The sequence below is a fragment of the Arachis hypogaea genome, chromosome 14 (genome assembly GCF_003086295.3).
Source record: "Arachis hypogaea cultivar Tifrunner chromosome 14, arahy.Tifrunner.gnm2.J5K5, whole genome shotgun sequence".
NCBI lineage: Eukaryota > Viridiplantae > Streptophyta > Magnoliopsida > Fabales > Fabaceae > Arachis > Arachis hypogaea.
This window is the reverse complement of record NC_092049.1, coordinates 7,649,812-7,721,900: the sequence shown is the minus strand read 5'-3', so window position 1 is coordinate 7,721,900 and position 72,089 is coordinate 7,649,812. Positions and strand designations below refer to the sequence as shown.

Below are 72,089 nucleotides of genomic sequence, written 5' to 3'. Positions count from 1 at the left end.
GGAAACGACTGGAACCCATTATCATGGGAGCCACTCCTTTCCACCCCTCGATCCTCAAGGTCCGGCTTTCGAGAAATTTCGACAAGCCGACGGACATGAGGTACGATGGGACTAAGGACCCCCAGGAACACCTCATGGAATTTGAAGCAAGAATGAATCTGGAAGGGGTAGGCGATGTGGTCAGCAGCCGAGCATTCCCTGTGACACTGGCTGGCCCAGCAATCCGATGGTTTAATGCACTCCCACAAGGATCCATCACGACCTTCACGAACATCTCCCAAAGCTTCCTAGCTCGGTTCACGACGCGCATAGCCAAGGTAAAATACCCGATCAACTTGCTAGGAGTTACCCAAAAACTCGGAGAGCCGACCAAGAAGTTCCTAGACAGATTCAATGATGAATGTTTAGAAATTGATGGCCTCACCGACTCAGTTGCCAGTCTCTGCCTAACGAACGGCTTGCTAAACTAGGACTTTAGAAAACACCTCACTACCAAGCCCGTCTAGACCATGCAGGAAATTCAAAGCGTGGCTAAAGAATACATCAACGATGAGGAGGTAAGCCAGGTCGTGGCAGCCAACAAACGGTAGCCCTCAAACCCTTTGGCACGGCAGGCCCCTCAGGTCGACAGGTACAAGGAAGCTCCCAGGGACGGAACCTCGGCAAAACAATCAAAACAACTCCCACGAATAGGTAGATTCACAAACTACACGCCACTCACAGTGCCCATAGTGGAGGTCTACCAGCAGATCGCAGACAAGGGAATCCTGTCCAGACCTAGACCATTGAAAGAGAGATCAGGAGGAAACAAAAGCCTTTACTGTGATTACCATAAGGGGTTTGGTCACAAAACCCAGGACTGCTTTGATATCAAAGACGCTTTAGAGCAAGCTATCAGGGAAGGAAAGCTGAACGAGTTCTCCCGACTCATCTGAGAACCAAGGAGGCGAGAGTGAGAACACTCCTAGGAGAACCGCAGCCGAACTGTCAAACCAAGGCAAGAGCCCGCAGGGAACGCCGACAACCCCCCAACTTTCGTGGCAACATCGTGGTCAGACGAGATAACCCTCCTAAGTCCAGATCGGCAGCAAAAAAGGATACTCGGATCCTATCTATCTCAATGGGAGGCCCCGCCATTCCTAGCAGGGGATCTCCCATGATATCTTTCGGTCCAGAAGACCAATGGTTTCATGATCTTCCCAACCCCCCATGGTAATCACAACAATGGTAGGAATAGGCTTAGTCAAGCGAATCCTCGTCGACACCGGGGCCGACTCCAATATCCTGTTTAGGAATGTATTCGACGCCATGGGACTCAAGGAATCCAACCTCAAGGGCCACCAGCACGGGGTCATGGGACTAGGCGACAACTATATAAAACCCGACGGGACAATCTCCCTCCCAATCTGCCTAGGAACCGGAGACACCAGGAGGTCGGTTATGGCGGACTTCGTAGTCCTCAAAGACTCCACAGCCTACAACATCATTCTAGGGAGAAAGACCATCAATGAGTTCTCAGCCGTGATATGTACTAAATTCCTAATGATGAAGTTCGTAATGGACAAGGGAACCATTGGCTCCATTGGGGGGGGGGGGACTTAGAAGCGGTGGTCGCCTGCGACAACGCCAGTCTCTCTCTAAGGAAAGAGTCTAAGAAGGCAGCCGGCGTGTTCTTGGCAGACCTGGACGTAAGGATGGAGGACAAGCCAAGGCCGAAACCAGAAGGGGACATGGAGAAGTTCCAGATAGGAAAGTCGGCATAGCAGTTTACCTTCGTAAACAAGAACCTACCTCATAAACTCAAGGTCCCCCTCATGGAGGTTGTAAGGGCGAACGGCGATCTCTTCGTATGGACACCATCAGACATGCCAGGCTTGGATCCCGAAGTCATGTCTCACCGACTAGCCGTTAAACCGGACGCCAAGCCAGTAGCCCAACGGCGAAGAAAGATGTCCCAAGAAAGGGCCGACGAGGTGGCCAAGCAAACAGCTGGGCTACTAGAAGCCGGATTCATCAAAGAGCTCGAGTACTCGACGTGGCTGTCCAATGTCGTCCTCGTCAAAAAAGCCAGCGGGAGGTGGAGAATGTGTGTCGACTACTCCGATTTGAACAAAGCATGCCCTAAAGACTCCTTCCTCCTCCCCAATATTGACACCTTGGTGGATTCGGCAGCAGGATATCGCTTCCTCAGCTTCATGGACGTGTACTCCGGCTATAACCAGATCCCGATGCACCGACCTGATGAAGACAAAACGGCGTTCATAACGCCAGGAGGCACCTATTGCTACAAGGTAATGCCATTCGGACTGAAGAACGCAGGAGCCACCTACCAAAGGCTAATGAACAAGGTCTTCCACGACCTCATCGGCAAAACGGTAGAAGTTTACGTCGACGACATCCTGATGAAGACAGCAGAACCGAACAACCTTATAGATGACCTCCAAGCCGTCTTCAAGGCAATAAGAAAATTCAAGATGAGGCTCAACCCACTCAAATGCGCATTTGCCATGGAAGTAGGGAAATTCCTAGGCTTCATAATAACGCAAAGAGGGGTAGAGGCCAACCCAGACAAGTACGAAGCCGTCCTCAAGATGACAAGCCCAGGATGCATCAAAGACGTGCAACGACTCACCGGGAAACTTACGGCTTTGTCCCGATTCGTCAGAGCCTCAGCAGAAAAGGCAATCCCATTCTTCAATCTAATGAAGAAAGGGATCACCTTCGAGTGGACCCCGGCGTGCGAATAGGCATTCACCCATTTTAAAAAGATACTCTCAGAACCTCCCGTGCTCAGTAAACCAAGAGAAGGAGAACCTCTGTACCTATACCTGGCGGTAACCACACAAGCCATGGCAGCAGTCCTTGTCCGAGAAGAAGACAAGACTCAGCACCCAATATACTTCATCAGCAAGGTACTCCAAGGAGCGGAGCTGAAGTACACCAAGCTAGAAAAATTGACTTACACCCTATTAACCTCGTCCAGAAGGCTAAAGCAATACTTCCAAGGGCACGTAATCATCCTAAGAACCGACCAGGCTATATGATAAGTCCTCCATAAACCTGACCTTGCGGGGAGAATGATGGCATGGGCAGTAGAGCTGTCTCAGTATGACTTGCAGTACGAACCCATCCAGGCAATTAAAGCCCAAGCAATGGCCGACTTCCTGGTAAAAGTCACGTGGGAAACAGCCGACATACTGAGCACGCGGTGGAAGCTCCACATTGACGGAGCATCCAACCAAACATTCAGAGGAGCCGGAATCATCCTCGAGAACTCGGCAGGAGTAGCTTACGAACAGTCGATCAAGTTCGATTTCTCAGTCTCCAACAACCAAGCAGAGTACGAAGCATTGATAGGAGGACTAATCCTAGCCAGAGAAGTTGGAGCATCAAGGGTAGAAGTTAGCAGCGACTCCCAGGTCGTCACCTCCTAGGTAAACGGCAGCTACCAGGCCAGGGACACACTACTACAAAAATACCTAGAGAAGGTAAAAGAGCTATGCAAAAGCTTTGAGGAAGTAGTGATCCAGAATGTCCCTAGAGAAAGAAACGCCCGAGCAGACCTCCTTTCCAAGCTTGCGAGCACCAAACCCGGAACGGGAAACAGGTCTCTAATCCAAGGGCTGGCAACTGAACCAGCAATCATCTTGTGCACAACCCAAACGCCAAGCCCCCCTCATGGATAGGCCCTATCATCCGATACTTGGAACACGACGAAGCCCCTGAGAACGAGAAAGAAGCACAAGCCACCAGGAGGGAAGCCCTCAAATATGTGATCATACAAGGACAGCTATACAAGCGAGGGCTCCACCAAGCACTACTCAAGTGCCTACTTCCCGACCAAACGGACTACGTCCTAAGCAAAGTCCATGAGGGGTGTTGTGGCCACCATATCGGGGGAATGTCGTTAGCAAGAAAGATTGTCCGGGCAGGATATTATTGGCCTACAATGATGTCGGATGCTCAGGAGTTCGTCAAAAAATGCAAAAAATGCCAAGAAAACGCCATCTTCCATAAAGCCCCACCCGAAGAACTCAGTTTGATAATGGCTCCACGACCTTTCGCCCAATAGGGAGTCGACCTCTTAGGGCCATTCCCACCCGGGCCAGGACAAGTGAAATACTTAATAGTAGCCATAGACTACTATACCAAATGGGTGGAAGCTGAACCGCTAGCCAGCATATCTTCAGCAAATTGTCAAAAGTTCATGTGGAGGCAAGTAGTTATCAGATTCGGAATCCCAGAATCCATCATATCGGATAATGGGATGCAGTTCACCGACAAGAAGTTCAAAGAATTCCTCTCAGAATTAGGAATCAAGCAAAAGTTCTTCTCAGTCGAACATCCCCAAAGCAACGGCCAGATAAAAGCAGCCAACAAAGTTATATTAAAAGGGCTAAAGAAACGACTTGAAGGGAAGAAGGGCTCATGGGCAGATGAACTAGCCTCAGTCTTATGATCTTACAGAACCTCCCCCCAATCATCTACCGAAAAAATCCCCTTCCGATTCACATACGGGGTCGACACAGTCATCCCAGTCGAAATAGGGGAGCTGAGTCTAAGGTTACTCCTTGGAGGAGGAGACGAGGCAATCAAGAAGGACCTGGTTGACGAAACAAGACAGATGGCACATCTGACAGAGACAACAATCAAGCAAAAGATAGCCCTAAGGTACAACAACAAAGTTCTAAAAAGAAGCCTCGGGGAAGGCGACCTGGTCTTACGACGCAACGACATAGGACCGCCAACCCCGGGAGAAGGCAAGCTGGCCACGAACTAGGAAGGACCTTACAAGGTAAGAGAAGTCCTCGGCAAGGGTGCCTACAAGCTGGAGAGGTTGGATGGAAGCGAGGTGCCAAGGACATGGAACATGGTAAACCTAAAAAGGTTCTACTCATAAGAAGAAGCGACCACACGACCTAACGACCCTGCTCCCTCAACACTTTAATTTCCTTTCCATTTCTTTTTTCACTTCCATCTTTTAATTATAGATTACATCATTCCTTTGTTTTAAGTTCTACATATGCATATGCAGTAACTTTGTCTTTCGCAAGATATACGCCAATACAACAAAACGGCAAAACGATGAGCGGTCGACCTAACGGAAACCCAGGATTGATCACCCCTGGAACCAAAGGGACCCAAAGCTAAAATGCGGAACTTAAAAGCAACAAGCAAAAAAAAATGGTAAATACCATAAAAACGGTAAACCAAACACCAAAAAAGGCCACGACGGCCCGGATAAGCAAAACAATAAAGCAAAGCCGCAACGGCCCGAGCAAGCAAATATCAGTACAAAACATTAAACGGCCTAAATTAAAAGTAAAATATGAGTATTCATTACAACCAAAGGCGCCACGAACGGGCCCAAAAAACAAAAGCGACAAGAACAAAAAGAAGAAAGAAAGAAAGGCTAGCCATCAAACTCAGGGCATATGGATATCCATGATCCTCCCATCCTCAACCTTCTTGAACGCCCTAATTTGGGAAAGGTCAAGGTCGGGAGCTAACACAGCCACTTGATCCTTAATCCCCTCCTCAATTAGCTTCACGGCCTCCCGAGCCCCCTTTGCGATCTCCCTATTCTTCTTCTTCAAAGCAGACACCTCCTGACGAGCAGCCTTAGCCGAGCCCTCTGACAAAGCAAGTTTCTCCTCCAAATCCTTAACCTTCTGCTCAGCAGCATCAATTTCACCACGAGAAGCATTCAAATCTTTCATCAAAGAGAGGTCCCGCTCTACCAGCCTGTTAATCTCTTTGGCATCCTCCTTCACCTTCTCCTCCTGCTCAGACAAGTTCTTCTTCAGAGACTCCTCCCGAGATCTCGAGTCCATCAAATTCTTTTGAGAGCTCCGAAGTTTTCCCTCTAAAATAAGAATATTTCCCAAGACAGGTTCCACCTTCTTGGCAATAGCGGCAGCTCGGAGAAGGCTGTGATAGATCCACCTTGTCTGGCCTGAGAGGTCGGTATCCCGGAAAAACTCCTCGGTGCCGGGGAGCAACTGGAACTCGATAAAACCCCCAACATCAAAGTTCCTTTTCATAACAGAAAGAGCCTTTCCCGAGTCCCGTTTTCTCTTCTTTGGGTTACTAATGATCTGAAGGTCATCATCACCAGACCCCAGACCCTCCTCCTTAAAGAGGACCTCCTCCTCAACATCTGGGTTCCTCGAAGTGTTCTCAGGAGGGACCTCAGCTGTCTCCACCTGTCCCAGCGACCTGACCACTAACCTCGCCAGCGACCTCCTGACCATGATCCGTCGAAGGAGTCACCGAGGAGTCCTCATCACTCCCTTGAATGAGGTTTATCAGATCAGCCATAGTAGTCTTCCCACCAGCCATGGAAACTACACACTAAAAACAAAATGTGAGCAGCAGAAAAGTGAAATACTAAGCAAAATACAAGAAAACAAAGAACTCACCAACATACGACCGACCGATCTCCCGATCCTCCATAACCATATGAGGATTAAGATTTTTCTCGCCAAAAATAGCCAACAAGATGTCGGCAATATTACACTCTTCCGAGCTCAACCAATCATAGGATATTTTGATTAAGTAATCAGACCCCGCACCAAAGCTCCAACAGGTCGGGATCCGTCTCTCTCCTTCGGTAGTGAGCCAGAAAGGTTGATGGCCCTCAACCGGTCTGACTTTAAAGAAAGTCGACTTGTAACCATGAAAGGAGTCCTCGAAGAGGCCAAAGATCCTACGACCTTGCTGAGCCCTGAAGGACATATACCCCTTTTTCGTCTTCCCCTCCCGAGAAGGGTTGGTAAGGAGGAAGAGATAGAGGAAGACATTCACGGAGGCCGGGATCTCCAAGTACTCACAGACCATCTCAAAGCAGCGAATAGCGGCCCAGCTATTCGGGTGCAGCTGCGACGGAGCAGCATCTCACCGATTTAACAAACCCATCACAAAGGGGGAAAACGGAAGGCGAACTCCCAGAGTAGTAAACATGGGCCTGTAAACCCACAACCAGTCGACCACACGAGGAGACGCCAAATTTTTATGGCATACGCGTTCCCGGTCAGCAGGAACGTAGACCTGATAGAACGCCTCCTCGGGACCCCCTCCGCACAAGAGTCCAGCCTGGCGAAGTTCTTGGAGGCTCTCTCGGGTAACCCCGGATGGGGTATCCTTCACCTCGGAAGTAACTCATGCGTAGTGGTCGACGAAGTCGGCTAGCAGCCGCTGAGCCATGTTTGGAATCACAGGACGCTCGGCCATACCTACAGCGGGGGTACCACTCAGTTAGCACGGGAGGTCGGGAATCCTAAAAACAAGAAAACCAAGCTACAAACTCCCTGAACCACCCTCTATGCACCCTTATACTAACCTAGAACCCAGTCAAAAGCTAAGAAAATACCCAGTGGCACCCCCCTCTAAAAGAAAACAAAACTAAAACAAGCAAAAACCCAGGCATGCATAAGGAGAAATGCACAAAGGGAAAGCAAGCAAGGAAAACCATAAACACAACGTACCAGAAAAAGACAAAGAAATAGACCGAAGGTTGAAACAGCGACAAAAATAGGGAGAAGATCGAAGCAGCAGCGAAAGCAGAAAAGAGAATGGAAGCAGCAGCAGTATGAGGAAATAGAAGAAGAAGAAAAGAAGAATGGAGGAATGAGAAAATTATGAAAATAAAAAGAAGGCAAAAAGCGTAACCGTCGAGGAGGAGCGCCAAAAGGCAAGGGCACAATCGCCATTTCATGCGAATTTCAAATCATGAAATGATGGACATTTAATGCCCAACGCCGAAGCCAAGGAGATAGCACTAGCGAAGAAACAAACCAGACACGCGTGAGAAACACGAACGCCATCAACGAACTCCCGAGAAGGAGAACACATCCCGACTCGGCGAGTAGGACAAACGCACCTAGCCACGAGCTTCAAACCTCAAGGTTGGTGATAAGAGAAAATTGTCGTCGGTCTAGATTTCCTTCTTATAGAAAAAGAATTACTTCGTTGTAAGCATAGTTTCAAACCAACAAACAACTCTCGCATCAAATTAAACTTGGTTTTGTCACAAGTACAAATCCCAATAAAAATTAACCGAAGTATTTAAACCTCGGGTCGTCTCACAAGGAATTGCAATGAAGTGTTCAATTATTGGCTATGAAGAACAAGAGGTTTGATTGATAAGAGGGCAAGAAATTAAATGGTAAGAATTTAAATGACAAGAAGAGTAAATCAAGCAAGTGACTAAAGAAAGCAAGTAATAAAGAGAGAGAGACATTCATGGCAAGGATTGAGATCATAGGCTCTCCATCCTAGTCACTAATAACATTAATTAACAAGAATTTATCCTATTTTGTCATCTCCAAGGTTGGAAGAAGGTATAAGTTATCTTCCATAAGAGAAAGTCAAACAAGACTAGTTAATCTCAATCCAAAAATTCCAATCAACTTACTAACGGAATTAGCAAGAGATTAGAGTCAATGGAAATCATACTAACTAACAACTCCAGATCACCAATATGAATTGGATATCCATGACTCAAGATTACCTAATTACTCTTTCCAAGCCAAGAATGCTCAAAATCTACTCTAACATCCAACCAAGCATTTTGTCAAACACTTGGAAGGCATAAATGGAAAGCATAGTAAAAGTGCAAGAAATATAAATCTATCAACTACCAATTACAAGAAAAGTAAGATCACAAATCAAGTCAACAATTAAGAGAACATCAAATATTAAATTGCATTAAAGAGATCTAAATCCAACATGAGTATTCATGAACATAAAAGAGGCATAAAAGTAAAATTAACATCACAAACTAAGAGAATGAAAGCATAAAGACAAGAAATCATAAAGGAAACAAGATGAAATCAAGTAATCAAATCTAGATCCAAGAGAAATTAACCTAATCCTAACCTAATTCTAGAGAGAAGAGGGAGCTTCTCTCTCTAGAAAGCTAACTAAAGGCTCATCATGACTAACTAAGTGCTCCCCCCTTGCTCAAGCTTGAATTCTGCATGAAATACCTTCAAAAACGAGTTGGATTTGGGCCTGGGCAGCTCAGAAATCGCCCCCAGCGATTTCACTTTAAGTGGGTCACGTGCCAAGCGTCACGCGTACGCGTGGGTGACGCGTGCGTGTCGCTGGCAAAAACCTCTACTCACGCGTACGCGTGCATGACGCGTGCGCGTGGCCCTCAATTCTCCATTTTGCTCATTTCTTCATGAATTCTCCGTTTGCATGCTTTCCTCTTCATTTCTTCCATCCAATACTTGCCTTATGAACCTGAAATCACTCAACAAACATATCAAGGCATCGAATGGAATTAAAGTGAATTAAAATCACCAATTTAAGGGCCTAAAAATCATGTTTTTACACTTAAGCACAAATTAAGAGAGAATTACAAAACCATGCTATTTCATTGAATAAATGTGGGAAAAGGTGATAAAATCCCCCAAAATAATCACAAGATAAACCACAAAATTGGGGTTTATCAGCTGGCGCGTTGGGGGCACTGTTACGGACCGCCACAAGTCCAGCCCGACAGGCCAACGGGTCGGAGCACCGCCTCTGACCCAAGCCCCGAACCATCCCCACATCAGGGACAACCTGATGGGTCGGTCCCCAACACCCGATCCGAAGCACGCCCGACTAGCCACTAGGCGGTCCAAGTCACCACGCCCAGCGACTGGTCGGGTCGGTACCCTCGGGGCAGCACCCGAAGCCCCGACCCGGGAACCAGAACGACCTGCTCCTCCCCACGTGTACCAGGACAGCTCATAGAAGCTTCCTGGCCAGTGGGTTAGGTCATCTATGGGCCCATCCAGCACGGTATATAAGGGAAGAGGCCAGCTCTCCCCCCAAGGTACGCATCATCTTACCTAATTTAGCTATCACCTCGTACGGACACTAACTTGATCGTCAGAATGTCCTTGCAGGTGGCCACCCCCCTCGTCCACACCACCTCCGGCGTTGCCAGCATTCAACCCACAACCCTACACCCGCTCCAAATTAGTCCAAGGCATCACCCTCTCACCCTTTCACCGTTACCCGACTCGCCGAGCACCCGATATCTCTCAGGTAACGAACACAAAGTATAGCAAATTATATAATCCAAAACAAGGATACCTTATCTAATTCATCATATTGGTCATTCATGAGAAGAAAGAATAAAGAATATATGTGAAGCCTATGCCATTTTAGAGGCACAAGTTTAAAGGGAACAATATAATTGGGGTGGTAATTGGTGAATCTCAACACTCAAAACAGGGAGAAAATTCTGTTTCTAAAAAAGTTGCACTAAATTCTCTTTTTATATTTTGTGCCTTCTTTCCTCCTTCTAGTGGGACGTGTATTTTAATCTCTTGTACGTGCCTTTATTCTCTTCATCGAATATTGATTTATTATTGTACATTGTACACTCCACACAAATTAAAAACACTCCAAGAAACAATAAATAAGAGTAGCAGTGTTTGATTTTCCTAGTCTTTTTCTTTTTTTACTTTGGCACTTGCCATGAATAATAACGCATGATCATCTAGTTTCAAAAGCATTAATTTTAACATATGTTGGATTGGATTATTGCATGTATACGATATAGTTAATGAATGTATGAAGCATATGCATGGATGGACTATGAACTCCCCTTGAGTTCACTAGCTAGTGATGCATGCATGTACCTAAATAATTAACATGGCAACGTGTATAGTCAGAATTCAGAAAGGTGAATATTGTCCAAGTTGTATATAATAAGATAAAAGTATGCAACCATAATATACTTTCCCTTTTAATATATTGGGCGATCCTCTAGAGAGTTCTGCGCTTATATTTGTGGTTGGTGGCACTAACAATAATTGGTAGTTTCTTATAGTAGTATATGTTTAGAAAAACAATAAAAATTAGTTGATAAGGAATTTAAAAAAAAAATTGGTTACATTCAAAATTCGGAAAATATACATTCAGAATATAAAAATGACACCTTTAGAGTTTGTTTGAAATACTAACAATTAAAATTCAAACAAGAATTAATTTTTTTTTCTTATTTTAAAACAAGTAAAAATAAATGATTTAGATTTTTTTGAGAATTTTCATTTTAAAATTTTCTTCATTTGTAAATTAGATTAAAAAGGATCTAATTTCTAAATCAATTCTCACACTCTTCAAATTTAATATGTGAAATATTAAAAATATTCTTATTTATAACTAATAAAATAATTTTGTCAATGATAAAATTGTAAAATTAAAGAAGCAAATTATTCAATTCATATAAAAATTATTCTAAACTAAGAAATTAAATTCTATTCTATTAATATATTATAGTCATTTTAAATTATGGAATTAAATTAAAAAAATTTATTATCTTAAATGATTTTTAAACAAATTCTTAAACTTTATGTTAATTGATTATTGACTAATATTTATTGTTTCTTTCAAGTTTTTCTTAGATGTGAGTATACGACATGCCTATTTAATTTGAAATTTAATTTTGATATATTATCGATATAAAATAACTTTATATTATATTTAATTACGTAATCGATATTATTAAAAATAATTATTATTATTGACTAAGTAAATAATTAATTAATTATACTACATTAAGTGCATCAAAATTAAATTTTTTAATTCGAATGTTACTTGTGAACCTTTTGTAATTGGATATTTATATCGAAACTAAGGATTGCTAAAGTGGAATACTGTATACTTACTAATATGCATATTGATTAATTCGTTTATGTAAAATTAATAAAAATATAATTAGTTGCATTGAGATAGTGAGCTATTTATAATTTAATCAAAAGGTTTTAGATTTAAATATTTGATATAAAAAGATATTATTAATAAAATATATATAATGAAAAGTATTTAAAAAGAAGTTAGACACTTATTCTTTTCATATTCTCATTATCTATAGTATAAATATATAGAAGTATAAATTTATAAAAATTTTGATGGAAACTAACATATAATTATTATTATGTAAAATTAATAATTAAAAATTATTAAATAATAATTAAATCAAATTTATTAAATTATTTAATAATTTTTAACTATTAATTTTTCGTAAATATAACTACACGTAATTAAATCTACAAAAAAATTGGTGGTTCATTTAAGACGATTATTGATTGACGTAAAATTCAGACACTATTATAAATATTTATCTTCCACGAGATCATGATCTTATCCACCCTTAAACTCCACAAATGTCTTGAATAACCACTAAATACGTAAACATTACTATCCTTAAAAGTCGTGTTAATATTGTTAAGAAATTATTTTAATTTTTAAATTTATTTGTGACTTGTGAGTAATATATATATATTAATTATAATTATAAATTGTATTATTTTAAATTAAATAATTTATATAATGGTGATTTTATTTATTGTTATAAATGTTAAATTGAATAAGTTATTATTACTTTTGATTTGAAATTAAATGAGAATAAAATAAGATATTATCTTTTATTCTTTAGATAATTATCTTTTGGATTTTAGATATATTATCTTTTGAACTGTAGATATTATTTTATTTAGACTTTAGGGTTCAATGGGTGTCACACTCAAATATAAATAGGCCTTCAGGTTTCGATTTCCAATATATCAAAGTCGTCTTTGTTGCTCTTTCTCCATCAAAAGAGTCACAATTCTACCGCCTAGGACAGTAGACTTTGGTTGAAGAAGATCGAAAAAAACCACAAAATTCAAATTCTTTCATCAATTTCTGACTTTTATGAGTAAAGGTACGCTTCCCTAATATAATATATTTTTTGTGATTTAATCTAAATGATCTAGGTTAATAAAATTAATTTATTCCAACAAATATGACACATTAATATTACAAAAAAAATATTTTATTAAAAACTATTGAAAAATATTTGTTTTAATATTTTTAATGTATCAAATATATTAAAAATTATTATTATCCTTTTAAAATATACTCCAAAGACATCAGATAATTAAATCCTATTCTTAGATAGAAAGAATTTAGGTAAAATAAAGTATCTTAAAATATTAATTAAGAAAACCAAAAGAAGTTGTTTAAAATTTTATATTTAGCTTATAATTTTATGTAAACCTTTTAATTATAGTATTTTTAAAGAGTGTTTTTAGATGATCAAAATTTTCTAAAATAAAAAACTAATTACTCTGAAATCAAAACAATTTAATAATAATTTTAATCTCTTTCCTTTATTGCCTTATGACTTCTTTTACAATTTTTTTTTCCCTTTAGGAGCACTTGTTATCAAAATGCAAATAGAAAAAGTGGTAATTTGAGATAAGTATGTAAAACAAAATAATCCAAACATTAAATAACATTGAAGAGCGTTCCATGAAAATCATCAATATCAGAATTATACTAAGAATGCATGAGTACCAACTGGCGACAGAGTCTGAATGACTATGCACATTGGAGACTGTGGATAATTACCATTATCATCCACACGTCAAGCTCCATTAAATATTTTCCTTTTTCACACCTTAATTTATTGGTTCTGCTAAATTGTGTCTTAAAAAGGAGATTGAGATTAGATTGAAATTGAGATTGAGACTGAAATTTTTTTTAAAAAATAAAAAATAAAAAATAAAAAATTAAGATTAAGTTAATTTTTTTATATTATGTTTAATATAAAATATATATAATTAAGTTATATGTTATTATTTTATTTAATTTAAAATACTTTTAATTATTAAAATATTTTTTTATACTTTAATTCCTTGTGTTTATACCTTTTTAAAAATATTAAAAAATGAGTTTCAATTTTTTAAAGTTTTAGTCTCTCAAAACAAATCCTATTTAAGAATATACGTTTAAATTAAAATACTACAAAAAAGTATTTTATAAAGATTATTAAAAATAATTTTTTACATTTTAAATATATTAAATATATTAAAATATTTTATTATTATATATTTAAAATATATTTTTAAGGCAAAATTAACTAAATTCTTGGTATGTATCTAAAATCTAAATAAAAATTGAATTTGCCATTGTTCCTTTACAAAAGACAGACACATACATTGACTACATGTCTACATGACACTCAACTTTAATTTGGCTGCATGTCCATCAATTCGTCACACCTTATTGTATGAATACGGTCTTAATAATTAGATAACCCTAACTTGCTTCTAAACTCAGAAATCAAATACGACTTCTTTATTCATCTTCATCAAACTTTATGCCACTAAATACTTCACAAATGACTCAATTTTACATAAGATTTTTTTATTATTTTTCAGTTATATTATGCAAATAAAAAAATTTAGATATCATATATGAATATAATCATGGTTAAATTTTTATGAAAAATCTAATTATAATATTATAAAGAATTTAATTACTTTTTGACTGATAATTTTTATGAAAAAATAAAATAATATATAAAAAAACTAATTATAATACACTGTGCGAGTAAATAGTTTAATAAAATTTAAACTGTAAAATAAATATATAATAATTAATTTATTAATTTTTTGATTTATGTATAGCAAATCCATTATGTTTGTTCGTATTCTAGTTTGTAACTAGAGAAGTGAATAGAGGGAGTGGATCTTTTTAATTATTTTTAATAATTGAAAATTTTTTATTATTAATTTTATAAATAAAACTAAAAAAATATAAAAAATATTAAAAAAATTATATTTTATTTTGTTAATATTTTGTAACAATTGAGAGTATCTATTCCATGAATAAGGACAAGATTATTTCAGCGCTCACGGCAACAATTTCAAGTTCAGAGAACCGAGTCCTGCCATCGTTATAACGTTACCTTATTTTTTTTTTTTTTTCTTTTTCTCATTGTTTTCAACCGATCCAATTAAATATTTGCATTTAGTTATTTTTAGAAAGAATATAATTTTAACACACTACTAATAGAAAACTGTGTAAAATATCTTCGAATTAGAATTAAACCCTAATTAAAAATGTCAAATTATTGGTCATACATTTTGAACGTGAAGGTCAAAATCTTTCTACGCAGATAAGGCATACAAATTAAATCAAATTATTTAAGAACAGTTTCTATAAGTAACGCAAGGGTTGTTTCAAGTTTCAATTTTTATGGAATTCTTTAGTATAAAAAATGAGCAAGAGTTGAGAGTTGAGAGTTGAGTGTTGAGTGTTGAATATTGACTAACGAGTAACGTGTTTTCTTCCGGGTTTGCAGAACTTGCACTGCATTGGTTGTGTCTGATTTTCACAGAAAGCGAGCATTTTTCAACCTCCATCAACAATGGAAGGTGGTCAACAGAGTGCAGACAAGACGGAGTTCACAGAATGCTGGCGGAGATCCATTCAATCACCATATATTATGCGCCTCGCTCTTTCTGCTGGCATTGGAGGCCTTCTCTTTGGTTATGATACAGGTTTTAATAACAGTAACTGTAACACCCCCTTCTTTCATTCCAACAATTCATAATTGTATCTTTTTCCTATAGGTGTTATTTCTGGCGCTTTGTTGTATATCCGTGATGATTTTGAACAAGTTGATAAGAAAACATGGCTCCAGGTATCCATGCATCTTCATCTTCTCATCCTTTTGTTCTTTTCATGTTTAGAGAGGATATCATATGGTTTTATAGTATTTACATGAAAAGCATCTATGGAATTCCGTCATTAGGAGGGAATCAGCCGGGAATTCGCCATCGATTCCGGTGGTGGATACCCTGATTTCTCTTAATTGTTGATTGATCTAATGGGACAAGGCTTTGTTTATGGAAATACTTTGTTGTCATGTGTGTAATTATTGTTATAATTATTCATTGTTTTGGCAGGAAACTATTGTGAGCATGGCTGTTGCAGGAGCTATAATTGGTGCAGCATTTGGGGGGTGGATGAATGACAAGCTAGGCAGAAAGAAGACACTTTTAATGGCTGATGTCGTGTTCTTTCTGGGTGCAATAGTTATGGCTGCAGCTCCAGCTCCATGGGTTATCTTAATTGGGAGGATTTTGGTTGGTTTGGGAGTTGGCATGGCATCCATGACAGCTCCTCTGTACATATCTGAGGCCTCCCCTGCTAAGATCAGAGGAGCATTAGTCAGCATCAATTCTTTCTTAGTCACTGGTGGCCAATTCCTCTCTTACCTTATCAACTTGGCATTTACCAGGGTATGCAAAAACTGAGAGTGATAGATAAAATGGAACAGATTGAGTAGTTTGATTGATTTATGTTTTTTAATCGATCTTTCAATTTGATTTGTTTAAGGCTCCTGGAACATGGCGTTGGATGCTCGGTGTAGCAGGCGTTCCTGCTTTGGTTCAGTTCATATTGATGTTATCCCTCCCTGAGTCACCTAGATGGCTGTATAGGCAGGTAAATACTAAGTAATTGCCAAGCAAAAAAGTTTCCATGATGGTGAAGATTGAAATTTCCATGCATTAGTCTTGAATGATTCTTAATCTACTGAAATTTATGCTGTCTCTGACAAAATACTCACAGATATAGGTTTGTTTTTTCTTATGTTGAATAGCAAGGACAAGGCTAAGGTTTGATATCTGAATATCTGATACATAATTATGATGAAACTCAGATGTTTGTTAACTTCTTCCTGTGTATCTCATGAGCCACGAGCAGTCTCCTAAAAACCAATGCTGTGAAGGGTTTGCTAACAAATGCCCTTAATTTTTTTTTAAATTTCAAATGAGTATTTTCTCTCATTAGAAACCTTACCAAATCTTATGATTTAAACTAAAATTCCATAATTTTTAACATCTAGCTACTCTGTTGATGTCATGTGAGCTTATATAAGCATATAAAGTTGAAAAATTAATCCCAAATAATTTATTAATAATACATGAGAATGATCAATCATGTGGAGCAAGAATTCTGATTTCATACATCTGCTAACCCCAAAAGAATTTACATTGGTGCCAATTTCATGTATACTAATTTAGTTCTTTTTGGCAGAGTAAGGAAGACGAGGCAAAGCAGATTCTGTCGAAGATTCTTCTCGCCAACGAAGTTGAAGAGGAGATCAAGTTGATGCGTGAATCCATCGAAACAGAGAAGGCAGAGGAAGGCTTGATTGGGCAAAACCTAGGACAGAAACTCAAGGGTGCATTGGCTAATGAAGTTATCCGAAGAGCACTCTACGCAGGCATCATAGTGCAAGTTACTCAGCAGTTTGTTGGCATTAACACTGTCATGTATTACAGCCCTACCATTGTTCAATTCGCTGGAATAGCCTCGAATTCTACAGCTCTTGCGCTTTCTCTGGTTACTTCTGGTCTGAATGCGTTTGGCTCCATCTTGAGTATGCTCTTCGTTGATAGATTCGGAAGGAGAAAGTTGATGCTAGTCTCCATGATTGGCATTATAGTTTGCCTCGTAGCGTTGAGTGTTATATTCAACCTCGCAGCTCACCACTCTCCTACCATTAGTAACAAGGATACCCTCAGCTTCGGTGCAAACTCTACATGCCAGGCTTACACAAAGACTCCGAATTTCTCCTCATGGAACTGCATGCAGTGTTTGCAAGCAGAATGTGCATTTTGTAGCAGCAGTAGTGGTGAAGTAAGTTCTACTAGCTTCCTGTTCAGTTTCATATAATAATATCAAAATTTTTTGTTCACCATTTAATGATGCACAAGTACTATACACAATCATATATGATCGGTACCATGGTAGTATATTTTCAAGAACCGTGTAACCTATTGCATGGTCATATCATGTATGCCTCATGCTTTCCATTGTGTTCCTCCATTCTAAAATATGTCACAGTGAGAATTCGGTATCTTGATATTATCTTATCAATTTTTTTAAGTCAGATATTTTGAACACGGAGAGTATATTACTTGAAAATCTGAAATTTCTCCTAATGATACATAGCTTGATTAAGCAAGACTTAATTCTATATCTTTTTATCTGTGATCCAGTTTCATCCTGGAGCATGTTTGGCATCATCAAAGAGTGTCAGGGGCGTGTGCCATGAGCATCATCGAGTATGGTTTTCGCAGGGCTGTCCAAGCAGAATCGGGATCCTTGCAGTCGGACTCCTCGGATTGTACATATTGGCATACTCTCCAGGAATGGGAACGGTGCCTTGGGTCCTGAACTCGGAGATATACCCATTGAGATTCAGAGGTCTGGGTGGAGGCATAGCTGCAGTTTTCAACTGGTGCTCTAATCTCATTGTGAGTGAGTCATTCTTGAGCATGACAAAGGCATTAGGCTCCTCTGGCACATTCCTCCTCTTTGCTGGATTCTCTTTTCTTGGGCTTTTGGCTATCTATATGTTAGTCCCTGAGACCAAAGGGCTTCAGTTTGAGGAGGTTGAGAAGTTGCTTCAGAAAGGGTTCAGACCTTTCCCATTTGACAAGAAAAAAGAGGATAACAAGGAGAAAGAGCTAAAACAGCAAGGAGTAGTTTGATGCTAATAGCCACTTGTCTCCTTTGCTAAACAACAAAGATAATTGGTTGGCTTTCTTTATCTTTGTGGATGAATTAGTTGGAGGTGAAAAAGCTGTTTATAAATGTCGTTGGGGAATTATCAAGTATCCGTAAATAAGAGGCTTAATTTTCCCGCAAGGTCATGGTTTAGACCTCAATATAATACTTCTGTTGAAGAAAACTATTATTATAAGTGTGTGGTAATTTTAAGTGGACAAGAAACCAAGTATAGTTTGTGAATAATCTTATGAACAATTTCAGTTTTTTTTTTTCTTTCTCTTCTCTTGGTGTCTTTTCCTTTTTCTTTTTGGTTGGTCTTGGAGTCACACCATTGTAGAAACCAAGTTGAAAGTAACTTTGAGTAAGATATTGCAAGATATGGTGGAGTAAGCTCTAAGTAGTGTAGTTGACGAGAAACTCAACAACCCAAGCTTTGTTGAGTTCCGGTAAGTCCCAGGAAACTTCAAATATTTAGATAAACCAAAGAAATCTCATTATCACTAAATAGCTTCACTTTCTGATGATGCAAGCAATCAACCTAATAATAATTTATATAATATTCATACTTTTAAAGTGCATGAACTATACTGCAAACACCGACACTTGATCATTCAAAACTCTGGATTTGAAAGTGCAACCCTCCAAACAAACATCGTGACAAAACATACCTGCTCTGCCAGCTAATTGGTGATTATTAAAAGGGACAATAAGATTTGAAAAGTTAATAGAAAATAAAAAAACAAGATGTGAGATGCTGGATGAGGAAACTTTGTACAACAAAAAATGATGTAATCTTTGGTGGAATTGACTGCAAGGTGGGGCTCTAGGTGCAACTTGGAATCTCATATGGTAGAATACAGCGGTAGTGCCGCTTCGTTCACAAGGACAAGCCACCCGAGGGACCTACAGCATGATCACCACCCAAATTATTCATGAAAACACTAATAATCATGCCCCACTCTCGTCCTTAATCTTTCTTAACACCACCAAACATTTATCTTAAGTTGAAGATCTTTGCGGTAAGATAAGGTACGCAATCTAAATGGCCATTCAGAAGGAGGAAAAGGATAAAAGCTAACTCCAATATTACAAGGCCCATCTTGACTGAATCTATCAGATTCGCTCCTTTTAGGAAATTGATAATCAAGTGTTTTATAAGACTCTTGTCGTTTATAGAATAATTCTTTTGATTTTCTGTAGTATACTGATAATTGTTTGAATAATCACCACACCAACTTGGACCTTGCAGACAATTCTGAATTCTCAACAAGTTTCTGGGTTACCCTGCCTATGTCTTAAGATAAGTACATATTCCGTATTTTCACTCCCAACTTTCCAGCCAATCATAGTCCAAACCTTCAAGGCAAACAGCCATGAAATGAATAATTCCTGGGTATAAAAAAGCTGATACATTTGTTGACTTCGGATATGTTTACTTGGGGGGTTAAAATGAGTTGAAAATTTTCCATGGGTGAACGTCGTGTGTACTTTTTCACCTCATTTTTACCCTATAACTAAACATACCTTACAGAAGATTCTCTCGAATACCAGCTTCAGTCGAGAGTTACATCCAAAGTGTTAAACAGATAGAGTTCATCTAATAGCCTATAAATTAGGCAATGCATTCAGCAACATCCAATATAAGAAACTCAAGCTCTGTTTAGAGTTTAGACCATAGGAGACTATGGACACTAATCACTAAACATTCCAGAGGTAATAGTGTAGTAAAAGGACCGTACTTCCACTAAAAGCAGGAAAATTAACATACAATGATACAATCAGCAACCCTTTTCACAAAACAAGGGTCATTAAAAACAAAGAAAATTTAACAACCTAATTAAAAAAAAAAAAAAAAAAAATTCAAACACAACCAGGTAGCTCCAGGGAAACATAACGAATTGAACAAGGGAAAGCAAAATCCCAAACCTAGCTAAAATCCATGCATCTAAGGTGTCAGTCTATTATAACTCGCTAAGCTGCTTCTAAATTCAATAGACATCGTTCAAACTATGTTGGACACACTGTACAAACAAGCAAAACACTATATATACAATAACCAATTACATTGTATAATTAATTACCTCCCTAAGTAGTAGTAGTAATAACTCCACCTTAAGAACTTGAAGACGATGCTTCTTGTCTTGATTCTCTCAAATATCGAAGGAGTGTTTCAGCCTGCAAAGCCAGAAGCAAACATAAGCTTGAATACGAAAGAGGACAGCAAGGAAGAGGGTCATGTAAGATTTAAAAACTAGAATAATAATAAATTAAATAATAATGAGCAAGTTTTCAATCAAAATAGCACAATTTGCGGAGGATGGAAGACCTTCTCCTTGGTCAATTCCATTTCATATGTTGTGAATAACATGAATCACGTGAGCGTTATCAGGTCAAGGCAAGCTAACTGACATTGAACACTTTTGATAAATCGGCGTGTTTCAGTGAATGAGAACTCTTTGATGCAGATATTATAATGAGAAAATATAAGCACAAGATTAAAGAGTAATAAAGAGAAACTAAATAGAGAGACTCCAACTGACCTTGTGCTTAGCTCGAGCAGTACCGGACTGGGAAAGAGCAACGAGAGGAGGAATGGCGCCTTCCCTCACAAGAAACGCTCGGTTGATAGCACTCTCACTACACAGCTGAAGAAGCGTTAATACGGCGAACTCCTTTCCCTTCATCGAACCATCTTCGATCGCTTCAACCAGAGCAGCGATTCCACCTTCCTCCACGATTGCGTCTTTTCCTTCTTGAATAGCTGCTAGGCTGTTCAGCACTACCATAGCCTTCTCCGCCATGCCAGACCCCTGTTCCGCCACAAGCTCTACCAGAGGCCTCACCGCGCCGGCGCTCACTGCCCGCTCCTTGTTCTGCTTCACCGAGCACAGCTTGTACAGCGTCGTCAGCGCGTCCTTCTTCCCGCGGCTGGAGCCGTTCATCAGCAGCGACACCAGTGGCGGAATCGCGCCGGATGCGCCGATCGAGCTCTTGTTCTCCTCCACAAGCGCTAAGCTGAGAAGCGCACACGCTGCGTTCTGCTTCGAGGTTTCTGTTCCTGTCTTGAGCACGTAGATCAGCGACTTCACGGCGCCGGCATTGGTTATCGGCGTCTTGTTGTCCTCGTGGAGTGAGAGGTTCAGCAGCGCCGTCACCGCGTGCTCCTGCGTCATCGGATCGCTGCACCGAAGCAGCGGAACCAGAACAGGAACTGCGCCTGACTCGGCGATTAGGACTCTGTTATCGGCGCGGTTCTTCGCTAAGAGACGGAGCTTGGCGGCTGCCGATCGCTTCACGGCGATCGACGGCGACTGGAGGCCGTCGATGCAGAGCTTCACTGTTGGCTGAAGATCCTCCGGCGAGATGCTCTCGATGATCTCCGTGGAGAAATTCTCCCTCTGCAAAAACCCTACGCAAGGCTCTGGCTCCGTCTCCTGTTCCTGGTTACCTCCGTTGCCAGCGTCGTTGCTCTTCTGGACGTATTCCGGCGACGGTAAGCATGCGAGGCGCTGGAGCTCACCGGAGATGTCACTGCTGCAGGCGGAGAAGTCACTGAAGGCATGCGAGAGGTCAAGAAGTTCCTCATCGGGGACGGGTGAAGTAGGCTTGATGACGTTCCTGGAGGCGAGCTCGCCGAGGCGGAGGTCGACGACGGAGTCGGAGAGGTTCTCCGATAAGCACGTGGATTTCTCAGTAAAAGAGTAGCAACTGTTGCTGCTGTTATCGTCTTGAAAAAAGTTGGAGCGTATGGTTCGCATAGACCTCCCTATACGACGGTGCGTTTTGGGAGAAATCGCCGACACGGAGTGGTAGCTCCTCTCCAACGGAAAACGGTTAGTGTTGTTGGAGCCAGATTCCTCCAGCGAAACCATATTCTCAAACTGAAAAACCAAACAAGAAACACTAACGGTTATCGCGTATACCTTTAAAATGTTTCAGTTCATAGTAGCAAGTGAAGTGAAGAAGATTGTGCTTGGAGGAGGATTGAAGGAACAAGAGCAGAATAATTAAGTTGCCTTTTATTTATTTATTTTCCTTTTTTCTTTTTTTGTGAAATGAAGTTTTTAAATAGCTGGTTCTTGATGTGAGTGGGGTGGCTTTGGTATCAGGGGGAACGATAGCCTCACAGGGCGCTCAGATTTGTAGGGGTGACGGTCTGTCATGAGTTAGCTAGGGCCCACTATAATCGACGGTTCTGGTGAATCGAAGAGATGTCGGAAGGTGAACGAACCGTGGTGATGGGACTTAGATAATTTCAATTGGCGTTGTCAGCGTCGGCTTTAACCGTCGTCGTTTTGTGACCCCTTTCTACATTTTTTACTGTTCTACTCAACTTGATTTAGGGATGGCAAAAATCCCCAGCGGGGCGGATATCCGCGGGGATTTACCCGTCACGGGGCGGATATGGGGACGATTTTGTACCCGCGGGGACGGGGGACGGGGCCCCGTATATTAAACGGGGCGGGGGCGGGGATAGAGGTCCCCGCCCCGTGGAGACCCGTTTAAACTCCGTTTATGTAAAAAGACTAGAATACCCCATTTGTGTGTACTATGATTTTGTTAAGCATTTGTTATAATTATTGAATTAAGTTAAATATAATTTATATGATTATAATTAAGCATTTGTTATCATTTTCATTATCTTTGTTTGCTTTTTCTATTATAATTACTGTGATTTGGATAAACATTTGTTATAATTATTCTAAAATTTTTATTATTTTACTGATTTTGAATTTTTGGTTAAGCATTTGAGTGCTATACATGTAATTCATAATATTGAAGTAGATATTGATGTAAGTAAAATACTAAATTATATACAATACACTATTTTTTAAATTTTTTTCTAATTTTTTTCAATTTTTATTATTTTTTTATAAAAATCCGCGGATATCCGCGGAGACCCGGGTCCCCGGCGGATATGGGGCCCCCGTTACCCGTCACGGGGATGGGGCGGGGACGGGGACGAATAATGGAGGCGGGGGCGGGGGGCGGGGGGCATGTCCCCGCCCCCATGGGGACCCGTTGCCATCCCTAACTTGATTTCAGGTCCACCAACAAAATTACTGAAAAGTCCTCGTCACTCTTCCAAGTTCCAACTCCACTTTACCCAGTTTTGATTTTTTAACCACTTTTTCTGAAGATTCTGTGGTTGGAGCTGTACGAAAAGACTAAAACACAGTTGTCAAATCCCAGGAATGTACGCCACGTGTTGCCCTCGCCATATATTCGCCGTCGGATCTGTGTACCATTGGTTATTTTTGGCAAGTCAAATCGCTGTTTTCATTCATGACCTGTTACTATACCATATGTAGCTGGGCTTGGGCTTTTTCCTGGGCCTCCGATCTTTTGTTTCTTATTCTAAAAAGTAAAACTCTGTGTCTGCACGTGCATGTTGGAGGGAACTATCGGCCCCTACGCAAAACCTTATGACATAACAGTCGAATAGTTTGGTTTAAGAACCATGATACCCATGGTAGTGTGTGTGAGTGTGTTGTTTGTGTATGTGTGAAACATGGGTGTAATGTTTATGATTGGAGGTTGTCCAATTCACTTGACCAAAAAAAAAAAAAATAGTCTAATAGTCATTTTATTTATCTGTTTAAATAAATATGATATAAGATTATTTATTTATTTTATTGATTAAATATTAATTAAATTTTAATGAAAATATTATTTTTTAAATTTTTTAATTATAATTAATTAATAAATAATAAATTTTTAAATAAAAATTTATTTTTAAGAAATTAATCTTTAACTTATCAAATTAAACCAAAAATGGTAGGAGATGAAAAAATTAACCTCGAAACCTACGAGCAAACAGTCAACCCAACCCCGGTAAAGTACAATTATGAAAAGGAAAATTAATGGGTTAGTACCTAAGTCAATATTTATTTAAAAGAATTTCAAAATGCAATCAAAGAATTAGGCATGCATGACCAAATATTTATTTATTGGATATCACTGTGCCTTTGTGTGCTGTGGAAAAAGCAATTGCTTTTACTACTTTAAGTTTGGTGGAGTAGCTTCTATATTCACATATCATTATCACTACTAGATAAAAAATACATAATTATATAGTATACCACCCAAAAATATATGTACTATATTTCTTAATTTCATATGATGTTGATGTTATAATAAGTCCAAGCCCCCACCCTTCGGAATTATCAATTTATCATAATATTAACATGTTTAATCCATTATTTTTAACTATAAAAAATTTTCTAAGTCGTAATTTGGTTAGGATATATACTTTTAATTAATCTGAAAGTAGACTAGGAACTTATTTAATTTCTTATAAAACAAAGAGTGAGCATTGAAACTTTCTGTCAAAGAGAACTAATTGATAAAAACTAATACTTGTGGTGACATAATTTTTGTATATTTCTTTATTATTGTACGCAATTGTTTGATTCTGTTCTAGATGAACATATCTGAATAAAGAAAAGTTGAGATATCGGCTTCAAAAGCGACCAATCAAAATGTGTAGTGTTTTTTATACCAATAACAACGTATAGTTTTGCCGGGTTCACTAATTAATTAATTAGTTTGATTAATTATTTCTGCGTTAATGATTTTTGCACGTACAATTAATGTACACATACAACGTAACCACTAGATAGAAAATTATAGTTAATATTATTATTGTGTCTATCTTTGATGGAACGGATCTAGACTACAGATGATACAAATTAATTAATTAAAATACTTGCAGTGCGTTCTTGGCATTATATATGTATGACTGCACATTAATAATTTAATTCTATTGTTATCTAATAATGCAGCATTATGAGTTGTCCACAACAAACCGTAGTCTGACATAGATTTAGACAAAATATATATTGGTTTCGTTCATATTTTGCAGGGAATGGTTTTATCTGATGCATGCAAAGTTCGATTGCCTTAATAGCAGACCAAGACCATTAAACTAATAATGAAGGAAAAATATTAATATTGTTATATATTCTACATTTTCTTAAATGAATAGAAGTTGGAAGTAGACATCCAAACAAGAGTTTAGATAATTTCACATTAGGTTATTATTATAGTGGAATAACTAATGAAGAAATAAATTTTGTTGCTTAAAAAAATACTATTTGTCATAAAATCATTTTTTTCAAAAATTTAAATTGATAAAAAAATAATATAAATAATTATATTTCTAATATTATCTTACCAAAATTAAAGTAAGAATATATATATGTTTGTAAGATTTTAAAAAGTAGTAGTATAATTTTTTATCATGTTATATAATATATTTAATGTTTTAAAATATATTTTTTCTTAAAAATTTGCTACTTGAAAATTTATTTTAAGAAGTGTTCTTAAGAAATTTAGTATCTAAATTAAAGTTACGAAATTATAATTTAAACAAGTAAATTGCGAATTGAATGTTTAATTAAGATAGAATCTATATGTAGAAGATATAATTTATGTGTTTGTTTCTATTAGTTTAATAAGTTTTTAGAAAAAATAGTATCATGATATAAATGATGATATTAAAGTTTCTATGACTAAAAATCTAAAGTTAGATCTTTGTTGAAAAAAAAACGAATTTCAGTATAAAAAAATTAAAAAAATAAAAATTTATAAAAAAAGTCAATTTTTGTGTGAAAATATTAGAGATATAATTATTTACAATTTTTTTATCAGCTTAAATTAAAAAAAAAAGTAATATAATGACGATCCTTGTTTATTATAATTAATATGGTTTATTATATATTTATGTCATCATATAGTTATATATTCAAGGGGAAACACTTATAATAGTTGACCAACATCTAATGGAAACGATTAATTAAGCTTAATTTTGATAGTTGATTGATATGTATACTTCCAAGAAAAAAAATCCTATGTATTATATATTTGTATATATTTAAAACTTCATTATTAAGAGAGTTTATGAGTTGAACTACGAGCGTTGTTGTTCATGATAACGCGCATTTGACCTAAAAATATCGCTTATTAGCTACCTGATGATGAAATAATTAGAATTAAGGAAATGTGAATTAAAGTGTTTGATAGAGAATTAGTTATTGCTTGAGTCTTGAGACACGCAAGGAAGCAAGATCACAAAGAGTGCGATATAGAGTAAGATCATTAAGATTATCTTGTATCCACAACAAGCTACTTTTCTATGTTTATGAGGCTAATGATGATGGTTGCGAACCCTTAAGCTTATCATCGTCGCACTTTAGTAAATGCGATACATAATTAAGAAACTTGTAGCAAAGTAAGAAAAGCAACCTAAGAATACGATGCTTATTGGTGTGGTCATCACTACTCACTAGTCACTACATTCGTGCAATGTTTCATTCACCTAGATCTTTTTTTTTTTTTTTGGCAGATTTATTATGTCTTGAATGTTCCATTTGTATAATTAAATTTTGAATGTGAAATCTGTATTACACTATTACTCCCCATCCTTGTTTGAAACCTGTCTTTAGAGCTGTATATATGTAAATTATCTTTAGAAAATCATACGTATAATCCATTCGACTATGTTAATGTTGCAAGTGTAAGGAGTATTGAAGTTAGTCCCACATCAAAGAAAATAAAGAAGAATGAGGAGTTTATAAAATAAGAGACTCATTTACTTGACACTTTAAAGTTTTGAGTTAGATGTGGTGTCTTTTCATTTTATATTCTCTTCCTTGATTTCTTCCTAATGAAGTATTGAAAGTCTTCTCGACAAAAGGGTGGAGACTGGAGATTCGCACTTAATAAAAAGAAAAAGTGTAAAGAAAATTTTTATTAGTTAATTAATATCAGTCAATTTTTTTTCGCTATAAAAAATCTCATTTTTGGGAGGATTTATTTAAAGAGTATAATTTAAGATTTAAAGTTAAGAATTTATGGTTTAAAATGTCTAGAATTTAAAATAAAAAATAATTTTAAAAAATTAACTAATATTGTGATAAAAAAAAAATGATTTTCTATCATTACTCTTTAAAAAAAAATCCTTTTGTTTGTAGCTAGTTAAACTCATGACAAATTATATGAAACATATACCGTAAAATCTTAAGCCTAAGGCATCAAATTAAAAGCTAGCGTAGCCGTTAATTAATACATAGAATTTCATAGAGCTTACCTTGTGTGTTCTATTTTCTTTCTCTCGTTTTCTTCGAATACGTACGATTCTATTAAATTTTCTAACAAAACAAAATATATGTCAAACCACTTTACATATAGACTTTTTGAAATTAATCAAAGTTGGGAGCACAATAATATATATGGAGGTTGTTAAATGATGCAACATATATAATTCGTGATAATGAATAATGGGCCATTTGAAATGGACAATGAAGCTTTGTTCACCTCAAACTACACTATTATATATTGTTGGTGTTTATCACAAAATTAATTAATGACCCTACTACAAATATGTTAGCTAGTAATAATTGAAAATTTTCTTCTTATAAGAATCCACGTGGGGGCAGCATATCCAAGACCAAGAGTTTCATATCATATGTTACAAATCTAAAGCATATATATATCCAATAAGTTGAAGAGTCTTCTAGCTTTTTGGATTTTTTTTTTCCCCTACTATTATTTTCCCCATTCTTTTTGTCACTTTATCTATCTTTCGGTTTTTGTAGCCTTTCCAAGTTTTAATTCATCTGGCTCTTCTTTTGTGATCCGTGTAGCATGGATGATGAAAACTCAGGTGCAGTCGATTTTCACGTGAAGTTGATATCTGCGTAATCGTTAGATGAAAATTTAGTCAAATTAGTCAAATTATTTAACTGCTCTCTACTATCAACTTCACGTGAAATTGACTGCACCTAAGTTTCCACCAGCATGCATAACACGACTCGAGTCTTTTTTTTTTTTTCCTTTATCTTTCCCAATTAATATTAAACTAATGAAAACGATTACATATAATATAATATCAAGCAAAGTAAGCATGAAAAATAAGTAATAGTTTGTGTAAAATATTATTCTTATTTCTAAGTTACATATTCACAGTAACCGATTTACCGAACCTGAAGTCGCAGGTTATACCTATATTATTTTACGTAAAATTTAAGGAAGATTCCGTACGACTAATTATTAACCTGCATCATCTGCATGTGGGTTCAAAACAACATAGAGTAGTTTGCAGTGCTGTCCTTCTTTCTTAGCATGCTTTTCATTCTTCACTTCTCACCGACACTCTAAACTACAACACAAAAAATAGTCATGTAAAACTGTAAAATCCCTTATTTACCTTTTTACAAAATTCGGTAGTTTGCTTTATCATACCAAAATAAAAATAAAAAGGAGGATGCTCTAAAAAATGTGTAAAATATTTTTTTGTAAAGATACTTATGTGTCACATTATTATTTGAGGTATTAATGAATCGATTATTTTTGAGTTTCTTAACAAATTAGAATAAAACTGATTTTTTATAACAATAAAAATAAATCCAATTGTTATCACATCCGGTCGAACTTACCAATTTACATAACCCACTGGATTATGATTTTTTTTAAAACAAAAATCAAAGATATATTTGTCTATTTATCAAAAAATTTAAACATGATTAAGTTTAGATTGTGTAAATCGATCGGATCAAATCGGGTCTAATAATTATAATGTAAACAATTGGATTTATTATTATTAATATAATAAACCGATTTTGTTCTGGTTTATTAAAAAATAAATTATTAACCGATTTAATAAAGATGTCCAATAATATCATAATACATGTAAACGTCTTTAAAAAAAGATATTTTATTTTAGTATCTTTATGAAAGTGGCCTCCAAATAAAAAACAATCACAACAACAAAATCTTAATATCCTACTAAATAAAGTAGATTACATAGATCGAACATCAAAGATACTTGTATCATATCATGTTTACAGTAAAATTGTTGACTTGTAGATTTTCTTAGATCAAGATAAAAATAAAAAAAAATCAAAGGAATAAAGTAAAAAAAATAAAAAATTTAGATTGAATACTAAAAATAAATAATAAATTAAATTAAATCACTATTAAATTTGTAATTTTTATAGTATATAAATCTACTATTTTAATTTAAAAATAATTATTTTTTATTTTATCAATTTATAATTTTTCCATTTTAGAAAAACTTGATTCGGATAGAGATGTGATGGCGGGGTGGAAAGTTGAAAGGAAGAGTTATAAGAAAAGTCCAAAAGGAGAGGCACATCAGCATGAATCCATAACCCATAAGGAGCAGTCCCATAGAGTATGGGCCTAGCTAGTTCTTCACTATGACTTAGGCTACAATAGAATCCTATTAATAAAAACAACTCGAGTGGGCCAAACTTCATTTTAAACTTTTATTTATAGCGTCAGAATATTTACTTTTACAAAAATACTATGTACATATTTAAAATTAGTTATTACATTTTTATATTTGTGTGTATAAATACTAAAATATATATTATTTAATTTATTTTTAATATATAAATAGTATGATTGTTAATAAGAATTTTGTTAACTTGTGTGTTAATAGTATAAGTTAAATATACTATAAAAAAATATTTTAAAAAAATTATTATTATATTTTATTAAATATGGCCTACTAGTTAAATCCTATTAATAAAATGATGTATGCTAAAATGATCTAAAATTTTGTGTCTCCAATTGTATGTACTAAAAGAAATGATGATAAATATAGTGGTTGCAGGGATTATGACATATGAATATGGATGATGGAGCAATGAGGAAGTATGATGATCATAGTTTGATATAGGGACAGGTGGAGACATAGGCCTATTTTATGGCCTTAAAATGGAACACGAATCACCACATGTCCAATTCAAATAGCAGTGTTTGGTTTTGCTTCTTTTCTTTGGTGGTCAACAACGCACCGGTGACTGATTTTCTTGTAACTCTAAATTCATAGTTTATTGTAGGTTTGTAGGCATGCCAACCCTTCAAGTCACTCACTATTATGACTTCTTATGCTGCCAACTACTTTGACCTTATCACTTCTTATGAAAGCATTTCATTATTGTAATAATGATTCTCTGCTCATCCCCATCAACTTCCCATACCAATTATGGTTTAAACAGAACTTCTCTATAATTCCTAAGAAGGAATTTTTTAAATGATATAAAAGTGTTGAATTTTTCATTTAAAAAGAGATAATGACTTCTTATTCTGTATTTAAAAAAAAAAAAAACTATATGCCTAGAATTTTAATATTTTATGAACATTTATCTAGAACTTTTTTTTTTTTTTTTTTGGTTAAGGTAAGGGGCCAGAAGCCCAAACAACAAAAGGAACTACACTAAATTAATCATTCTGGGCCAAGAGGTGCCAGTAATATCACTAAGTACCCAAAGATCGCTCCCTGGAGGAGGGGAATTCCATACCATGAGGCTTTGTTCTTGTGCCGCTCCAAGATTGGCGAGAAAATCTGCACAACCATCAATGGTGAGGTTCTTATTTGGGCCATGATGGGCTGGAGAAGTACAAATCAAATTGCGTATAAAGCCCATAAGTCTCATGAAGAATTGTGAGTTCTGGCTTCTGAGATATCCAATTGAGTTTATGGGCCCAAATTGCTTCCTTTATACAAAGAAAAAAAAGGTTAAAGCCCATTTCAATTTGGATTGTTGTCCAAAAAACAAAAGCTTTGAATTGTTGTAGAGGAAATATTCAACCTAAACTAGTGTCAAGTCCAAAAAAAAAAAAAAAAACTAGCGTCACACATCACAAATTAATTAAAAAATAAATAACTAATTTACGTCAACATGGGATTGATTTAGCTCCAATCATCCTCCTGATCAGATTTGTAGTAAAAACAAAAGAACATCAACATGGGATTGTTGGAGTAATTTAATTGCTAATTTGCTATAGTTCAATTAAACCCAAAACAGCTAAAAAAAATGTCATAGTTTTGGAGGAGGACTTTACACCTTAGTATATCAATTTGAAAAGGTCATGAAAAATGGGATTAACAAGTAAAAATAAAAAAAAATTGAAAAATCAAAATGGAATATATTTTTTCATCGGTTATATGGCAGCAATGATATTTGAATTTAGGCTTATTTAGATCTTTCATTGAACCATTTTCCTTCAATTTGAAGAATGTAAATCTTATATTTATTTTTTAACATAAAGATTTGGTTATTTTTTTCGGATATGAAAAGGATGTGTGTTGTGCATTATTGTAGAAGATGTGGGTGCTAGACATGGATGTGGGAACAGTTTTTTCTAAAACAGGGATGAAGAAATCGGACCATCCGATTTCTTTATAAAAAAAATTAAGCTTACTAATCGGACAGTCTGATTAGTGTGAAAGATGAAATTTAAATTGTGGTGAAGATAATCGGACCCTCCGATTTGTATTTAAAAAATTAAAAAAATTTGGTGTACTCAAAAATCGAACTGTCCGATTTTTACTCCTAACACCGCAGTTGCGTAAAGCACCTATACACTTCATATCTACGTCCTATACCATTCCCCTTTCCATATCTAAATTAAAAATGGTAAAGATTTCTGTGTAAAATCATTTTTCCAAATGTAAACTCACACTCTATGCTTAAAATATCCGAGAAATAATTTTCTTATACTATGAAAATGAAACATCCATTGAGTGAGATTTGAAATTGAAAGCGATATTATGATATATAATCTTGCAGCCTTTCATGAATCCATAAATATAAAATTGCTCCACATTATAAAAATAGTGACAAGGCTAACTCTCTTTGAAGGAAAGATTTGATGTTTTGATGTTTGAAATTGGAGAGAGTCAAGATTTCAGAGTCTGAGATTTTCATTCCACCCGCCACTACACGCACGTAATGACCTTATTATGTTCCACACTTTTTCTTTGGCTAATAATATTTTAATTGGTAAACTATGTTGTCTTTAATTAATATTTTTTTAAAAGTTTAAAAGATAATCTGAAATATGTTTTATTCTTTTTATTGTTTGAAATATGTTTTAATGTTATCTTTATTATTAATTTTTTGTGGTCAAACTAATAACAAAAATAAGATTAAAATTTATTTCAAAAATAAAGAACAAAATAAATCAAATTAAGAAATACATTTACCCTAATTTACCTTAACATACATGTGTTTGATCTTATATGTGTCCTTAGAACTAACAACATATATTCTATCTGGACGTACTTAATTCGACCCAATTCGATCTGTATATATTTAGAATATATCTTACTCTATTATATGTGTAGTAAAGAAAGTGGATATTAAATCCATAATAACTTGCTTCTTGTAAAAATTCAAAATAACCATTAAGTTAATAATTTAAATTACTAATTTATTACACTTGTTATTAAAGAATAATATTATAAGAATTTGGAGTTAGAAGAAGAACGACAAAATATTTGTCTTTGTTTGTGTTATTTTAATTTTATTAAGAAATTGATGATCATGTTATTGTAATTTTATGTTAAATTTTTTTAAGATTTTATTATTTTTTATTTTAATTTAAATTTAATTTTTTATGTTTATTTTATTAATATGTATGAAATATAGAATGATTAACATTATATTTACTTAAAAAAATTGATTTTTTTACGGATAGAATAGGATTGAAAATTTTAGAATGCATGTAAGGTTAAAGTTAAAAGATTCTTAACTCATAAATAAAATTAAATTAAATTAAAAAAATAATTCACAAATAAAATTAAAATAGAATCTAAATCCTATTTTCTCTTATCGATTGCCAGCCTTAGGTGCCGGTGTTCCATGTCCACCAATTCTAGGAGTAGTTCTAAGCTATTACTCAATTTTCAGCCACTAAAATGATTCTCTTTTCTATATTTCCTTTGGTGAAAATGATTTTTCAACAGCCCATTACTACACCTTATTATGTTCCGCACACACCACTTATTTGGGGCAAGAAAAACAAAACAGGTACAAAAGAGAGAAAGGAAAAATATTCCATCTTTTTCAAAGTAGATTTAATGATTTATAGATGGGGTTGGCTTAAATGTACCAACTTCAATTTGGTGCATGGTGTACCTTCTCTATCATGCTCTGATCTAACGGCTAAAAATTATGTGGCTCTATGCATGATAATATGATATAGCATTGTCCATCCATAAGTAGGGGTGTACGCGAATCGGATCGGATCAGATATAGCCAAAAATTCGATCCGATCCGCACAATTCTCATCGGATCGGATTGGATATAATATCTGCTTTTTTTAGTGTCTGATCCTATCCAATTCGATCCGTACATTTGCGGATCGGATCGGATCAGATATCGGGTATATCCACATAATTGAATATTCTCTTTTTAATCATATTTTTATGTAAAAGAAATTCAATAAAAATATTTCTTTCACATTTTTAAACTTATTTATTTCTAAAATATTTTTAATCAATTTTTCTAAATAACAAAAATAAAATAAAATAATATATGAATAATAACTACTAACTAAAATATACAATCAAGTAAATATAATATCAAATATATATATATTTACTTTTTTTAATTATTATTGTGCGGATCTGCGGATCCGCGGATCGGATACGCGAATGTAGAGTTGATATTCGCGATTCGATCCGTAAAGAGCACTATCCGATCCGATCAGACTGCGGATCGGATCAGATCCACAATTTTCGAATCAGATGCGAATATTTACCACGAATTTGCGGATATAATCCAATCCATGAACACCCATATCCATAAGAAAGAAACATTATTATTGTGTGATATATCATAGGCTATTTTTGCTATGGTCCTTATGAAAAAAGTTGTATTTATAATGACGCATATTTTAGTATTACGAGAATGGATCTTCTTAATTTTTTTAATTATTTGATAAAATATTATTTTTATTTTATATTTTTAAATAAGATAAAAAAATATAAAAATATTAAATAATAAAAAATAATACTTTACCAATATAATTAAAAGAAATTTGAGAAAATTTATTCTTCCTATAAGCTTTATAACGATGCATTTTTTGATAGTGATCACAATAGATTTTTCTCATAAAATATAATTTCTCATGTTATATTTTTTAAATGAAATTAAGAAAAAACATGTAAAAAGATATTGAATAATAAAAAATACTTTTCTAACATAATTGAAAAAAAATGACTATTATTTATTATTAAAGGATTCATTATTGTTGTTCAATTTCGTTAGATAACCAACAAAAATTTAATCAATAATAAGTCAATAAATATTTTTAAATTATACTCTATACTAATTAATTATTATTAATTAATGATATTTAAATTTTATTTTTTTAAAATATAAAATTAATAATTATTAATTACAATTATTTAAAGTTGACTACTTAAAAATTATTTATTTATATCTTTTTATTGTTATCTTAAATTTAAACTATGAACTAATTATTGTATCTTTAAAACTATAATTGTGAAACCTTTTTGTGATATGTCATTTTTGAATTCGTCAGTCAACTCATAGTTATCATATTCATTAAAAGTATTATTTTTCGCTCTATAATATTATATAGGGGTTCTTGTCCCATATAGTTATTGAAAAAATCATTAATTTGATTGGAAAATAGATATATTAATAGGAAAATAAACGTTAAGAGTGATCAATTTTAAATACATCAATTAATTACTCACTCCACAAAACCCTAAAACGTATAACTACTCTATGCATGTCTTGATATACATCAAGTCTAGTCATAGCTATCCTTCGGCGTCAAAAAATATTTAAATAATTAACTAGAATGTTAAAGCATGAGAACAAAAATGTTACCTTTCTAATAATTAAAGTACATATATATACATTATTTAAACTCCGAAACAATGCCAAGTCATATAGGATTCCAATAGTTTAGAGTTTTTTTTTTTTTTTGGTAGTGTTGTATCAAATCTTTAATATATATACGTAATTAACTACGTAATTTTTTTTTCTTTTTCATTACATGTTATTTTATTGCTAATTATACATGCATGCATGTTCATTGTCATGAGTTAGCAATGTATAAAAGAAAAATTGACTAAGCTTCAAAATTTTCTCCTCAAATTGCCAGTCAAAAACTCTATAGTAGTCTTCTATCTGATCTGACTTCAAATTCAGACGAATTGATAATTAAGACCACCAAAATGGAACATGATCATATGAATTCATTATATTACTCTTCCTTTCTTTTTCTCTCCCTTTTAATATCTTTCCATTCACTACCGTACAATCAACATGCATACGGCTTTGAAAAAGTAATACTCTCGATGATTATATTACAGATATTGATGTCATGCATGTATCTGAACAAATTTTGAGGTTTGTTGTTAATCAAATTATTAATTCGATAATGTTAAAGGAATAAAAAAAATTAAATTTATCTTATTTAATATTTATTAATTATTAAAATAAATTTATACTGTTTTAATTGAATTTTTTTATCTTTAAAAAATTATTGTTAATAAAAGGTGATATATCATATATGTCACTAATTTTTAATTGAAACCACTTAGATAAAGATGTCAAAAACGTCTTTTTTTAAAGATATTTTTTAAAAATTAAAATTTAACACATATAATCAATTAAATTGTATTATTTTTATTAAAATTAGAATTTAGCAAAAAAATTAATAAATTAAATTTTAAATCGGTATAAATTAATATTTTTTTATAAAAAAATTACTACAATATTTTTATTATAAAATACAATTAAAATATTTCTATTATATATATATATATATATATATATATATATATATATATATATATATTAATTTTAAAAATTTTAAATTCTAACCCTATAACGATAGAGAAGAAAAGGGTTAGAATTTAGAATTCTCAAAATTAATATATATAATAAGAGCATTTTAGTCATTTTATATAATAAAAATATTATAGTAATTTTTATAAAAAATTAATATTAATTTAAACGAATTCAAAATTTGATTCATTATTTTTTGATCAAATTAATTTGTCTGACCTAATTTTAACAAAAATAATATAATTTAAATTATTATATGTATTAAATTTTAATTATTAAAAAAATATCTTTTAAAAAAGATATTTTCTGTGTCTTTGTAGGAGCATTCCCTTTTTAATTAAACTCTTGTGATCAGTATGTGAAACGAAATGGTGAGATAATAACAACTGGAAACAGATAATAATAGACTCTCCAACTAATACGTTTAATAATTGAATGAAGATATGACAAATTGCGCGCTAATTAGCACCGGTGTTAGTTTTCATTAAAAGTTTAGGTGAAGGAATAAATTAAGAGTGGTAAACTGTGATTATCATCATCATCACTTGGCTTTATGAATGTGGAGATAGATCGAGAGGCTTAAGCCATGAAAATAGTGCAAGCAAAACAATGTTGATATAAATTAATTAAAATGCGCGTGGCACAAAATTGAGGCACCCGTTAAAACAGGTGTTTTAACTAAAAAACTCCGAGGTTTAGTTATAATTATTTAATTAACGTCTAATTCTAAGTTACTTACTTGCTTAACCTTTTAAAAGCTTCTAAACAAGTCCGGCTAAGAACAAAAGAGAAAGTCGCAAGAGGACAATTAATTAATTAAAGTAAAGTAAAGTATAAACCAAAGTATTATCGTTGTATTGTGTAACAAGTCAAGTGGGCCCCACCATGTCTCACGAGGACAACAGGAACCCCTCGAATTAATTCTAATATGTAATTTCATTTTTATTTTATTATTTTTTGAATTGTATATATATATATATTTATTTTCAGAAGTAGCTTTCTTTGCTAACATCAGAATTACCTCAAATATTCGTATGCATGATGCATCAAAATGTTTCTAGATAATTCAAATGAAATATACTAAAATTCAGACGCATTAAATGCCAGAGTTAAGTTTGTTATCCTGTATTTAGAGTTTTAGACATATTATTAATATTAATTTTAACTTTTAATATACATTAAATATATTTATGATAAAATGTTATTAAATTAGTATGACATCATCAATTTCGAAATCGCATCATCCTTTTTCATTAAATGCAATGTATTCATTTTTATTTTTTTGTTAAATTAATAGTATTACATTTTTCATAAAAGAAATCCATTTTAGCATTATAAAAAGGGTTTTGTAATATTTTTTAAATTAATGAATTATAGAATCATTAAAATATTTTTAATAATAAATTTTTACATTAAACATGTTGACAGATAACCTTCTCCCGTTAGTAATACTCTAAGAAAAGAAATAAGAAAAAAAATATTGTATTATGATATTATTTTACAACACTTAGTATTTTGACGCTAAAAATGCTATTGTAGTACATTCTGATATTAATATGTATACTTCTCTTCTAATAATATTTTAAAAAATATCTTTAAAATTATATAAAAATTGATATTTAATGACTAAAATTTTATTAATTATCAATTATTTTAATTAATAATTTGATATATATATCTTTTTTTATTATATAATAACCTTAATTAATATAATTTACAAATAAAATACATACATCTCATTGTTTAAATTAATTAGTTAAATTTCTATTAAAGAATAATAAATATTTTTCACATACAAGTTTTTTTCGTTACAAGTCCATACAAGTTTCTTTGACCTAATTCATCTTACGTGCATTATCTAACCAACTTTTTAATCAATGCACGAATATATAACTACCTTTTTCGAAAAGATTTCATTTTCATTTTTGGATTTTCTCAGCGTTTTCAATCCACGTTCTCTTCCATCTCTGCGTTTTCTGTGTTTTTCTTCGTTCGTTTTCTGCATTCTCTTTCTTCGTTTTTTGCGATTTCCTTCGTTCTTTATGTTTTTGAAATCAAGCTCTGAAATCAGTTTTGAACAATTATCTCATTGTTGAAGATAATGAATGATTCAAGTTCAGATTGTCAATTGAACCAGAGTAAAGTGGATTATTATTTTGAATCCAATCAAGTGGCTGAGGTGTAATTCAATTCTAATTAATGTTTTCATTAGTAGTTTATGATTCTGTAGGTGAATAATGTTTTTGTTTGTGAAAATTACTATTCATTATTGATGGTTTGAATTTAATGTAATGTAAGATTTTTGCATTAAAGAAAGTATTTTTGTGTATTTGTAGCAAATTTTGTTGTAAAACTAAGATATTTATATGTACTGTTAACAATTTTCGGTGAATGTGTACTGATAAATTTTGCATAATTCAAAACTCTTCTTCTCACTCCTCCTCTTCTTCTGCTGCTTCTTCTTCTTTTTTTCATCATCATCACCATCTTCTTCTTCTTTTCTTATTCATCTTTTCCTTCTTGTTTTACCTTCTCAAGTTTCTTCTTGTTTTACTCTCTTAACAAGAATAAAAATAAAAAAAAAATCAAACAAAAAAGAAGAAAAAAAAACATAATATTGCAAAATTACTTGGAAGATGGTGAACTTACATTCATTCAACTAAAAGAAAAAAAAATGCAGAGCATTAAAAGAAATATTTTTGGGTATTTACAGCAAATTTCGGTGTAAAACTAAGATATTTATTGTGTACTATTTAAAAATTTTCGATATTTTTGTACTGATAAGTTCTGCATAATTCAAAACTCTTCATCTTCCTCCTCCTCATCTTCTGCTGCTTCTTCTTTTTTTTCATCATCATCACCATATTCTTTTTTTTCTTATTCATCTTTTCCTTCTTATTTCACCTTCTCAAGTTTTTTCTTGTTTTACTCTTCTAATAAGAATAAAAACAAAAAAATCAAACAAAAAAAAGAAGAAGAAACACATAATGCTGCAAAATTACTTGGAAGATGATGAATTTATATTCGTTCAACTAAAAGAAGGAAAGAAATAAGGAAAAAAGAAGAAAAAAATGAAGCATTAGAGGAAATATTTTTTATTTTTGCAGCAAATTTCAGTGTAAAACTAAGATATTTATGTGTATTATTTAAGAATTTTCGATGTTTTTGTACTAATAAGTTTTGCATAATTTAAAACTCTTCCTCTTCCTCATCATCCTTCTGCTGCTTCTTCTTCTTCTTCATTTTCTCATAATTCTTTTCGAATTCAGTTTTGAAACTTCCTTCACTTTTCGCGACGATTTTGAGAGATTTTGATCCTTATTTGAATTTTGAGTGTTGCGGTTTTGATTGAGGGAGAAGAATCGTTTGTCATAATAGTTTTTGTGCTATTCAAGAGTTGGAAAAAACGTGTGTTTACACGCAATCTAAACTGATAGTTGTTTTTGTTGAGTTTTGGCCAACTTGTATGCCAAAAAGACTTATATATGTAGCAGACTTGAAAGAATAAAACCTACAAATAATATCATTAGATTATCTTACGATGAATATCATTCTACTATAAAAATGCTGATGTTATACGTTTTGGTGTCAATATGCATACCCCTCTCATTTCAGAAAAAGTATCTTTTTCAGGATTAAACAGAAATTGACATTTAATTACTAAAATTCTATTCATTGTCAATCATTTTAATAAATCTAATTTATATCTTTTTTATTGTATATCAACCTTAATTGATATGATTTGCAAACAAAATATATACACCTCATTATTTAAATTAATTAATCAAATATCAATTATGGAATAAAATCTACAAATAATATCATTTTAGAATAATCTTTTATGAGTAATGATTAATTAAGATACTTAATTTATCTTTTTAATTATCGTTTTAATATTTAAATAAGTAAAAATTTATATATTATTTTTAAAAATATTAAAAAATACAAAATACAAAAACTTTTTAATTTAAAAATAAAAACTAATTAAAAAGATAAATTAAAACTTCTAATAATTTGTATATAAATTAAAAAATAAAATAAAAATAGTGATAAAAACATAAATTAAATAAATATTTTTCGTATATAGTAAAAAAATATACTTTGAAGGTATAAAAATTTAAAAATTATTTTTAATATGGATAATATTTATGTGTTATGCAGCTATATTCCATTATGGTGTATCACAATGTGAAATTGCAATATTATTTGAGTCAACATGTAGGTAACGTCTTATTTGAAGTGGAAGTAGCTTTTTCAGCAAAACGGAACGCATGTCGAGCCAACTTCTATGTTTTGACAGAGATCGTACTGTAGTTTCGTGAACATCATACTGTATGGAATCACAAACAAAAACGGATTCTCACACGCAAAACTCACCCCTCATATGTATTTCATATAATTTTATTGTTGTGGTAAACTATTATATTTACAGTGTCATCCATCACACTAACAACGTATTAAAACACCTCTCTCGCTCGCAATGAAGTAAAATAATAACAAGTTTCAGTTTTTATATACAAAAGACCCACCTCACAGGTTACATGTTGGTATCATATAGAATCAACAGCTTATTCGTGTCCAACACGCAACATACGTGTTGCTTTCGGTGCTCGCCACGTATTCAACAACACATTGGGTGAGTGTTGCACCTGATCACGATACTTAGCTTGTTCATCACACTTCATGTGTGTTGAATCAGCACATAACTTGCATGTTGGATCTGTGATATCTGTAACATTCACTCATCTGTATATATACCAAAAAGATCTATATTTTCAACAAAACTCTACGTATCTTTTTTATATAGAAAAAAATAGGCTTTTTTTTATATAGAAAAAATATTAGTATTTTTGTTGAAAATGAAATTATTTGATGTAACTACAGGTGGGTGGATATTGCAGATGGAGAATCAACACACAGAATGCATATTGGACACGTGTTATCATTCTGACAACACGCAAGATGCGTGTTGGACACGTGTCAACATTTTGGCCAACACACAGAATACGTGTGGAGGCCACTCAAATATAGACGCCTAAAACGTCTATTTTTAAAGATGTTTCCATGTTGTGTTTTAATTGGTTTCTGTATAATTTATTCGGTGTTTCTTGTATTATTAAATTCCTCAAAAGATTTCCTTTCTAAAAACAATAAAAAATATTTAATTTAGACTAAAACAAAAAAGATAATAGATTAACTATTAGATTTTTTTAAAAGATTATTTACATAAAAAAATATATCACATTCATCTATATATATATATAAAACAAGCTCTTAAACTTTTTATAAATAAAAAAATAATTAATTTTTATTCGTATAATATATAAAATAATTACTATATTATTATTATATTATAGATTAAAATTTACTAATTTAAATTTTGTTTTTATTTTTAATATAAGCATTAGAAATAAATAAATTTTTATAACAAGATGTAATGTGACAAAATATATATAATATTAATTAGTTTTTAAAAAATTCTGAATAAATGATTTTTTCTAATAAAGTGTTATTAAAAAATTAACATTATAAAAACTAATTTCAACCGATATGATATAATAGGTTAATAAATATATTTAATAAAAAACACATTGAATATAAATTTTTATTGAGTTTAAATTTTAAATAATTTTTAATTAAATTTCGAATATTTTTATTTTAAAGAGTTAGAATATTTTAACATCATTTTTTTCGTATCTTTTTAATTGAGTCTTTGATTTTTTAAATTATAAACCTTATTTATAATTAAGAGTAATGTTTTAATACCACCAATTAGTCACACATATAAAAATACAAAAATAATTCTATTGTCATAATTATAATCTAACTTTGTAAGCATTACAATACAATGAAACTATATATAAATAATATAACTAAATTTTATCTACATTTATAGTCACATTTTATAAATAATATAATTAAATTATATTTATGTTTATAATTAAAATATGAATAAAAATACAAAAAATTATCAGGATAGTTAATTTTTTTCATTCATAATTTTTTTATTATTTTGTTGTGAAAAGTTTAATTATTTTAATAATTAATTATTTTTAAAAAAAGATAATTGAATAACACAAAAAAGTCTTATTAAGAGTAATTTATTTATATATGATTAAAAAATAATTGAATAATTATATACGGTAAAAAATTAATATTATTAAAAAATAAAATTAAATTTATTTTAAAATTAAAAATAAAGTTTATTTAAAAATAAAATTAAAAATCATGTTTTTTTTCTTTTTTCCAAAATTTATCTACGAGTAAGTCTATAAATATTTTATGATAAATAAAAATATTAAACTCGTACTAAAATTTATTCTAATAAAATTTATTTTTATTCTACTAAATGTTAAATAAACTATTGAAAAGAATTTTGTTTCCTCCATTAGAGAAGAATGATAAACTTCCATACTTCTATTATGTTATGGCAATAATTTGGTCTGTTATTTTTTAATGTACATAATAATAATAATAATAATAATAATAATAATAATAATAATAATAATAATAATAATAATAATAATAATAATAATAATAATAATAAACAAGTATATCACAGTAAAAAAGGAAGCACGTCACCAAATAATTTATCATCCAAATTATATATGAATCAAATTGATAATATGAGGGCTAACACTACAAAAATCAATAACAAGATTAGGGACTTACAAAACCTTTCTTAAGATCATAGAAAAAAAAACGTTTATATTTGTGTGATATATAAAACAATTATCATATTATTATTATTATTATTACATTATATATATATATATATATATATATATATATATATATATATATATATATAAGAGCAAAAAAAGTCTAACTGTTTTAAAGTAAAATTTTCTTTTAATATTTGATTAAATATTCTTGTATTTAGTACTTTTTTTTGGCACTTCCTCTTAGTTAAAAATATAATCATTGTAATTTTTTAGTTATTATTGCTAGGAGTGTTTACAGATGGGATATGGCTGAAATTTCGATCTAATCCACACTAAACTTATTAGATCAAATTCGATATTCGCACTTTTTATGTTTGGATCAGATATCAAATATATCCATAAAATAAAAAATATTAAAAAAATTATTTTTATAAAAAAAGTCAATAATTTTTTTGTTTACTTTTGTAAACATATTTACTTCTATCTTATTAGAGTGTGGATCCGATTCGATCCAATCCGATCATCTTATAGATCAGATCATATCCTCAAATTATAGATCAGATACGGATAAATACTGTGGATTTATGTGGATATGATCTAATCTATGAACACCCCTAACTACTACTATAGGTTCATTGTTGCAAAAGAATGCTTCTTTTATTATAAACCATTATTAGATCTTAATTACCATTAAAATAACTTAATTGTCAACAAAGAGATAATACTTATTGGTCTCTGAAATTATGTTCGTATTTGAATCCATAGTTGTAAAAACCGAACTGGATCGGCTGGTTCGACCAGAAAACTAGTGAATCGGACTTGAACCGAATCGGTTTACTCCTTAGACCGTTTAAGGAATAAAACCGTTGTGAACCGATGCAAACTGATCTAACCGAACTAGTCTGCTTGAAAAATTTTTTAAAATGTCTCCACAAGGTCTCAAACCAAGAACCTTGGAGCAAAAGCAACCTCTACTTGCCACTTAGCCATTGCACTTCTAAGCATTATATTTGACAAATACTAATTATATAGTATACATAAATATCTAATTTAATTCAATTATTATTTTTTCTATTTTTAAAATTAATTATATTTTAATTATATACCATTATTAATATAAATATAAATTTCACTAAAAATTTATTAATTTACTTGATCTATTTTATTACTAGTATATATTGTGATTAAGGTTATTTGTTTTGATGTTAGTGTTAAAATCTACTGATATTATAGTTAGATGATAGGCTTTGTGAATTAATTATTTTTTTATTGTGTCAAAATAAGATACTATTGTAGTATTAAAATTTTATGATTTTTTTTATATTAATTATTTTTAGAAGTTGAGACTTGATTCTTCATAAAATGTTAGTGAAGATATGTATTTCAAATTTTAATTTTAAATTTTTAACTATTTTATATTTTATATTTACGTGAGACCAATTTTATCGGTTCAACCAGTAATTTATCGGTTGAACTAATAAACCAGTAAACCAGTAGCTTGACCGGTTCGATCACTGGTTCGGTTCTAACAACTATGTTTCAATCTAATTTCAAAAATTTCGATTTACTCAATTTAGTCTCCCAACTTAATAGTTATGACTCACATTGGTTCCTAATCTTATTTTTGTCACTGTCTCACAAAATCGTTAACGACATGCTGAGATGGACTAACGACTGTTACATTATACATTCTAGCGACTGTTTAATGTGACAATTGAAATTTTTTTTACCTTATTTTTTTCAACTAAACACTTAAAACCCTAATATGAGTCACGGATACCTAAGTTAAAAAATAAAACTAAGTAAATTAAAACTTTAAAAATCATATTAAATCTCGAATATAACTTCAAAACAGAACTTTAACTTATGTAGTGATTAATTTAAATGAGAATCAAATAAATCAAAATTCAACATAATTTTTATCAATGTTTCCAAATTCGAAATTTCTATACCAAAATTAACTAGGATTTTTCTTTAAATTAAAAATTTAATGAAATAGTGATTTTAATTATCTCAACCAATGTCCTAATTAATTACTTTTATGTCTTAAAAAAACTGTATATGAGAAGAAAATAATTAATTTGTCTACTTTAATAAATAGTTATTTTACTAAAATGAAAGAAACTATTTTTTTAGAATTTTTTAAGAACTAATTAATATTATATATATTTTGTTACACTACATTTAGTTATACAAATTTTATTTATTTCTAATGCTTATATTAAAAATAAAAAGAAAATTTAAATTAGTGAATCTTAATATATAATATAATAATAATATAGTAGAGTAAAATATCGTTTTTGTCCCTAACGTTTAAATCGTCCTATTTGTATCCCTAATGTTTGTAAAAGTGATTCAATGTTATCTTGCCGTCAATTACACATCATGAACGCTTTAGTTTGAGTTTTAAAAATCTCTTCTTAAAGTTAGAATACAAATGTCTGGGATAAAATCGATGATCCACTCTGAAAAATAGCTCATCAAAAGTTGAAACTAATTCTTACAACATTTACATAATTCACTTTTCTAGGGACATAATTGAATCTAAATACAAATAGTGGGTATAATATTAAAATCGAACACATCCAAGTAAGACCTAATTGAGAATGAATACATCTAAGTGAGAATAATTAAAAAATATAATCTGATTTGTTAGTATAATTGATAGTAGGATAACATTGAATCACTTTTGTAAACGTTAAAGATACAAATAGGACGATTTAAACGTTAGGGACACAAATAGAACTTACCCCAAACGTTAAGGACAAAAACAATACTTTACTCTAATATAGTAATTATTTTATATATTGTACGAATATAAATCAATTATTTTTTTATTTATAAAAATTTTAAGAGCTTGTTTTATATATATATATATATATTTATTTATTGATGAATGTGATATATTTTTTTTATGTAAATAATCTTTTAAAAAAAATCTAATAGTTAATTTATTATTTTTTTATTTTAGTCCAAATTAAATGTTTTTTATTATTTCTGGAAAGAAAATCGTTTGAGGAATTTAATAATATGTGATGAGGAATACCGAATAAATTATATAGAAACTAATTAAAACACAACATGGAAACATCTTTAAAAAAAGACGTTTTAGGCGTCTTTATCTGAGTGGTTTCCAATACGTGTTAGATACTTTTTTTAACACACCCACAATACCATAATACACTTTAAATATCAATATTAAACTAAAAGTCTAAAACATCATATTCATCTCTATATTAAAAATAATTTCTAAAAAAAGTCAGCAGGAAAATTTCTGAATTTTTTTTTGTCTAATATTGATACTGATATGATTAAGAAGATTCGAAGAATGGGGCAGCGGGCAGCCCATGGAGTGGGCTCCATCATGAAGATGTGAATCGGTTTGACGCTTTCAGCTTCACACGCAACAATGCGGTGCCGTTGTTGTTAATCATGATTTTCTTTTTTGTTTTTTGTTTTCCATATTAACTTTTTTAGATAGAGTATATGATGATGAACAAGTAATTACATGCATGAACCATTCTTTGGCTTTCTCTTTTTCTTTGTTAACATTCTATCTTTATTGTTTAATAATGTATTTTCATCACATGGCTATGATCTTTATTTTAGTTAATTTACTTTAATTTTAATTTACGTTTTTAATATATAAAAGAACAACTTTATTGTATCGTACCAATGATGTACGTATTATGTGAATATCATTTTTTAATTTTTTTTAATTAAAAAGAATTATTTAAATTTAAATTTTAAATTTATTATATTAAAGCTCTCACATATATACGATATAATACACGTAATTGAAAGAGATATTTCAGTACCATTTCATAAAGTAATGAGAGCACATATACTATTATAGTATTATCTACTCCTACTCGTATTCAATTCTTACTTTTTTAGAAGAAATACATTCGTATCGGCAAAGTTCAACGAAAGAAAAAGTATTCCAGAAAAGTTACAAAGTTAAATTAAGCCTTTACTACGGCTGTGAATATAATTTATGTTTTATAACACACTAATTTGAAAAACATAGGGGGTTTAATTTATTATAGAAGTTTGATTTGTGGGTATTAATACGACGGCGCTGATTTTTTCTTCTCTTTCTCTTTTCTTTATATATAATACGTAGAATATGCACACGTAAAAAAATAATGCATAAAAGAGGTTGGATCATGATAAATATCTTGCTTAATATATGTCTAGCTATTTGATTCGTTATTAGGGTTGGATATATAAAGACGGTTTTAAGGTATTATTAAATCATTTTTTTTAGAAAAATTTCTGTCTTTTACACTAAGTTGCTATAAAGTTAATGAAAATATTCTTTTAGAATATAATAAAACTTATAAATTTTTTAATTAACAATAATAAAATTTTTTTAATTTTTTTAATAAAAAAATTTCTTAATAATTAAAATACACACTTGTTGATATGTATAAATAGTAGACAAAAATTTTATTTATATTTATTGTATATAACAATTATAATTTATCATATATATAAATTATTGTGATTTTTTATTGTCAAATATACACCATTCTTAAAGAGATATCTTTTTAGTCAATAGATATAATATTTCAAACATATACTATTTTTAAAGGATTGTTGTGTTTTTTTAGTTAAATAATATTATGTACCATTATTATTATAATTGACAATATATGAACAGTTAGTAATCATTTATTAATATTAATAATAACATTAATAATAATATTAGCAATATTAATTAATTAAATTTGTAAATATCTTTTAATTTCTCCTATTTACAAAATTTTAAATATCATAAAAGTATATATATAAAGAATGTGTCATTAAGATTAAATATTATTTTAGTATAAATTTTAGAGCAGTTCTAATAAAATAATAGATGTCTAATCGATTAAACATATATTCCATATGTTAATACCAAAAATCAGGCACATTACTTATACCCTCAAAATTTAAAAGTCTATAATTTTAAGTACTTATATGGCATTGTGGTTATCTTAATTTCATAAATATTTACAAAAATAAAATTTCTAAAATTCTCAATTGGAGCTGCACTATTCCTATATTCATATAGGTGGAATCTTTTGATAAATAATATTATTATTTCACTTAAAGTTTTAATTCACCCTCATAATTTATTGTAAATAGCACTAAATCCTATACATTAATACTCTAATTGTTAAATAATTTATTAAACATTGAAACTAGTGGTCTACTATAATAAAGTTGGATTTTCATCATTTAACATCAATAGGTTTTAATCCCATGCATATTAGTAGTAGTCTTTTTTATTTTATCTTTTGACAAACTTTTAGTCAAAAAGTCTGCTAAATTTTCTTGAGATCTTATATAAGTAGTAATTACACTATTATCTATTAGTTATCTCACAAAATCATGTCTCAAACTTATATGTCTAAACTTTCCATTATAAACTTTATTATATGCTCGAGACATGGTTGATTTACAATCACAAAAAATTGAAATGAATGTTGTCTGTTGTGGCCACAACTTTATATCATATAACAAATTTTTTAATCATTTTGCTTCTTTATCTACGGCTGATAAAGCTACAAACTTAGCCTCCATAGTAAAATGTGTAATAAATGTTTGTTTTTTTGAGACCCAACTTATAGCTCCACCACCTAGGATGAAAATCCATTCTAAAATGGATTTGTTATCACATGGATTTGTTATCACTAAGATTTGTAATCCAACTTGCATCGAAATAATCTTCTAAAACTACGGGATAATTACTATAATGTAATTCTAAGTTTATGATTTTTTTGAGATAACAAAAAATTCTTGTTATAATTTTTCAATGTTAATTGTTAGGTTTTTCCATAAACCTTGATAATTTGCACACAACAAATGCTATATCAGATCTGGTATAATGCATTGTATACTTTAAACTTCTTATAGCACTAGCATAATCTAATTGTGCTATAGGTCTTCTCATGTTTTCTTTTGCCAAAAAGGTGATAGTCTCAAAAGAAATAAAATCTAGACCCAAATCCTTTTTTTTTTCTCACTTTTAAACTCTTCCTTGGTTCAATTAATTCATTGTCATTTAGATGTTTATTATTTTAATTATTTATTTTTTGTGAAATATTAGTATTATTTTAGAGATATTTTGAACCAAAAGTTGAATCATTGATAAATTTATTTTCAATAAATTTTATCTCTCTTTATTCAACAACTACATTAGACACTAAATCTAATATTTTACATGCTTTAGAATTTTGAGCATATTCTATGAAAGTGCCTTTTATAGCTCCTGGTCCCAATTTGATTCTCTTTTTATCAGGAACTCGATAAAAAAGCTAAACATCCCCACACTTTCAGATAATTCAAATTAAATTTTCTTTCTTTCCAAATTTTATAAGGAGAAATATTTTTATATCTTGATGGTATCTTATTATGGATATGACATGATGTCAATAATAATTCACCCCACAAATTTTAAGGTAATTTTGTTTTTAGTAACATTGAGTTAACCATATCCACTGAGGTACAGTTTTTTCTTTTGTTAACATGTTATGTTTTATAACTATGTCAATATGCATATTTTGTACTTTTTATTCAACCATAACAATTAAATTCTTCTCTTCCATTAAGTTGGTCTTTGATGTTTTCTTTTTCAGAAGTCTACATTCTTTGATATAATATCTTTTTTTGTGACAATGATAACACTCTTTGTATCTTTTTGTCATATTGTGAATCTTTTAATAATTTTCTTTTCTTCTTATTGGTGTTGTCTTCACCAATATTATTCATTTTAAAACTTTGAAAAAGATACACAGCATCATGCTTTCGAGTTTCTTCCTCTATCGTGTATACCTTAGTAATTTCTTAATTGTGAAGTCCTCACCAGAATGTAAAAGTTTCTTCCTGTAACTATTCCAAGATGAAGACAATTTTAAAATAATTGCTCCAACTTGTAATGATTCAAGAATCACTACTTGTAGATCACGAAGTCTACTTACAAGGATTTGTAATTCATGAATTTGATCCATAACAGGCATAGTATCATTCATAATAAATTCAAAATATTTTATCATAATAAATTTATCTATTTCTTCTCGTTCAATATTGTACTTTTCTTTCAAAAACTTCCAAATCTCCAATGATGATTGAATTGACATGTAAAGATCATAGAGTCAGTCAGATAAAGTATTGAGAATATGACTTCAACATGCAAAAGTATCTTCATCTTGTTTCTTCTTTAATTGAACAATTTTTTCTTTCTCTTCCGGTGTGGAATTTTCAACGGCATCAACAATTGGTGTAGTCTTCGGTCAATCACATATACAAGATTGAGAATCGAAAGAAGAAACATCATCTTGTCCTTCCAACGGTTGAAATTCATTCCATCAAAGCGATCCAAACTTGACAAACTCTTGATTCATAACCTTGAACGTAGTGTTTCGATCTTGTGTCATTTTCAAGAAATATCTCTCTAAAATTGTTGGGTATATGAAGATGGTTTCAAAGTACGATTATATCGCTTTTTTTTTAGAGAGATATTTGTTTCCACAATTGTTATAGGGTTAATGACAATATTCTCCCAAGATACAATGAAAGCTAAGAATTTCTTAATTAGCAATATTAAGAAATTCTTAACTCTCTTGAATAAAAAAAATCTCTTAATAGTTAAAATACACACATGATTAATATGAACAAGGATTTTATTTATATCTATTGCACATAGCAATTATAATTTGTCACTACATAAATTGTTATGACTCTTTTATTATCAATAGGTACAATGTTTTAAACATACACCATTCTTAAAGAGTTATGTCCCTTTAGTCAATAGATATAATGTTTCAAATATATACCATTTTTAAAAAGTTGCGTCCCTTTAATCAAATGATACTATGTATCATTATTATAATTGACAATATATGAACTGTTGGTAACCGTTTATTAATATTAATAATAATATTAATAATATTAATTACTCAAATTTATAAATACCTTTTAATTAGCATAAAATAAAATAAAAATATTATTCATATACTAAATATTTTTAATATTTATATAAAAATAATAATTATTAGTTAATTATATATCTAAGTTATTTGTTAATTAATAAAAAAATATATATTTAATTATTAAAAAATACCAATATTAAAACCGTGTTTATTATAAAAAAAAAAAACATAAAAGTGGAATTGAAATCAAAATACGAAGAGATGAAGAAGGAAAAATGTACATCCACAAATGGAGTAATTTTATAATAATTAAGCTATTTAGCACTATTATATTGGGAGCATTGATGAGCCAAGATAGAAAGTATTAAAAAATTAAAATAAGTACATAGTTGTTCAGTTATTATTCCTCAAAAAACATTATGCATGGAAATTAAACAACCTAATCCGATGAAGAACATGGAAACATTGGTTTAAATTATTGGTCAGTTGGTAGCTACGATTCTACTCTACCATGGGTGACTCAATCTTTGAGTCATCATAAGTTTAAGAGAAGTTGTATTATTATGATGGATTAGTTTGGTTGAATTAGCTTAGCGCTACTACTGCTCACATTTCTTGACTTTTAGGTTTCTGACTTTCTTTGAGTTATATCGATAGGTGCATCTTCCAAACTCCAACATGGAAATTTGAAACATTTATTTTTCTTTTATTGATATCCAAACTTTATAACTAGAAACCTAATAATAGAGGTGTTATCGGTTCGGTTTGGTTTAGTTTTAGACAAAAAACTAATCGAATCGATCTATTCGGTTTTTATAGAATATCAATCAATCGATTTATTGTTTGTGCCACAACTAAATCGAACCAAAAACAGTTTGGTTTGATCAGTTTTTTCGGTTTTTAAATTCTAACTAATAAAAAATTAATCTCAGTAAAATGATGTTCAAAACAATTAATAAACTGAAATAACATTACATTACATTCAAATTCAACACAATTTCAACTCATTCCAACTAGGGCTGGAAGTGAGTCAAGCCAGCTTATGAGCCTGCTCGAGCTCGGCTCGTTAATAGCTCAATAAGCTAAGCTCGTTAGCTAGTGAGTTAAGCTTAAACCTGAAGTTGAGCTCATAAATTAAATGAGCCGAGCTTGAGCTTGGATAAACTCAGCTCATTAGCTCGTGAGCTAGCTCGATTATATATAATTATTAATACACATATCCTATATGCATCTAGTCTATACTTTTAATATTATATATATACTTATAAAATAGTAATATATAATTATATATATTAATGATCTTAATTATTTAAAATTTTATATTTATTTATTACACATAATTTTGATGTAAGACATAAATAAAAAATTTATATTTATTGATAGATAAACAATAATTGTTCTTTTCAAATATTTTTAAAAATATATAAGTTATAATTTATTGATATAAAATTATAGATTATGTATTTATGTTTCTATTATTTGAGCCAGCTCGTGAGCTTGAGTCAGCTCGTAAGCTTTTGGTGAGTCGAGCTTGAGCTTAAAAAATAGGCTCGATTGTTAATGAGCCGAGTCATGAGTCAAGCTCAATTTTGGTGAGCCGAGCTTGAGCTTGGTCTAGCTCGGCTCAGCTCGACTCACTTCCAGCCCTAATTCCAACAACTAAATATAAAACAAACACATTTGTTAAGTCTAAAATTTTCATTTCAATGCATTACTAAACCACTTCTTCGATTCGGTTCGATTCAGTTCGGTTTCTACCGAACCAACCAAAAACTGAACCAAATTAACCGGTTTAATTAGAAAAAAAATAAAAAAAAAAACAATTTTTTTTAATTTTTTATTCGATTGTTGTAAATTTCAACTCAGATTTACAGTAAATTTCGGTTTGATTCGATAACTTACACCCCTACCTAATAATATCACTAGACCAATTCGGTATTAGTAACTTTTGTGTATATATGATTAAAAAATGTTAGGTTTTTCTTTATATTTATCATGCATTTTTAATTTTAAATGAATACTAACTTTTTTTTATATTTTTTCATAAAAAATGTTAGTCTTCTAACACGCTTAAATATATAAATTTTCTTCTCAAAATTGGTTGACCGACTCAATAAATATGTGCCGCCTGAATAATAGGAATAATAAATGCTTAAATTGGCAGCATATATATTTTGGGTTGACTCGAAAGTCGTAACCCTAACTTCCGGAGGTAATGAATGGGCATATGTAATGCATTACATAAGGAATCAAACACAAAACAAACGCACCGAATCACTTGTGAAAAAACCAAAAGAGAAAGCAATGGCCCAAGTTGACTACTGTGTAATTATATATGCTTTCAGACAAATCTCACTTCAATTTTTAGGGAAAAGCCAAACTATTATTAGTGCAATAATTTCGAAGAAGGAAAAAAAAAAAGAAAAGAAAAGGAGTACTAGACTAGGCATTCACAAAAACGTGTATTTCAATCCACGTCTTAGGACCTCAAAGTTGTAATAAAATTTTGAAAAATTAGGGAGAATTAATTTTTAGTTAATCAATACTAGTTAATTTTAATATTTAACATAAGTAAAATAATTTTAAACAAAAATTGATAATATTGGTTGAAAAAAGTTGATTTTTTAGTATTACTCAATAATTTTATATTAAAAAATATCAATTTTAAGATTTAAAAATATTTATTGTATATAAACGAATTATTCAAAATAGATAACTTCAACTAACTATTGTACTTAAAAGTAAATTCCTTTTTATTAATGTGCTAGTACCTATTATTGTGACCACAATTGTACAAACTTCTCTTTTTCAAATTTCAAGTATAAAGTAAGGATAAGTTGTGCTATGGCTTTTTACCTATTCATTCAAAGTTGCTTTCAGAAACAGTTATGATTTACGTAAGAATAGATTTTAAGAGTATAATCATGAAATTATTATTTTTTTGTATATACTTACTGTATTTAAACTTGAAAAGTATAAAAGAAAATTCAATTTCTTAATAAAACATATATACTCTGATCTTGCTTGAAAATGTTTTTGTCGTTTTGATCTTTCAAAAATATTTTTATTAGTGTTTGTTTTTGGTGATTTATTCTAATTATAATCTAGCAATGAAAGGCTTTTGTAACACAATTTTCATCTGTCTAAGAAATTACCTCAAAGTAGTTATGAGTTTAGAAAGGTTATTAGATATAAAGTTCAACTATGATGGCACTCCACACATATATCATACATGACTATGAGTCATAACTCACAACACTAGATGTGGATTTCACCTAAAATTCTAGCCCGCTTTTTAGGTAAATAAAGTTAAAATTGTAGCACTTTAATTTGTTTACAAGGTAATTATATATATATATATATATATATATATATATATAATTTTAATATACTGTTAGTATAAAATAATTTTACACACATATCTAATTATATAATGTCACATCAGTAAAATAACTATTTTTTATATTAATTATGTAAATATTTATCCAAAAAAATAAACGTAATTGTATAATTATATAACATATTTTATATTGTCATTATATTAAAATTAAGCTCATATATTGCATCAGCAAATTTATAGTTATAAGAAAAATTTTAAGTGTATCAAAAATACTAGTGTTTTAATTATTTTAACTGTTGATTTTAATTAATATATAATTATATATTATATATTTTTTTATAATTCAGATCAACGGTTAAAATAACTAGAGATACACTTAAAACTCTTGCACAGTTATATACCAACATTTCATTATAAAAGTACGGCGTCAAATCAATATTTTATGGAAATTTCCGTTCGTACAGCAAAGAAAAGGGTGTATAACACTGTTGTATCATATGCGTAAATTGAAATCCTCAACGGAAGATAACGTATTTATTTATGTACATGTCTAACAAAAATATTATTTGTTTGTATACTAAAATTAATTATTATATATTTATATATAAATATATATTTAATTTATTTTATTTTAATAAATATTTTATATTTTTATATATTTTATATTAATAACTGATAATAAAAAATGATTTAGGGTAATTTACCTAAATAAATAAATTGGGTGAAAACTTTACTCAAATACACAAAACGGAAATTTCTTACATACATGTGCATTTTCACACTTCTATGTAAATCGTGGGAAGCTACCACGGTTTCTGATTTTAACATAAACCGTGGCAAATTATCACAGATTATAGTGTTTGTGGTTTGTGTGTAAACTGTGGCAAGCTCCAACGGTTTACGAAGAGAAAGCTAAGCATAAACCGTGGCAAGCTCCCACGGTTTATGAAGGAGGAATTTTTATTATAAATCATTTATTTTTAGATGTTTGATTGCATCAATGTAGTATCATTTAGACTGCGCATGATAATTGTGACAGAGTACATGTATATAATAGAAGTTCAAACCGCTTAAACTATCAAATACATAGCAGATAATATATTAGACAATTCTCAAACCTTTTTAACTATCATTTCCTGTTACTTCATTATTGTGTCATGTCATGCACCCAACAAAACTAATCTAATGTAATCTAATCTTCACTCTCAAATCTCAATACTCACTGCTCAATACACAATAGTAAAACAATTTTGTTAAAACATTCATTGTATTTTTTTTAAGTTTTTTGGATTATAAAATTAAAGTATCAATTATATGTATAAAATATATATTAAAAATAAATAAAATAATATATATTTATACAAAAATATATAATAATTGATTATATATATATATATATATATATATATATATATATATATATATATATATATTGAAAAAATACAATATCAAATTTTTGAAATATTAGACAATGAGTACAATAATTTTTAAGGAAATTTTTTGACTTTTTAGGAGAAAAAAAATATTCTTCTTAAATTAACATTAGATCTAATGAGGTTTCAAGAGTACTTGTTAGAGATCTAATGTTAATTTAAGAAGAATATTTTTTTTTGTCCTAAAAAGTCAAAAAATTTCTTTAAAAATTATTGTACTCATTGTCTAACATTTCAAAAATTTGATATTGTATTTTTAAAAAAAAAAAAACTTTATATATATATATATATATATATATATATATATATATAAAATCAATTATTATATATTTTTGTATAAATATATATTATTTTATTTATTTTTAATATATATTTTACATTTTAATATATATTTTATACATATAATTGATACTTTAATTTTATAATCTAAAATTTAAAAAAAATACGATGAATGTGTTAATAAAATTGTTTTACTATTGTGTATTGAGTAGTGAGATTTGAGAGTGAAGATTAGATTACATTAGATTAGTTTTGTTGGGTGCATGACATGACACAATAATGAAGTAATAGGAAATGATAGTTAAAAAGGTTTGAGAATTGTCTAATTCTAATATATTATCTGCTATGTATTTGATAGTTTAAGCGGTTTGAGCTTCTATTATATACATGTATTCTGTCACAATTATCATGCGCAATCTAAATGATACCACATTGATGCAATCAAACATCTAAAAATAAATGGTTTATGATAAAAATTTCTCCTTCATAAACCGTGGGAGCTTGCCACGGTTTACACACAAACCACAAACACCATAATCCGTGGTAGCTTCCCACGGTTTACATAGAAGTGTGAAAATGCACATGTACGTAAGGGATTTCTGTTTTGTGTATTTGAGTAAAGTTTTCACCCAATTTATTTATTTAGGTAAATTGCCCAATGATTTATGTTTACTAATTCTCAAACTCAATTTATTCATATGAAAAAAATTAATAATTAAAATAAGATCAAATATTTTAAATTGATTTTTTAAAAATATAATCGTAAATTAAATTAATCTTTTAATTGGTCAGATGATGATTTATCAATTTTCATCATGGATACGACAAAAAAAATTAATTTGATAGAAAGGGGTAAAAGAAAACAATAGAAAAAAAATTTATGTGTATTTAAGTTATCGTAGAATGATACAATATAAAATAGTATTTATAGGTATTAAGAACGTAATATCTTATAATAAATATTCAGATATGCTAAATAATTTTAATAAATATTAATTAATCATAATATATTTTAACCTAATTTATTGTTATATCTTTTAAAAATTAATTTAAATGATCTGAATTTAATCAAATTAAAAAAAAATATCCTAAAGTACTTGCTAGACAGGTAACAAGTGGCAACTGTTTGGTTTAAACTGGCCAACGAATTACCGACCAACCATGAATATGAAAGGTGCAGTTTACAGAGTTTTTGGAAAAGTAAATGTTATAGTGTCTAAAAAGTGATGTCTATTTACTAAAAATGATTAAAAATTATTATTTAATTTAAAAAATATAAAAATAAATAATTTTTAAAAATTCAAAATTTACTACAAAAATTAAACTAAGCAAAAATTAAACAAAAACTCATAGACACTATAGAATTAGCCTTTTGGAAATTTCCAAATTCCAAAACTGAAGAGCATAAAATGCGTGTGTAATGTGAAGTTGGACAAAAAGGCAGGTGTGAAAACTGAAATGGGTATGGTAGGTTCAGAAAGCTAATAAAATCTTGATGACTGAGCAACTTGGAATTTCAGTTTTCTTTGCAGAACTAATCAAAGTGTTTACACCACACACACGCCATGGAAGCTTCCTCTCTGACTCGGACGTATCCAAATTCAAACAAGTCTATAACAAGTTACACTAATACATCTACTCTCTCTCTTGATAATTCATTTCAAATTGCAAATGTAAAATTTAATTATTTTTATTGGTATAATAATATGTAATTTAATATTTGAATCATGTGAGATCATGATCCAATCTTAGATTACTTTTTTTCCATTAATATAAATAAAATAGAATCTAAGTGTATATTAATAAATTTGAAGTTTCAGAACAATAAGTTATATGGGTCCTATAATACTCTAATTAATCATAATTTATACTAACATGATTTTAAGCATCTAGAATTTTCGGTGTTTATTTTAAGATTATTGTTATTATTATTTTCCACTTTTTATATGGTAAAGATTTTTTTTTCCCCATTTTTAAGACTATTAACTTTTGAAGTCTTCGCTGTACATCAACAACTCAACAACCCAAACCCACCAAACCTCTTTATAATAACCTCCCTCTTCTCTAATTTCCTTGGCCACAACGATCATCACTTTGATCCATTCCCTTTGTTGGAATCCACAACCCAAAACTCAAAAGACATAAACAAGACTTGAAAGAAACAAAGATTGTAGCATTACCAACATGGGTAGAACAAACTTGATGCTGAGGATTGTGTTGTTAATCTCTGTGCTGAGCTCCATGATGTTTGGATCTTCAGCACAGACAACATGTAAAGGACAAACCTTTAACAACAACAAGGTGTATGCCACGTGTCGTGATCTTCCACATTTATCATCATACCTTCACTGGAGCTATGTTCAATCCACTGGAAAACTTGACATAGCATTCAGGCACGCAGGGATCACCTCATCAAGTAACTGGGTAGCTTGGGCTATCAATAAAAATAACGACTTGCAATCAGCCATGTCTGGAGCACAAGCAATTGTGGCTACCACAACTGGTGGTACCACAAAAGCATACACTTCACCAATTGCTAGCGCCAACACACAGTTGACAGAAGGGAATATCAGTTATGCAACCACTGGTGTGTCTGCTACTTATCAAGGTAGTGAGGTTACCATTTATGCTACTGTTACTCTCCCTAAGGGGACCACATCAATAGTCCATCTTTGGCAAGATGGTGCTATGTCTGGTTCTACTCCTCAGATACATGCTCAGAATTCTGCTAATCTTGATTCCAAGGAAAAATTGGATCTTGTTTCCGGTTCCAGCCAAGCAGGATCCAGTGGTGGATCACTTAGAAGAAGAAGAAATGTAAGTGCCTTCATTTCAGTCTTAATTTTAAAATTGGAAACAAAATTTTACTTTTCACCCATGTGAAAAGTTTGGATCTTTCTTGGTTTTTGTTTTAGTGTATAGGGTGGATAGGAAAATTAGGCAAATTCTGGCCTCCTAGGGATTACTGTATTTGTTGTATTCCTGTCCTAAAATAGTTATCAAATAGGCCATAAAGGTCCTCTTTACTTTATCTTTAGATTTAGATGTGAGAACTTTGTTTGATTCAAAGATCTTAAAAGTTTTCAATATATTTGCAGGTTCATGGAGTGCTGAATGCATTGAGCTGGGGGATCTTGATGCCTATTGGTGCAATAATAGCAAGGTATGTGAAGGTGTTCCCATCTGCAGACCCTGCTTGGTTTTACCTTCATGTGACATGCCAAACCTCTGCATACATTATTGGTGTTGCTGGTTGGGGAACTGGTCTCAAACTTGGCAGTGACACACCTGGTGTGACTTATCATACCCACAGAACACTTGGAATCATCCTCTTCTGCTTTGGAACCCTTCAGGTAATGAGATCCCCTGATTGAGTTTAGATTAAGATTTTGTCATGTTGCTATTATGATGTTTACTGACAGAAACATTTGTTGTTGGATGCAGTTGTTTGCTTTGCTTCTGAGGCCAAACAAAGATCACAAATACAGACCCTATTGGAACATCTACCACTACCTGATCGGATACGGCACCATAGCTATCAGTATTGTTAACATCTTCAAAGGGTTTAGTGCACTGGAGAAATCTGCTCAGGATCGCTATGATAACTGGAAGCATGCATACATTGGCATCATTGCAGGTTTGGGTGGACTTGCTCTCCTTTTGGAGGGTTTCACATGGATTGTTGTCTTGAAGAGGAAGAAAACAGAGGGAAAGATGTCACATAATGGAGCAAATGGTGCTAATGGATATGGGGTTAGGCCACAGAATGTGTAGGATTTTAGTGGTTAACTGGCTATACATTTGAGTTTTGATGTTGGAGCTTACTGTGTGTATATTTGCTCACATATATTGAGAGTGTAATTTTTAGGGTACTCCAAGCTGCTTAGAGCTTGGTTTTGGAGATTATTCTTTCATAGAAATAGTGAGTTCCTGGGGCGTGGTTCTTCTCCATGCTATTCCAGAGGATACTTTGTATCGGTTTCTTACTATTTGTATTTATTATTTACTTTTTTCTGATTACCTTTGAGTTTCAAGTGTTTTCTTTTTCTTTTTCTATTTTTTATCATGTTCTTCCTCAGGAAAATTTGTAGAATAGTAAGAGTTCTCAGTTCAAAGCTTAGATTCTTGGTTTCTCTTAATATGGCACATGTAGGTGAACCCTGACCCAGCTTGTTTCAATCTTTTGAATTGGTCAGATGAAAGGTATAGATGCTTTTATCCTGTCTCTTAACTTTTCTGATTTGCTTCACCTAACAAGAGCATCCGATAGTTGTTTAGTTCTTCGTTCCTTTCTTTGCCCTGTTCTTTTCACTCAGTTCACACGGCCTTTGAATATGTTCCATGTCAATCACTTTCTATAATTTAATGCAAGTTCATATTTTCACAAGAGCTTGAAAAAAAGAAAAACCAAAGCCACAAACAGAGGTATCAGGTATCACCAACTCGTTTTAAGATCAATGACTTGCTACTTGCAATTGTTCTCCTATCTCTGTCAAATTTTTGTTCTTGATACGGTATCAGCCACTAGCCTATACGAGACTATAACAATGGCCACATATGTAATAATAAAGTATTCCCTCTGTTCTGTATTGATGATGGTATTAATGTTTTTAGTATATTTATAAATCATTGTATCTTACAATATACTTAGGTATATTCATATAATTGTATCTTACGATGTATCTCAAGGCAATGCATAGCAATTTTTCCTGACATTTGTCTTTGTTTTTATACCAATGGTGCACTTGTCTTACGTGCTAAACTTTCATTGGTTGAATACACGAGACAGAGGAGTTGTATTTCTAAAGATGCAGAGTATAATAGTATATTATAATTTTGGTAAAGCTACAAAAGCAATTAGAAAATTGAGTCATCCCCACTAAGAATTATTTTTGCAAAAAGTGATGAACTAAACAAGGAACAAGGATTTATTTATACGGATGGATGGCATTTTCTCCTCGTCCTTTGACTAAATGGTAAATGTCTCACTCTGTTTGGCGCAGTGCTTCAACAAATGCATCCTTCAAGGAAGGGTTTGAAGCTGCTACCCGCTGAGCTGTTACATCAAATTCTGCACCAGAACTGAAGCAAACGAACCATTAGATTCAACCACAAGCATAAAATCTTTCGAAAGTATCTATGCAACTTTTTAGTTATTAGTTTTCTAGAATGATAATGACTCCTGCCACTGCATAAAGATTGCCACATTTCATGTCTAACTAACAACATTGTCGGAAGATGAATAAACATGTAAAACGTGAAATGGACAATGTACCTAACGGTTCTTAGACCATCTAGAACTTGGTAGGTTTTCCATTCGTTAAGAATAAGGATATCTAAGCAAAGTCACTTACGGATCAAATACAACACCTCCAGCTTCTGTAACAATGACAGCACCACCTGCCACATCCCTAGAAAAGGGGAAGACATAAAAAAAAAATAGAGGCCATGAGAATCACAACAGTGAAAAGCAGAGTGCCTGAAATTCATGCAGGAGAAACTCATACCAAGGACCACCAAAGCCAGTTTCATAGAATACATCCAGCCTTCCACATGCAATTCCACAAAGATTCAGAGCACATGAGCCACTCATTCGAAGAGATCTCACCTGACACAGAAAATGTGTTGTTATGGCAGTCAATCATATCATTTAGTCCTGGAGTATAGACTACATGGCAAGTGCTGGTCTTACCTTGGAAAGCAAGCTATTAATCCTTTTGGTAGAGGCGTCTAATGTTACTTTGTCACGTTTTGTTCCAGCCTGCTCACTCATTCAGGATGAAAAGCTTGATTAATTTCAAATTTGTCTTGATTTGAGAGGAAAACAATTATGAGTGAACTTCAGAGATGTCTACATAAGAATGTGAAATGCTATTTGTGTCATCCTATGTCAAGTTAGCATCATGACAACTAAGTTAATCTTAATAAGAGTGCTTTGCAAAATATAACAAAATGTTCGGATTTTGTTTTTTAGCTTTTAAGGTTTCACTTAACACACATAAGATTACAAAGGTTATGAATGTTTGAATGGCAATTGGCAAATAGCAACCAATACATGACACTCTAATCTAATTTGCCTGCCCAACATGGTCTAAAATCAATTTAAAACATCCAAGTTTTGAGGAGCACATAAAATTTATATATCCAAAACGGGGAAGTTACATGTATATAAAGCATAAAAAAATTTATTATCAGCAACAAATTTTGTTGAGAGATTTTTTAGACAGGGTTCTTCACCAACTGTATTAGAGATAAAATGATATCCAACAAAAAACATTGGAGTTATGTCAATATATGCATATTAATCATACTTTGGGAAATAAAACACATAGTGAGTATTACAATTTAACTGGGTTCAGCTTCAGCAGTGATGACCATGATGTAAGATGATACACAGTACCATCTCAACAAGAAAAACATACCAGTTACCGTGGATGAAAATACTATAACTACATATGGAAAGTTAGTCTGGAATAATTTGTGGAAAACGACTATCAAGTAACAATGTGGATCCCCTATTTAATAAAAACATAAAGTCATGGGATATAAAAGTAAAATGGAGCATTAGACCCAATAAAGCAAGTTCCGATACTCTTCTAGTAGTTCGAATTCAGTTACTCTGGTTAACTGAAAGGCCTTTTTTCACTTTATGCATATTCTCCATATTGAAGTTTTGCAGCAAACAATATTTCTCGGTTCAGTAAATGTCATTGGCACAAGTGTGTCCAATAAGGAGAGAGAGCAAGAGGGGAATCCATTTTATTGATGCAAATGAAATTAACAAAAGGAACAGATTTCATATAGTCAATGCAAACAGACTTGACATACCTCAGTTGCAAGAAGAGAGCTTATTAGATCAGTTTTTGTTGATACTGCAAAATATCAATGCATAAGCTTAGTGATTAAATCTAAATGAACAACAATTAAAAATATGAAGAGTAGAGAACACACCTTTTATGGGCTTCCCATTCAAAAAGGCACCTTTCCCATGGACTCCAGTGAAAAGCTACATACAAGAATTACAAATTTCATTTTATATTAAATTATAGAGGAAAACTAGTAACAAGATATGGAATAATAATAATCCAGCAAGTCAGTTCAGACACATCCAGTTCACTGAAAAAGCTATTGATAAATGGACAAGACATATCAATTGACTCCAATTTCCTATGACATTAATCTTGCTTTATTTCTAACAATTTGGCCAGTATACCAGAACCAAAAATGAAAACCAGCACAAGCAGAGTTATGTTCTAACAGTGAATAATTTTGCATATTTTTCTAACCTCAAGCGAAAACTTTGAACACATCATGGTCATCTACTTATAAACAAACTCTGCAGGAAGGAAAATTTCTCACCTCATCAATAATCGGATTGTAAACAACACCTACAGTAGGAACTTTTCCAATTGTAAGACCAATGGAGACACAAACAAAAGGAAACCTAAAGATAACAGAATTATCACGAATCAATACAGAAGCGCAAGTATATATATATGAACCCAAAAGATTGAGAACGGATAATTACCCATGAACAAAGTTCGTAGTTCCATCCAAAGGATCAACTATCCATGTGGGTTCATCTGTAAGTTCGGTAGTGCCACATGCAGCTGTGGTTTCCTCCCCTATGAACTAATCAATTGGAACACAGATTAAAATCACCTTAACAGAATAGAGAGTATAGATGCACCACTTGAATTATATGTAATAAAGAGGAAATGTTAGCCGGAGAGCAGAACCAATGAACCTTATGAGTGGGGTAAAGGTTCTTAAGATGATTGAATATGAGATCTTCACATGCTTTATCAGTTTCCGTGACCAAATCAACCTGTGCATCATCCATCACAATAAAAAATGTAAAAAAATTCCTTTGATGGTTTTATCAGTTACATGCTGCAGTAAGTGTCCCCATTATTACATACACAAAGTTTCTCCAAAAAACTTGTCACTCAATTTTTCTCCAATGCAACAAGCATGTGGTGTGCTGCCTTGATTATTAATTTCTCAAAAAATAATATTCTTTCATGGAATTATTAAACTTAAATCATAAGCTGGCATATGAAAGATTGAACTAGAGTAGCAGTTTTTACATTTAGCCTCGTACTTCCGGATCACGAAGCTTCACAATATCACATTGCGATGAATTTGACATAAATGTTGGAAGAAATTGAAGAGAATGAGAGAAATACCTGTCCTTTGTGCTCGACGTGTTTGGTCTGATAGAATCCTTTCCGAATAATCTAGAAACAACCATTCACGATCAATAGAAGTAAGCAACGAAATAAACAGAGGAGAGAGAGAGAGAGAGGAGGAGGTGAAGTTACGAAAATAACCTCGCCGGCTTTGCGAGCAGCGTCGACGGCAGATGCGAGGAAGTCGGAGAGGGAATCTGCAGCTGAATCCATACAAAGCAAACAAGTGAGTATAAAAATTCACAAACGCGTTCTCAAGTGTGCTCAGAGAGAGGTACCAGTGTCAGCCATTGCCTCGTTGATGGTAATGGAAACAAGAATGATGGAAGCTCTCTCTAGTCTCTACTACACACGCTCAGTGCAATGCACACTCTTCAATCTAAATCCTATTCATAAATTTAATGGTAAGAATTTTAATAAGGTTTTGTTGTTTTTTCGGGGTTCAGGTTGTAGACATTTTATTCACAAGTATATGAATTCTGAAGTATCTCTTACGCATAAATTTATTTCCAAATCAGATCATAAATTTTAGAAAAATTTTTATTTAGTAAAGTGCTATTATAAAATGTCATTTAATCAACTAAAACTTAAATATGCACCAATGGAGGGACTTGCATGTAATAAAACTTACTGATTTTTTTAATTAGAATTTATCATAATCATCTTTTCTCGCTATATATCTAAAAAAATGAAATTCTCACCTCATAAGCATATACTTACTTGAAAATATTCAAATCCTTACAAATCATTTATGCCTAGAGGAGTAATGAGTTACCTTTTTTCAATAATTCTGCTATTTGGTGATGAGTTAACGGAATATACCAGCATATCCTTAAGACAGAGATACGGTTAGGATTGGTACATTTGGACACCGCATCTTGTCTTCTTGCGCCCTAATGAAGCTTCCCTCAGCCACAAATGAAAGAACCTACCCAATGACCAAATACAATTAGGAACATCATCATATAAAATAAAATGAAGGAAACAACCCTCCAAAAGGAAATAAGAGGCACATTGTCTATCTTTGATTGGACTTTTTGGCTTTTGGAAAGATGGGCATAAGAACCACTTTAGTCTATTATTGAGTGCCGACCGAAAAATGAACTCATATCCATTGTTGATTCTAACTTTAACAAGTGTGTAGAAAAAATGTGTACGCAACTCAAACAAGCTTCTAACAGAACGCCAGGGTGTCTTGACTCAGAATTGATTCCAAATTCCCAATCGTAGTCAACATGCCATGGACGCCGACCACTGGTGAATTGACTCCACTAGGTGATTATTTTTGCATGGATCACGTGTGGGAACACTATCTAATTCAACTATAATACAGCCTACTTAAACTTGGTTGAACACTAACAAGTAACGAGCCTCTACAAAGTACAAACCGAAACCGGTTCAGCAAGTAGATAAAAGGTAAAAACGCAATCATAATCAAGTTAAAGATAATTGGTCAAGCAAATTTGAGAAAGGTCATATTGCATGACCTGGTACAGTTTACCATTTACAGGGTAGCTAGGATGAGTTGTTTGCTAATAATAATACATTGGAAAAAACATAAACCATATGAAGCTAACACTTCGGCAATTTATTTGTTTACTATGATACAAGGAACGTGGTAAAATTACATAACGGAAGCATCGAAAAAGCTGTAGTTACTAAATGATATTCTCATCTTGAAGAAGTGAAGACTAACACAACTATTACAACACACAATTGCCACTTGTCTCACGCGCGCTGTTCCTTCAGTTCTAGAGCAGCAATTTCCCTCATAACCTGAGCTTTGTCAGCCTCGAACTGTTCATCCTCTGCACGATGCCAATAAATATGAGATTATGGGAGAAAAACAACTATTCATACCATTGAAGAAACTACAAATTCTTAAGAAATGGCATATTTCTTACCTTTTTCAAGTTTAAAGTCCTCCAATAGTCTCAGAATTTTGCTTTTGTTTGCGACAAGTATGCTGATGATATCAGCTGGTTTGTTTTGGTTAGCAGCAAATAGCTGTTATGACAAGCATATATCAATGATGGCAGCGGAAAAAGAATAACCATTTCCAAATATCAAAATTATAGTACCTTGAAAACATGAAATGCTTCTATCTGTATGCTCTTGCTTGTCTCCTGCGGATAGGAAAATAAGCAATAAGCCAATAGCTAGTTAGACCTACTTTAAACATACATCTATATGACTAGATCCTTGAATTCCTTTTCTGAATTAAACATAGTGATCGTTCAGGACAAAACTTAATTTGGACATTTGTCTTTAGTATACAAATCCTGATTCCTAGTGATTAGAAAAATCAGGGAGAGTAGCAGTGAAGCTAAGACTTAGAGGTGACATATTTTGACAGAAAGATACATCAACATTCAACACTGACTAAAAGCAACATAATAAAGGAAATTAATACAACACATGCATAAGAGATACAGGGTTGGCAACACATAAGCAAGAAGTTAAGTACCACGACATCTCATCAAGTTTTTGGTAAAGGACCATACTCTTAGAAGATTCATCAAAATCCTCAAGTTGTCTCTTGAGCTCACGTATCGTGTCATCACCACTGAATTTGAACGATCAAGTAACATATCTCCCAACAACTGTGAAAGTGAAAGTAATCAATTCAACTATTATGTATGCATCAATGAAACATAAGTAACATAATAAAAATGGTGAGAACAGTGCATTGACATATTACATATGGATGATAACAAAGAGTGCAAAGACCAACTAGCCAATGACCCAAATTCCAAAAGCCAAAAACAGGAAACCATTGTACTAGGAAGAAACTTGTTGGGCATTTTATTTTTCAAAACATTTGTTGGTTTAATGAACACTAATCGAAGTTAAAGTTTCAACACGAATAGTAGCTGAAGCCAAGATGACTGCATGCTTGCGTTGTTCACTCAACACTCTAATAAGTTACAATTGAGATAAAGCCCGAACTTATATCGCACCTTGACAGCTTGGCGCCTTGTAATGTAATTGGAAGATTCCAACAGCTTAGAATTATATTCTGCAAAAAACTAAAAGCAGAAAAAAGTAGTGAGTGATAGTTGAAAATGATTATGTTCTCCCTTATTTATACATGGATTTTTTAAATATTATAATATCTTGAGGAGGTTTAAACTTAGGTCGATGAGCAACCTACCCATTCATAATTTTTAGAAAGGAATTCTGCTACAGTAGATTTATGTCTTGTCAAGAGTTCCTGAAACAAGATAACACAGTATAATGTAAGATGTATTGCAAAAGTTTGTGCACCACACAATGATGAAATAGTGACCATTAGTTCTTTCAGATGTAATCCACCTTAAAAGTTGCTGCAGCATCTGCAGCAATGTCGAAATTTGGGAGTTGAATATAGTCAAAAAACTTCTTCATGTGAGGAGAGTTCAGAACATATCTGATATGAAACCGTGAAGAGTTAGAGCATCACAAGAACTACGGTGGAACAAATATCATAGTTAGACCCTCTCTTTCTTTTCTAATTCTAGAGCACAATTCTCTGTATGAGTTCCTGTAGAGCATTTTGCATAAATCTCCAAAAGATGCAAGCATACGCAATATAGGAACCAAACATGATTGTATATGACTAGATGCAATACTATTCTAATAAAGAATATAACCCTGACCAAAATAATTGTGTTTCAAGCTGTCATTATGAATAGCCTAGAGCTTGAAATCACACAAAAGAAATTGAAATCTGATTCTTTTTCCTTACTTTGCAACAATCTGGTGTCTTATGCACTCTCTCAGCATTGCACCATAGTGTAAAGCCATGTCTGAGTTTTCGTACCTAAAAAAAGCAAAATAGCACTTAGTGGCATATTAAAATCAGATCGCAAGTTCATGACAATCATGATAAGAAACAAACGAAATCACATGACATAACAAAACATGAACAAAGATAATTGATAACCAATTCCCAACCAAGATTTACAAAACCTGATGATCAGGAATTGGGATTGCCATGAATAATTCACACATAAACATTAAATTTTCTCCTGATGCTTTGAAATAAATTTAAAATTTTTTCCATTGACTTGTTCAAGTAGAAGAGTCAACCAAACAGACTAGAGAGCTTACTAGAAAAAAAAAAAAAAAATCAGGAAACCAGGATATTCATAAAATGAATACTTACCCAAGAATCAAAATATCCATAAGATCCATATTTGTCTCTAGGTAATCAGATGCAATCAACTTAGAATGAACTTGTTGCCTTTGTAAATTTGCAACAACTTGAGTGACATCCTTTCTAGACTGGAAAATCCCAGAGTGACGTTAGCAAACAGTAAACAAAGTCTAGCATTAAGACAAAGATTCATGTCTGCAGTTTGGTTAATATGCTAGTTAGTCTGCATTACTCACTAGTCACTACCCAGATGATGCAAAGAATGCTATAAATTTAATGAGCATTCAAATCCTATATAAAGTGTACAAGCAAATAATAACAGCAACAGACAAGTAAACTAATTAGCATATTAACAATGCTACACATATCTGGATGTCTCTTGAATTTCCTTATTACCTCCAAATTCAATTTGGGAAGGCATTTAATGAGGAGTCGCAACGTGTTCTCCCTGAAGAACTCCTGGGTCAACTGTGCACAGGCCTCTGAGACTGGCTCAGATTCACTATTTCCATACAGGATCGACTTTAGCTCCCTGATATTTTTATACAGCTCGGACATCTGTTGTTTGATGCATCACACAAGCAAAATAAATATCAAATAAGGGTGTTAAAGAACTAACCGAAAAAAGAAAAAAAAAAACATAATCCAAGAGTATGGACTCCAGCCACAAGCACGTACTTCTTATGCATGTCAAGCACAATTGGATATTTACATTTAAGATTTAGCAAAACCAAACTAAGAAACCAACACTATATTAAACACGTCCCAGCAGGACAGCCGGAAGAAAATGCAATGGCAAGCATCAATCAATAATAAATTCAATATTAAACAACAACAGCCAGCTGCAGCAATCAACTATACTTGCTCTAAATCAACTGCAAAATGGAGAATATCAATAACTCAAATAGAAACAAGTGAGATTAAAACCAAGTCATAGCAAGTTACAATAGTTCAATGCTCGTAGCTCAAGAACATTAACGAACTACCAAAACGGGAAAGAAATCTTCGTGATACAAAGATCGGTTCTATAAGATTCCAGCACATTGCTGAAATGAAATACGCATCAACAGGAACTCAAAAGCCAAGCCCAAAATAAATAAATAAATAAATAAAATCACCACAAAAAGAAATAAAAGGAAATAAATAAATAACTGGAAATGCAACGAAGATAGAAAGAGAGGAGCACCTTCTCTTCGCGCTTGCTTTCACGCGTGTCGGCGGCGCTTTGATCGACGAAGAGAAGAAGCTCCCGCGTCTGCCGCACGACGTCGACGGGTGTGCGGGGCTTGGACTTGAACAATCCCTTCATCTTCTTCTTCTTCTTCTTCTACTTCCACTTCCAAAGAAGCTCACACTATGAACACTACTGCTACAGTTACTTGGCACTTTCTCTGCAACTGTCTCAAGTCCACACAGCAATTAGGGTTTTGTGAATCTGTGAGAGAGGAAAGGAAGAAGATCAGCCACGAGATTTTAATTTTATGTGTTGAGATATTTTTTGTGAGGGGGGAAAGTACATGGATGCGAACGGTTACAGATTTGTTATGTCAGCTGAAGGAAGAGGAAACGTTTTTAGCCGCTTCATCTTTTTGCTTTTTCATGCCCATCATATTATTTTTAAGTTTTGACCGCCCACTTTTGAGTAAAACTAACTCAACAAATTTTCTTTTTCAAAAGGTGCTACACAGTTTGGAAAAAACAGATTGCCGCTGCTGCTACCTACACAGCACATGATCCTGTTCTTTCTGCCGCTAAAGGATAAGTAGCCCATTGCATATTTCAATTCTTTGACTTCAAAATAGTGTCGTCTCTTTTTAGATGTATTTTTATTAAAAAAAAAATGCTATTTGTACATCAAAATTAGCCACTAAAATCAGCCACTAATGTACTTGTGTATAAATACATGTGTGGTTTAATTTATTTTTAATGTGTATTTATATTTCAGCATATATTTTATGCTGATAACTGACTTTGGTAGCTGATTTTAGTGTACACATAGCATAACTCAAAAAAATATATATAGGTATTAAGTAAGAAATTTCATTTAATATCATAAATTGAAAAAATTAAAACTATAAATTGTACTTTTCTTAAGCAGATAAGTTTTAATTATTTTTTATGTTGTGATAAAGATATAGATAATCACTTATGATTTGGGCAGTTAACTTTTTCAATATCAAAGAATCACTTTTTTAAGACAAAATTAAATAAATGAAGTTTAAAAATAAAGGTTCGTTATGTGTATAAATAGGAAAAGTCACGCTTGAAGCAATACACAAGCAATAAAATAATTTTCTCTTTTTTTTTTATGTTGCAACTATTTTAAATATTCTTCTTTCTCACTCTTTATATATAATATTAGTAAATATATTAATCATGGCTATTATATTAAAATAGTAATTATGGTGAATATTGTTATCTAATTATACTTTTTTATTTTATATTTATTATATCTTCCTTATTTATTTATTTATTTATTTATTTACAACACGTTATCAGTATGGGACTCTGATAAAATTTTAGGAAGACTCAGGTAATAATTTTTCATTATGTCGAAATTCTCTCATCTTGAATTTAATGCTCTTGATATATCTGGAAACAATTATTTATCATGGATACTAGATGCTGAAATCCATCTTGATTCAATAGATTTTGGAGATACCATTAAGGCTGAAAATAATGCATCTCAGAAGGATAAAGCCAAAGCCATGATTTTTCTTCGTCGTCAACTTGACGAAAGATTGAAAAATAAATATCTCACATTAAAAGATCCTGTAGATCTGTGGAAAAACCTTAAAAAAATGTATAATCATCAAAAGACGGTGATACTTCCTCAAGTCTGATATGAATAGACACACTTACGTCTACAAGATTTTAAATCCATAAATGAATATAATTCAGCAATGTTTCGAATCACCCCACGAATGAAATTATGTGAGAAAAAGATAATTGATAATGATATGTTAGAGAAAATTTTCTCAACCTTCCATGTCTCGAATGTGCTCCTGCAGCAGAAGTATTGAGAAAAAGAATTTAAAAAATATTCTGAGTTAATTTCTTACCTTTTTGTTGCTGAATGCAACAATGAGTTGCTTTTAAAAAATCATGAAACACGCCTAGCTGATGCCGCCCCATTTCCTGAAGCAAATGCGGCAAATCATAACCCCAGAAGAGATAAATGGCAAGGTTTTGACAACAAAAAAAATTATAGAAGGAAGAAAAATTATGTTCACAAGAAATGATCTCACCAGAAGTGAGATAAAGAAAGAAACAATGGGTAAAATAAATTAACAGAGGATAAATGTGTCCGTTGTGGTGGAAAGAGCCATTGGTCGCGTATCTGTCGTACCCCAAGGCACCTAATCGATCTTTATCAAGCATCTTTGAAAAAAGACGACAAAGGAAATGAGATGAATTTTGTTTCGAATGATGCTGAAAATTACACCACTCATTATGAAGTATCTGATTTTTTTGAGGATCTTGAAGAAAATATTGGTCATTTGATCAATGATGGAATAGTTTAATATATAGAATTGTTAAGTATTCATGTAAATAAATAATGTAAGAAACTTCTTGTTAAGTTTTATTTTCTATGCATTTGAATTTCAAGTGTGATGTATATGAATAATGTTTGATAAAATATTTATGTTTATGAATTTCAAAATTACTAAATGTGTTAAGTTCTAAAATAATAATAAAATTTTTAGTATATACTATAATTTTTAGAAAAATATTTTCAATCAAGAAAATAATTTTACTGCACAAATATTTCTACTTATTTTATTATTATTTGTCTTTGAAAAAAATGGCAAAGACATATAGTGAAGATGTTTGCCTTGTGGATAGTGCAAGTTCGCACACCATTCTCAAAAGTAATATATATTTTACTCATCTTGTGCCAAAAGAAGAATATGTTAATACTATTATTGGCTCAGACAATGTGATAGAAAGTTTCGGAAGAGCTATAATTTTGTTTCCCAGAGAAACAAAATTCATAATAAATAATGCAATGTTGTCAACTAAGTTTCTAAGGAACTTATTGAGTTTTAAAAATATTTGCTGAAATGGATATCATATTGAAATAATGAATGAGAAAAATCATGAGTACTTGTATATCA

The 72,089-nt window shown here is 31.7% G+C and overlaps 5 protein-coding genes across 13 annotated transcripts; 2 read left to right on the top strand and 3 right to left on the bottom strand.

Annotated features, from left to right (window-relative positions):
* Window positions 1-14,839: 14,839 nt before the first annotated feature.
* LOC112741309 (inositol transporter 4) lies at window positions 14,840-18,640 on the top strand. 2 transcript variants are annotated; one of them, XM_025790232.3, is made up of 7 exons: window positions 14,840-14,955; window positions 15,137-15,335; window positions 15,408-15,478; window positions 15,744-16,079; window positions 16,177-16,284; window positions 16,879-17,484; window positions 17,847-18,640. In XM_025790232.3, the coding sequence occupies exons 2-7, from the start codon at window positions 15,203-15,205 to the stop codon at window positions 18,339-18,341; spliced, it is 1,749 nt and encodes a 582-aa protein (XP_025646017.1). In that variant the 5' UTR covers window positions 14,840-14,955; window positions 15,137-15,202; the 3' UTR covers window positions 18,342-18,640. The 2 variants fall into 2 exon arrangements, with proteins under 2 accessions (XP_025646017.1, XP_029147815.1); XM_029291982.2 differs by having other exon boundaries at window positions 14,909-14,930.
* A 1,440-nt stretch (window positions 18,641-20,080) lies between these two features.
* Window positions 20,081-22,474, bottom strand: LOC112741310 (uncharacterized). The gene is made up of 2 exons (XM_025790233.3): window positions 20,901-22,474; window positions 20,081-20,535 (listed from the first exon to the last, which is right to left on the bottom strand). Exons 1-2 carry the CDS (start codon window positions 22,230-22,232, stop codon window positions 20,473-20,475), a joined length of 1,395 nt encoding a protein of 464 aa, XP_025646018.1. The 5' UTR covers window positions 22,233-22,474; the 3' UTR covers window positions 20,081-20,472.
* Window positions 22,475-57,079: 34,605 nt separating this feature from the next.
* Window positions 57,080-59,675, top strand: LOC112741305 (cytochrome b561 and DOMON domain-containing protein At4g17280). Its single transcript, XM_025790227.3, has 3 exons — window positions 57,080-58,458; window positions 58,740-58,994; window positions 59,086-59,675. Exons 1-3 carry the CDS (start codon window positions 57,826-57,828, stop codon window positions 59,413-59,415), a joined length of 1,218 nt encoding a protein of 405 aa, XP_025646012.1. The 5' UTR covers window positions 57,080-57,825; the 3' UTR covers window positions 59,416-59,675.
* Window positions 59,676-60,435: 760 nt separating this feature from the next.
* LOC112741308 (inositol-phosphate phosphatase) lies at window positions 60,436-65,001 on the bottom strand. 3 transcript variants are annotated; one of them, XM_025790231.3, is made up of 14 exons: window positions 64,847-65,001; window positions 64,609-64,761; window positions 64,112-64,219; window positions 63,975-64,036; window positions 63,831-63,881; window positions 63,389-63,469; window positions 63,170-63,273; window positions 63,001-63,085; window positions 62,593-62,647; window positions 62,470-62,513; window positions 61,334-61,402; window positions 61,149-61,249; window positions 60,996-61,052; window positions 60,436-60,723 (listed from the first exon to the last, which is right to left on the bottom strand). In XM_025790231.3, exons 3-14 carry the CDS (start codon window positions 64,122-64,124, stop codon window positions 60,627-60,629), a joined length of 819 nt encoding a protein of 272 aa, XP_025646016.1. In that variant the 5' UTR covers window positions 64,125-64,219; window positions 64,609-64,761; window positions 64,847-65,001; the 3' UTR covers window positions 60,436-60,626. The 3 variants fall into 3 exon arrangements, with proteins under 3 accessions (XP_025646016.1, XP_072071562.1, XP_072071561.1); XM_072215461.1 differs by lacking the exon at window positions 64,847-65,001 and having other exon boundaries at window positions 64,554-64,628; XM_072215460.1 differs by lacking the exon at window positions 64,847-65,001 and having other exon boundaries at window positions 64,535-64,625.
* A 271-nt stretch (window positions 65,002-65,272) lies between these two features.
* LOC112741306 (putative MO25-like protein At5g47540) lies at window positions 65,273-69,785 on the bottom strand. Of its 6 annotated transcripts, none has more exons than XR_011871630.1 (12): window positions 69,489-69,785; window positions 69,158-69,406; window positions 68,368-68,529; window positions 67,981-68,099; window positions 67,561-67,635; window positions 67,149-67,242; window positions 66,988-67,047; window positions 66,794-66,862; window positions 66,301-66,436; window positions 65,915-65,959; window positions 65,738-65,840; window positions 65,273-65,641 (listed from the first exon to the last, which is right to left on the bottom strand). XR_011871630.1 is itself a non-coding variant. In XM_025790230.3 (12 exons), exons 2-12 carry the CDS (start codon window positions 69,278-69,280, stop codon window positions 65,562-65,564), a joined length of 1,029 nt encoding a protein of 342 aa, XP_025646015.1. In that variant the 5' UTR covers window positions 69,281-69,406; window positions 69,507-69,766; the 3' UTR covers window positions 65,273-65,561. The 6 variants fall into 6 exon arrangements, 3 of the variants coding, with proteins under 3 accessions (XP_025646015.1, XP_025646014.1, XP_025646013.1); XR_011871631.1 differs by having other exon boundaries at window positions 69,507-69,766; XM_025790230.3 differs by having other exon boundaries at window positions 66,338-66,436; window positions 69,507-69,766.
* Window positions 69,786-72,089: the final 2,304 nt, after the last annotated feature.

What these genes read in the sequence shown, in the direction of transcription:
- LOC112741309 (XM_025790232.3), top strand. Translation starts at nt 15,203, where the DNA reads ATGGAAGGTGGTCAACAGAGTGCAGACAAGACGGAGTTCACAGAATGC. An exon ending in TCAACTTGGCATTTACCAGG is followed by an intron (nt 16,080 to 16,176) that starts GTATGCAAAAAC and finishes GATTTGTTTAAG; the next exon opens with GCTCCTGGAACATGGCGTTG. An exon ending in GTAGCAGCAGTAGTGGTGAA is followed by an intron (nt 17,485 to 17,846) that starts GTAAGTTCTACT and finishes TCTGTGATCCAG; the next exon opens with TTTCATCCTGGAGCATGTTT.
- LOC112741310 (XM_025790233.3), bottom strand. Translation starts at nt 22,232, where the DNA reads ATGGTTTCGCTGGAGGAATCTGGCTCCAACAACACTAACCGTTTTCCG. An exon ending in CTGCTCGAGCTAAGCACAAG is followed by an intron (nt 20,536 to 20,900) that starts GTCAGTTGGAGT and finishes CTGGCTTTGCAG; the next exon opens with GCTGAAACACTCCTTCGATA.
- LOC112741305 (XM_025790227.3), top strand. Translation starts at nt 57,826, where the DNA reads ATGGGTAGAACAAACTTGATGCTGAGGATTGTGTTGTTAATCTCTGTG. An exon ending in CACTTAGAAGAAGAAGAAAT is followed by an intron (nt 58,459 to 58,739) that starts GTAAGTGCCTTC and finishes ATATATTTGCAG; the next exon opens with GTTCATGGAGTGCTGAATGC. An exon ending in TCTGCTTTGGAACCCTTCAG is followed by an intron (nt 58,995 to 59,085) that starts GTAATGAGATCC and finishes TGTTGGATGCAG; the next exon opens with TTGTTTGCTTTGCTTCTGAG.
- LOC112741308 (XM_025790231.3), bottom strand. An exon ending in CTGCTCGCAAAGCCGGCGAG is followed by an intron (nt 63,882 to 63,974) that starts GTTATTTTCGTA and finishes GGTTGTTTCTAG; the next exon opens with ATTATTCGGAAAGGATTCTA. An exon ending in ACTACGAACTTTGTTCATGG is followed by an intron (nt 63,086 to 63,169) that starts GTAATTATCCGT and finishes TGTTATCTTTAG; the next exon opens with GTTTCCTTTTGTTTGTGTCT.
- LOC112741306 (XM_025790230.3), bottom strand. Translation starts at nt 69,280, where the DNA reads ATGAAGGGATTGTTCAAGTCCAAGCCCCGCACACCCGTCGACGTCGTG. An exon ending in AGACACCAGATTGTTGCAAA is followed by an intron (nt 67,243 to 67,560) that starts GTAAGGAAAAAG and finishes GTTTCATATCAG; the next exon opens with ATATGTTCTGAACTCTCCTC. An exon ending in GGACTTTAAACTTGAAAAAG is followed by an intron (nt 65,642 to 65,737) that starts GTAAGAAATATG and finishes GGCATCGTGCAG; the next exon opens with AGGATGAACAGTTCGAGGCT.